Source organism: Centruroides sculpturatus, unplaced genomic scaffold, assembly GCF_000671375.1.
Source record: "Centruroides sculpturatus isolate CEXI.00-Female unplaced genomic scaffold, Cexi_2.0 scaffold96, whole genome shotgun sequence".
NCBI lineage: Eukaryota > Metazoa > Arthropoda > Arachnida > Scorpiones > Buthidae > Centruroides > Centruroides sculpturatus.
Genome location: NW_019384376.1, coordinates 172,203 through 244,291, shown reverse-complemented (window position 1 = coordinate 244,291; position 72,089 = coordinate 172,203). Strand labels below are relative to the sequence as shown.

Sequence of the window (72,089 nt, the reverse complement as noted above, 5' to 3'; positions counted from 1 at the left end):
TATTCTGCCAATGAGGAGACCATTCAGGACTTTCCCCATTGTTGGCAACAAGCTGATGGGCCTGTAGTCACATTCCATAGTTGGGTTGTCCACTTTTGGAATAAACTTAACATTTGCCTTCTTCCACAGCTCTGGGAAGTAGCCGTGGTTTAGGCAGGCATTATACAATATCATGAAAGCAATAGGGATTTCTTGAAACGCTGCCTTCACCATTTCTGCAGTGATATTGTCAATGCCCGGCGCTTTCTTGTTGGCCATAGTATTTACCATATGTTTTACTTCTCGAAACGAAAACCAACGGTCATCCTTGCTGTTCTGGGGGACAGTGATGTTATTCCTTACTTCCTCATGCATTTCCAGCTCATTGTCTACGCTATCATTTGGGAAATGATTCTCAAGTAGTTTCTCAATATTTGCAAGAATATTATAGGTACCGGTGCCATCCTTCTTAGTGAGATTGGGGATAGTGGCCTTTTTGTTATTCCCAAAGACAATGTGATATGATTGAGACCAGGGATCGTTACAGGTCTCGGTGCAGAATTTCTTCCATGCTCTGGTTCTGGCTTGGTTTATTGCTTTTTTATAGTCTTTTAAGCTTTTGCCATAGGCTTCTTTCTTTTGCTCTTTCTGGTCACTGTTCTCGGCTCGTAGCCATTGCCTGCGCAGCCTCCTGATTTCATGCTTCTTTTGCTCCAACTCATTGCTCCACCAGTGTGTTTTTCTCTTACTCTTAGCCTTATAGGTTGCTTAAGACTTAGCTGCCCACATGATTGACTCAGTTATACGTCTTACATAGTGATCAATGTCTGCTGGGCTCACGAAGGGGTGAAAGCTGTACTCTCTCCAGTGAACTGCGAAGAGTTGCCTGAAAGTTTCCCAGTTTGTTATACGACGGCGGGCGTCCTGGATGGTAGTGTTGGGCTGAGTGTTATTGTTAATAGCAGTTAGAATGTAACGATGGTCGCTACAAGACGTGATTGTTAAAGTTTCGCAATTCTCAATATACCTACCCACAGCTGTGGGGGCCAGACAGACGTCTGTCCAGCCTTTGGCTCTACTGGTAAAGAATGTAGGATGATCGGTAGTATTTAGCGATATACAGTCAGCCTCGTTCATAAAATCATTTAGTAGTCTTTCACGGTGGTCTTCTTCTTTATGAAACCAAGTTGGGGATTTAGCATTTGCATCCCCTGCTATGATATATTTGTCACTGCTTAAGGAGCGGACAACCTTACTGAGTTCCTCAATGCATTCTGCATCAGAGTCGAATGGAGAGAAATAAATACATATGATGTAATTAATAGCATTAGAATTAATGGCTACCGTAGTAATGCGGTCAGAACTCAACTCCAGGATCATAGCCACATCAATATCAGTGTTTCTGATAATAACACCACATTTGGGTCTTTGATTACTGTTTCTCTTATTCAAAATTTGCCACTTGCAAAAGCGGGTGATAGTATTATTTACCGTGTACGGCTCCTGAATGAGTATAATATCCACATCCAGATCATTTGCAGTTTTCATCACAAGGGATGAAGCCGCCTTACACTTCTGGGTATTTATTTGTAGAATTTGTAGAGTATTGGTCGTAGTAGCCATGATGGTGGGGCAGCAGAATCAAGTGTATAATTATTCATATAGAGTTTGCTTTACTATGAGCCTCTTGTAGTATTGCAGTATTGGACACAGTGCAGAAAAAGCATTATGTGCTGTTCTGTACTTTCTTCCCTCTGGTTGATTTTTATTGGCTTTAGTGCAGTTAGTGCACTGCGGCCCGTCGTTCCGATTCGGGCAGTCTTTGTACTTATGTCTCTTCGTGCAGTGACTGCACTGCTCCTGCGAGTCGCAGTCAGCTGCTTTGTGACCATACCCAGTGCACTTGTAGCACCTTAAAACAGGTATATAATCATCCACTATTAACGTGCCCCACTCATATCATATCTTTTTAATATTGATTAAAGTATTCCGTACTGCCGGCGTTACGCTGATTATGACATGTCTACAGTCATTCTTCTTTTTTGAGTCAATTGCACTGATGATCCTTGCTTCCTTACAAAAACTCTCCAGTATGAATTTCTCATTAATTCTGACGTTTTGCTTGAATAGTTTTGTTAGAAACTCGTTTTTATCCTCATCTTTAGGGACATTTAGCACTATAATCCTTGGGTTCCTTTTCCGTGGTTTGGTGATCTTTACTTTTTCATTTACATCTGGAAGGGTTTCTATTGCTTGTTTCAGATTAAGATAGTCTTTTTCCGAGTTAAGTTTTATTTTGACATTCCCGCCTGCCGTAGATGTAATGTTCCTTACACCTATACTAAGCGAGGTGGGGTCTATTTTGTCTTGCAGTGTGTTCATGACTTCTTCTGGGCATAGTTTCTCCCCACTGGCAGTGGCCACAGGCTCCAGAATAATTTCACGTAAGTTCTCATCAGGTTTATTAGAAGCTAATGCTTCAGTTATCATTGTTGTCGTGCTACTTTCCCTTTTTGTACCTAATCTGGTGACTTCGGCGTAGCTGCGAGCACTGGATGACTTCTGGCTCCGTAGAGCCAAAACTATTCCGAATAAATTGTTGGCAGCCGCGTGCATGTTTAGTGCCGCCTGCCTAACTTTTTTCCTGTTCTTAATCGTTACCGAGCCGAGTGAGTTGGCCGGTATCGTTCCCAAAATGAACTCCAATTGGGTGGGGATCGTTTCTAGAATAGATTTTTCCGGGTAGTCCGTTGTCGAACTATTCATAATTAACATGTATAATTATAAACGAACAGCGTACAATTAGGCTAGGGTACGCAAAAGACAACTGGCTAGCAAAAACCCAGTGAAAACAGTGCTAGGGTCGAGTAGAATAACCCGTATTAGGGTTAATTGGAGTGCACTGCTACACTATGGAATGGCGAAGACAAAGACCTTTGTTCTCAGCCACGTGGAGAACAGAAAATCGTCGTTAGCACCTTAACAAATGTATCGAATTTTGGCCGAATTTACACAGGTTATGACAAAATGCGTATCTTACAAAAAGAGAGCTACTTTCAGACAGTACAGCGAGATTTAATCAACCCGAAAACATAAACCCCGCGAGAAACGACCTGAAATACAGCGCGATATCACGGTCAAAAGATGCCGTAACTTAAATAAAAATACGGAATTTACCAGAATAAACGTAAGACGATAGCGTATAACTACAGTAAAAAGTTAGAAACAAAACCTGCTTTTAACTTAATCGTACAGCCAATGAGTCGATCGAAATACGGAACGATCTAAAACACGTCCTCCCACCGACAAGCGTGGAGCACCATCCAAAAAATATAACGACTGCTAAAGAGGGGCTTTGACTCGAACTGCTAAAATAAAATGGCATACAGGATTATTTAAGTTACAATAATAATATTTTAATTTGAAGTTGCGTGATTCTCTTCCCTTGGTGTAACAAGTCTTAGTTAAGAATAACGTCCAAAGTGGACAAAAGCATAATATAAATGACTTTTATAATATCGCCATACGCCAACCAGTGACTGTTAAAAAAGCAAAATATGACAGATAAGAAAAGGAAATTAAAGTGAATTGGAAAAGATGTCAATTTACATATCGTTCCATAATTCGTCAACATAGACCTCTATTTGCACAGATTCTCTGAATTAGTTGTGTGCTTGGAAAGCGAAGATGATCAACGTTTGAATAGCATTCTAATTTCTGAAAGAAAAACCCAGGATACCACACCACGCATTCTTTCAACTAAAATTATTTCAAAATAAAACAGTTCTATATACTTAAATGTGCTATGAAGTAAGAAAACCTATTAACGTATGACGTAGCTATGGTTCCAAAGTTGCCATTGTCAGCAACCTCTATTCTTGAACCGCCATATTTATTTATGATATAATATTATATTATATATAAATGAATGACTAAGATGTCGCGGTAAGATGCCTAATGTAGTCATTCAAACAAACTGAATACTGAATTTTAATAATAATTTTCTAAATTATGTAAAGTAAATATCACTCTATCAGTCTACTTAACTATAATCATTACCTAAATAACTAAATCGATTCTTGTGCTCCAAAACTGTTTTTCATTGTCAACATCCACTGACAATGAAATCTGTTTGTGTGTTTAAATGATTGCACTTGGCATCTTGTATTATGATTACACTTGGCATCTTCTCACTTGTATTATGATTATGATTACACTTGGCATCTTCTCACTTATATGTATATTAGTCATCTTAACTGGACCTGACAGTCCAGTTAAGATGACTAATATACATATAAGTGAGAAATCTATTATTATGAAAATGGAACCTATTTTTTTGTTATGTGTCAATATGTACTTTCGAAATACTTCCAAGAATTCGATATTTGCATCTAAAGCGAACAAATAAACAAACTGCACCTGGCTTTTCTATCAAAAGGAAATACTTTGTCATCGTTATTCAATTCATTATGTTTCTTAGAAATATATTTTATCAAAATATATTAATTTTAAATTCTTTAAAGCATCGCAACGTAGTTTTTGTGGAAAAAGTTTATAAGCCTAATAGTTACATCGAATATGTGAAATAACCTGAATTAATTTAAAATGATTCTCGGAATTAATGAAAGTCAAAAACGCCAAATCTTGCAAAATCTTCGTATAGCACGAATTTAGTCTATGATGATCTTCTATTTGCCTTATTTCTAAATTCGAAAAAGTAAATTCATCATAAAAATTTTCTAAATTATCGACATTGAAAAAAAATGCTAACTTTCCTTGGAACCTAATTTTTTTTTAGTCTAGAAACTCTCAATAGATGATAGCGCCAACCTAGTTTTTTCTAAATTAAACAAAAATGTTGCTTGAAGAATCAATTTATTTCTGAAATCTTTGCGGAATTGAGTTAAAATATTTTAATCCAAGATTAACAAATAAACGCAGACTTTGAAATTCATGAAATTGTGAGGATTTGGATTTTACGATAACTTTTCGAGTGGAAAAAAAAATTCGAAATTAATGTGTTAAAATTTTTGCAGCAAAAAATAATTTAATTACCGGAGGATATGGTCGTATCTTTTGCTGGAGTCACTTTTTTCCCAGGTGACACATCGAATATGTCACCAGGAACCTAACCACAAAAATCATTATTGCACGAGGAAATCAACATTACCAAAGGCAGGCATGAGAAAGAGAAGGTCAGGACACCAAATAAAAGGAAATGTCCGATGACGACACAGAGAGTTCTTTTGTCATAGAGTTTGTCTGTCATTGTGAGCTCGCTGTCTCTAAAGTTCGTCGCTCATCTCGAATACATCGCCTGTCTGGATACATCAATGTCTCGGATACATTAATGTTATAATTGATAGTATAGCTTGGTTAGGATCGTGCCGATCCTAACCAAGCTATCCTATCAATTATAACAAGCTATAACCGACGATCCAATTCGAATCGTCAAATAATCCTCATCCTATACGATTATACTCAAAATCCTCTGAATCATCGATTCGCCGATCCTCAGATTCACCGACGACTAAAGAACGGATCTCCTTAAATTTCGAAAGGTATTTATCCACTTGCGAATAATTATGAACTCTCTCTCTCACACACACAGTAAGGGACTTGTGACATTAATGATAATAGCTATTTTGTAGAGATCCTTATAAAACTAGTTATAAATCTTTATAAAGCGTTATAAACTCTTATACAGTAGAGCGTCGTTTATCCGAAAGCTGGTTATCCGAAACGTCCGTTATCCGAAAGCATTCCAGTCGGCAAATTTAAATTTTCGCTAGTGCTGTGGCGCTGCAATCTTCGGCTATTTCTCGGGCTACTCAAATATTTTACGTTATTGATACTAAATTAACTTCTGGAGTATAATTTTTTATTGTTTTTATATTTTTCAATATATTTATTTTGTTTGTACAAAATAAAAAAATAATTTTTAACGATACAATAGTCTTCCTTAGGCTTAACATCGACGAAAATTCAACGCGACGCGACACGCAACGGAGAGAAATTTCAACATGGGATAAATTAATATATTTTTTCGTACATGATTCGTTATCCGAAAAATAAGTTATCCGAACCACCCCAGTCCCCAATTGATTCGGATAAACGACGCTCTACTGTATATACATGTAACTTACTTATCTAATAAACGGGTATTTGTTAATATTGATCTGGTCGTTAAGCAACGTCTTTCACTCGCTGTTTCACAAACCTTCTCCATCCTGAATTCGAGCGCGTGTATAGGCGCTCGAAGTCAGGATGGAGAAGGTTTGCGAAACAGCGCAGTTTCTGACAGACACAGTTCGGGATGGAGAAGGTTTGTGAAACAGCTGGAGCTCGAGTTCGGAATGGAGAAGGTTTGTGAAACAGCGCAGTTACTGACTGTCGGGATAAAAATCGTCTGGCACACGCTTTTTCCGCCTTTTTATGAACGACTGTTTTCGCCATAGAAACGGCGATCAGACCATTTTGAAGACTCGACCGCTCATTGGTTAAAAGACATCAGACCATAGGCGGACGTCTTATAGAGCTGGTAAATGCTGATTGGTGGAATCCAAGGCTGTTTCAATCCTTATAAAAGGATTGAAGTTCTGTCGGGAAGATCAGTTTGCTTCGGACATAGGAAGTGAACTCACGCTGATCTTAGTTCGCCTAAGATGTTTTAGAAGATTGCCTCATCTTGTTGTATTGTTGTGGACTTTGAATTTGTACGTCGCAAGGTGCTTTTCTGACGGACCTGTTGCAGTGGATGATTACTTTGAACTTTGTTAATATCTAATGTTTGTAATTCTTATATGTGAACTTTAATTGTAACTGTACATACGTTTATTTTCAATATACATTAAGTTTTAAATTTAACTGGCTCTGAAGTGTTTTTGAACTTGACTCTGACAGACACAGAAACCGATGGTCGCTAAGTTTGTTTTTGCGCTCGCGCAAAAACAAACTTAGCGACCATCGGTTTCTGTGTCTGTCAGTAAGACATACATTGGTGTCAAAATCCTGACCTAGCATGCCTATATACAACTAAACTAACTATATACAAAGTTTAAACTAACTATATACAAAGTTTAAAGAAGTACATCAATTTTAATCTAGTTTTACCTATTAAACGGATTAACCTCGGTTTTACAAACAAGATGATTCTTATCTATGTTACTGTGAAAGACCGAAATCAGAGAATGTTGATATTCTCCGGTGAATGTCGACTCATACAAAATACGTCGGTGAAAGACCAAATATTTGGTTATATTGTTATACATTCGAACAATCGCCGGTGTATGTCGACAAGCACAGATAAGCTTTGGTGGGGGTCGAAAAAATTGTTAATACTTTTCAAGAAAATTTGAGCAGTGGCCATAACGAATACCATATTCCAAAGGAAAATATTAAAGAGGAGCTGCAACCCACCACGTCTTCATAGCAAGCCCTGACTGAACAACACGAAGTTATTTCTATAAAAAGAGCGGCTGCGAAAAAGAATCTTCTACTGCATGCAACGAAAATCTCAAAAAGAAAATTTTCTTCTGCTCAAATTGGTGATACCGTACGAATACAAGTTCCTGATGTCGACCGTGGCCGTATAGATGTCCGAAATGTGTTGGCGGTTGTTGTTGGAATAGAAGACTCCGACTTTTATAAATTAGCAATCAAAAATGGAACCCTCAAGCAGTAGCGTAGCGTAGTGGGGGCGGCAGGGGCGACCCGCCCTGGGCGGCACTTTTTAGGGGGCGGCAAAATTTCACAATAAATAATAATATCTTGTAAGAATTTGAACCATTTTATTTCATATTTTCGTCTACGTACGATTCGAACCGATTGAAATGAGCACGGAATAGTGTTACCATCAGGACAGTCCGGGAATCGACTCGCCGTCCGGGGATATCGTGCGCAATCTGTCGACTTTTTTTTTCTTGCTTGTACGATTTATTCGTATATATACACCTCCAATATTCAATAGAGCTAGGTCACTTGCGTTACTCCTATCCAAGTCTTCCTAGTCGCTAACTGTAACTGATTTAGAACCGGCATGCATTGCACATTATTCTTCGCAATGCAAAATGACATACGCATGCGTCAGGAACTTCTGTTCGAACAAACCTCACCTGCCGTCCGGGTCAGCGATTTTAAAAAGGTGGCAACGCTAGCACGAACTTTTTCATTACTTATTCTGTGACGGAACTGAATTTTAGTCTTTTAAATTGAGATACCTAAATAAGGGGGGGCAAAATTTTCCTCCGCCCGGGCGGCTGACACCCACGCTACGCCACTGCCCTCAAGCAGCTTTATACCCGTAATGAGTTCGTAATTTGTAAAGAAAAGTTACTTTTCATAGATGAGATTTACTTTCGAGAAATGTCGCTGAGAGAAGCAGCTGCAGCTAATTCGAAAAGTGGAGGGCAAGGCTATACACGCTGTCATTGCAAAAGTGTTTCACGAATAAATGCACTTGCAAAAGCAAGGGACTCTTGTGCAATTCAAAGTGCCATAACAATTTAAGTTGTTGCAATAAATAAGATTGTATACCGTAAATCACATAATTTATGTTTAAGTTTATTATCGTATTATTTTCTTTAATGATTTAGAACGTACTGTTCGTTTTAGGTTCAACAGCTTATTTACATGCGCTGTTACTTAAGCTTTCTCCTATTTTGACATATTAAAAAGTTGCATTTTTGTCTCAACGTAATAAAAATATTTTTATCCAACATTCACCATCAGTGCATGCTGAATGTCGACATTTGCTGGTGTAAGTGAGAAATAATGATATTTAGCAAATATTTCGTACATACACGAAACGATTGTGTGAATGCTGACATTCACCGGAGAATGTTGACATTCGCCAGATATCGGTCATTCACAGTAACATTTATACAAAATAGACAGGATTCGTTATCTTTATTTTAAATGTGAACGATTTAGAAATTAACTTTATTCAAACGCTAATGAAACAATCTTTTTCCCTTCTTGGAAACCTCTCCCTTCATTCAAATTTAAGTTCAAGTTTAAATTCATTCAAATTTAAATTGCTTTAAGTCACATCATTCCACCACGTTTCAAATAAAAGTATAATAGCGAGGTTGCGGCCGGAGTTTTCATCTCTAATACGTCAATGTCGAACGTAGAGCGTCACTTACAATAGCTGCGCTTGACGTTCGACATTCATGTATTAGAGATGAAAACTCCGGCTGCAACCTCGCTAATATAAAAAGTAAGCCCAAAGTGCAAAAATGCGAGTTTCAGTTGTGAAATGCCGGGGGGCAAAGCAGGTTCCCTTTAGACCGCTTATCGCCCACCAGTAGCCAAGCGGTCTTCGTACCCTGAATAGTGGGAGTTCGGTCGTGGGTTCGCGCCTCGCTCTGACAGGCTGGTCACGTGGAGTTTTTTGGGTTCTCTCCTCGTCTGTAACGCCTAAGTAAGGGCCAGTTTCCCNCAAAAATAATTCAAAAAATATTAATTCCAATAACAAACTTTTTATAAATGTTTAATTTTATGTATAGATGTGGTGTGAATCAATCGAATCTATGAAAAAAACTTTCGAACATGATGGACATAGTCCCGGAAAATATAGGTAAGAATAATACAATAATTTTTACCATGATCGAAAGTAAAAACAGAAGACAATAAACATTGAAATGTTTAAAATAAAATCAATATTAAATTCATTTAGTTTTTGACAGAGACTTTCAATCATGGATAAGGCTATAAAAGAAATACAATACTAAACTAATAATAATTGTAAATTTTGTTTATTTTGATTAGAGTCCTGGTCCCTCTAATGAATTCACCAGAGTTTGCTAAAGTTTTCAACTGTCCTTTGAAAAGTTACATGAATCCCGAGCATAAATGTCGATTGTGGGGATGAAATATATTTACTGTACATTAAAATTCGAAACTTGTATAATATATTTTCCATTGATTGAATTAGACATTTGTTTATACAAATTTTATTATCCAAAAATTAAAAGAAATTTTTGAAAATTTGCTATTTGAGATTAAAGTTAATCGGTATATTATAATTGAAAGAATGAAAAGAAAGAAATTAGCCAGAATAGTAATATAATCTTGCCTANCTTTCGTTTCCAAAAACATAAAAAAATAAATATAATGGTTTTAGATTGATGGAAATCAAACAATTTTCGATAATATCGCAGACAACAGTGGAGTCACTGTTGCTTTCCGGGTAATAATCATCATTTATGCTTTTATCATTTTTTATGTTTATGCTTTTTGACTTCTAGATATTTTTTCCTAATAGTTTTGGTAAAATTTAATTATGGCAGGCTTACGAGAAATATCTTAAACGCCATGGAGAAGAACCTCATCTTCCTGGTCTCGACTTTACAAACAAACAAATGTTTTTCATTGGATATGCTCAGGTTAATTCATACATTTGAAATCTGATTAAAAATAAGTTAATATTGCTTAATGTGCTTTGTTTTATAAAAAACTTATTGCTATTCTGATAAATATCTGGAATATAAGTAAACAAAAATAAAAACACTATAGAATTTTGATTTGCCAAAAACAATTCAAAAGATATTAATTCCAATAAGAAACTTTTTGTAAATATTTTATTTTATATGAAGGTTTGGTGTGAGGCAATCGAATCCATGAAACAAACTTTTGAAGATGATCTACATAGCCCTGGAAAATATAGGTAATAATAGAAAAATAAGCAATCTTTATCGTGATAGAAAGCAAAACCTAGAGATAATGAACATTGAAATGCTTAAAATAAAATTAAGGTTAATTATTAAATTTTTGACAGAGACTTTTATCATGGATAAGGCTATAAAAAAATACAATACTAAACTAATAATAATTGTAAATTTTGTTTATTTTGATTAGAGTCCTGGTCCCTCTAATGAATTCACCAGAGTTTGCTAAAGTTTTCAACTGTCCTTTGAAAAGTTACATGAATCCCGAGCATAAATGTCGATTGTGGGGATGAAATATATTTACTCTACATTAAAATTCGAAACTTGTATAATATATTTTCCATTGATTGAATTAGACATTTGTTTATACAAATTTTATTATCCAAAAATTAAAAGAAATTTTTGAAAATTTGCTATTTGAGATTAAAGTTAATCTTTATATTATAATTGAAAGAACGAAAAGAAAGAAATAAGCCAGAATAGTAATATTAAAAAATATATCAGAATATGTTATTGACTACTTACTTTATATAAATGAATCACTCACATTTTAACATTCGCCGCTCACATTACAATCTTTAAATTGTTCTATTTTTGAAGTTTTCGTGCTGTTATAATTTTATTTATTCATTTACACTTTAATTTAAAATCATAAAAGGAACCTAAATGAAAACATTTACAAACATTTTGAAACTTTTTAGCATTTAAATTCATCAAATTTTCATACGTTTTGGAGAACAACATTTGAAGACATGATAATTCAGAATAATAGGATTGTTGCTTGCATTAAATTATAATTTTACAGTAATTATAAAAATGTAATTTGTGTTGTGTTGCAGACGTGTAGAGAAGAGTGGACAAGAGTACGCACTTAGTTTTTTACACAATAGAAATTCATATAAACATTTTATAGTATAGTATAAGGAAAAACTATTTCTTTTAGATATTCAATAAATGTTATTCAATAGTATCTCTCTAAATTTATATAACTAATATTTNTTACTTCATATAAATGAATCACATTTTAACATTCTCTGCTCGCATTACACTCTCTAAGTTATTTTTGAAGTTTTCGTGCTGTTATAATTTTATTTATTGATTTACACTTTAATTTAAAATCTAAATGAAAACATTTACAAACATTTTAAAATTTTTTAGCATTTAAATTCATCAAATTTTCATACGTCTCGTAGAACAACATTTAAAGACATGATAATTCAGAATAATAGGATTGTTGCTTGCATTAAATTATAATTTTACAGTAATTATAAAAATGTAATTTGTGTTGTGTTCAAGACGTATAGAGAAGAGTGGACAAGAGTACGCACTTAGTTTTTTACACAATATAAATTCATATAAACATTTTATAGTATAGAATAAGGAAAAACTATTTCTTTTAAATATTCAATAAATGTTATTCAATAGTATCTCTCTAAATTTATATAACTAATATTTATTACTAAACATAAAATTAAGTTTGAAAACATTTGTTCCTTCTATCATACTTTAAGCAAAATATTAAAACTAAAAATAGAAAAAAATTCTTTAACATTCGAATTATAACCACATTTTTGATACAAAAATACGTATTTTATTAATACGTATTTTTGTATCAAAAATGTGTATCGGAAATTCTTTGTGAAAATTTTAGTTAAAATAATATTAAAATGGTTTTAAAGAACAATAATTAAGATTAAAGCTAAGGATAACAAATTTCATAAAGTTTTAAACCAATTTTTTTTCGGAACTGTATTAACAATACATTAACAAACCTAGTGGAAAAATGTATTTAACATTATAAATATTAATAACATCCACAGAAGGATGTTTATGAATAGCTTTTCATAAGTCCAAGGACGTACTAATTAATATGATGATGTTCTTACTTGCGATAAAGATGCATCGAAAATACTAGCGTTTTATATAATTTGTAAAACTAAAATATCGTTAAAATTTAAATACTTTGGTGGAAAAATAATGGAGAATTTAAAATCAGAAGAAAAAACTCTCGAGAAAAAGTAAGTAAAATTTTTCTGCTATACTCTTAAAAAGGTTATAAATTAAATTTATGTTTTAAAGGAAAATTATTATAGTGGAGATTGTAAATTAATAAATAAAACAAATATAAGTGAGGAACAAATAAACACGCTTTCTTTCTATTTATTTGTATAGCTAATATTGAAAGTTAAAAAAAAACCATAAACTTTTTCCAAAATAACAACAATTGCTTTTTAAGAAAAATAGTTGATTTATTTGTGTTGTTTAAATAAAAAACTTGTTATTTGTTATATTATTAATTAATTAATTGTAAATATAAGCTTAAAACGTGTTTAGATTAAATGGCATTGTAATGATATTCGCTACTACTGTAACTGTGGATAACAATTCACAATTTTACAAACCCGTAACTATCGTGAAAAGTATAATTCGAAATACATAAAAATTCATTATTTAATTTCATAGACAAGTTATAAAAACTTGTTACAAAATACGGAATTAATTTTACAAACTTTCGTGATGTTATGTTTCTGAATTGTTTGTCATTTAAAGCATTTATGACATTATCATTCTTCTAGAATGTTTTTAATTTAAAAGTGTTTTAAAAGTAGTAAAACCCGTATAAATTAAATGTAATTAGTAACTGACATCTTAAAAACCTTAATTTATTTTATGAGGATTACACAATCTCATCAATTATTTTATATGTCGCGAAGTCGAAGAAGTTAAGAAAGTTTGTTGAGAAAATAATAATAATTATCAGTCTAGTTTTCAATTTTATAAACAGTGCAGATTTCACTTAAAAATTGCGTATTTTTTAATTTATGATTATTATAACGTTATATTAAATTAGATAAAATAATTAATGTTTTTTTAGGAATTAAAATTATTNAATGCCGAACAATTGCATAATTAGAGTTTCCAACGTAAGTGTAGGACCCGACAATTAAAGTAAGTTCAGTGAGTAATACATAAAGGAATATAAATAATACACATAACCCATTCTTAGGGTAAAGGACAGAGCCGACAATGATGAGCGGGGCATTAGCCCCAGAATGTACCTTTTGAGAACAATACCATAACCGGATTAATTAACTTAACCAACAACAACAACATAAGACCGCTTATTCGGCGACGGTTTGGTGAAACCACTCACGTTGTCGTCAAATACGTCTTCAATAAATTGTCGGCGGGATGGCAGGGCCAACGTCAGTATGTTGACACCAGATAGGATAGGGTTAAACGTCTCGTCCTAACTCGCGATTTGTAAATAAACGTAGAGTAGGAGGGCTGATTCGATCGGTGAGTGGGGAGGTCGGTGAATAAGTCAACAGGCTGTCCGACGTTCGCGTAAGACAGGCAGCGAAATTAACAAATACGACAAAAGTTTAATATAAAAATCTAAATCTAAGGTTGCAAGAAGCGGATAAAAACACAATTAAATACTACGCGTGAACGTATCGCTCGTAGGCGTTCCCGGTTTAGGTACTTTCACGGAGAGAGAGAGTTACAAACTTTCTAACTAAATACCTCTGTGAGATATAAAGATGATTAACGGCGAGCCAGTGCCCCGCCGGCACTTGTGCAGTTTAGGGGGTACGACTGTTTGAGCAATTTCTTCCATGAAATTAACCGATTCTAGATTATTTGATTCAAACATTTCCAAAACACGTATAATTTTTTTGAAATAATCGATATAAATTATGCTATAAAAATTCTAGGAATACTTAACGAGTGTGCGCTGTTCGAAGACCTCTTGCTTAAGCTTGTTTTAGTTTGGGGGGCGGCACATCAAACGACGTACACGTACGAAGCGTGTCACGTGACATTTGTCGGTGCTATTCGGTCACGTGACTAATCTCTGATGTGTTTCCTCATAACTTATTTTTTTGCGGAGAATCCTCTAAACTTTGCAGACATCACGTGATACATCATAATATACTATAGTATTTTTATTGTAATTAGAAACGACTTATCATTGACTATATGAAACAACAAAGATAAAACCGCTCGCTATCGACAATAACTCTATCATGATATATGTTATGATGATGAATATTAGTCAGATGCGACATAAGATGTCTAATGTCTTGATGTAAGTAAATATAATTAAATTTTGTTTAAGACCTGAGATTAGGCCACTTAAAAGCACAGCAAAATTATTGGTTATATATTGCATTATTATGCGTTATTTATTATAAATTGATTTTAATTCATATTTCAAATGGAATGATGTTTTAATATTTCTATTAATGATGTCTCCAAAGTTCAGCGAATTCTTTGCAAAAACGGTGTTATTAGGAAACACGTCAGAGATTAGTCACGTGACCGAAGAGCACCGACAAATGTCACGTGACACGCTTCGTACACGTCCGTCGTCCGATGTGCCGCCCCCAATATAAAACAAGCTTAAGCAAGGGGTCTTCGAACGGTGCACACTTGTTAAGTATTTCTACAATTTTTATAGCATATTTTATATGGATTACTCCAAAAAAATTATACGTGTTTTGGAAATGTTTGAATCAAATTAGTCTAGAATCGGTTAATTTCATGAAAGAAACCGCTCAAACAGCCGTACCCCCTAAACTGCACAAGTGCTGACAGGTCTAGCTGTTGTCTTCTATGGGAAAGTCCGCTTTAGGCTGTTTCAGATGTGAAGAGACAGGAGTCTTCTTATTCTGCCGTGGAGTCCGTCTTGTGATCGCCTTCCTAGGGAAGTCTGGAAAATCTGTTGGGAACAGGGTGGCTGGAGATGTTCACCTGCTGTATGGTGTCCACTGGGTATAGCCGACGAGTGCCTGGTGAATAGAGCTATTCTATGCTCTCAGGGACGAACGCCCCGGAGTGCGGGTGCTTCGTCCTTGTATTCGTTTTTTGGTCTGGACAAATGATCAGGTGATCTATTGTTTAGTGACGAATCTGCAGATGTGAGGTCAGAGGTGTCTATCGATGATGTAAAGATGTCGCTTAAGTGAAGCTATCATGATCATATTAGGCTCGAAACTTGTACAATGCCTTTTATTTACTTGTTCGAAGGTTGACTTAATCCTCCATTAAAAATAGGTTGTTTAATTTTATACTTGATTGTTATAATTCCCGAAAAGTTGTTGATGATAAAAGTGATATTCAGTCCGTTTTCTGTGCGATGTTTTCATAGACAAAGAAATAGGATAAAGAATTTCCTTAAATTAACGCAAAATCGGACCTACGATCCTCACACATCCAACACTTCACAATTTCAAAGCCTGATTTGTGCCATGCAACTTTCTGTTCAATCATCGATTTAGTAAAAACTTATATAAATACTTTTTTCTCAATCTTCACCAATTTCCGACATTAAAAAACTATTTTATCATTATTCATTTTATACTCATTTCCAAAGTTTCTCTAGACAAAGAAGAACATATCTTCATTATCTAATTCAGAAAAATTCAAAAAAAATAAATTGTTACATCTCATAAAACATTGAAAGCTTTCATTTGAATTGAATTCTGTAATACGATGTTTAATATTCTGACAGAGAAACACTGAAGTTAAACCTTCTCTAAAACGTTCGAGCTTGTAAGTCAATAATAGCTTAGTCTAAATTCTGTACTCGAGAGAGAATTTCGTTTGTCCACTTACCTTGTCAATCAATTCGCTATTTTTCTAGATTCGAATGAAACAATAACAAGAAATCTGGTTTTAGATTAACATCCAAAACTCCTCCCTCGTGCATTGTTTGTTTGTTTGTTTAATTTATGACAACGCAACACTTGGGCGATCTGCCTAGGGAATGTCTTCCGAGAAACTGGCGTTTTAAAGGAAACTGGCGTTACAGACGTGGAGGAAATTTGGAAAACTTCACGTGGCCAACCTGCTTGAGCGAGGCGCGAACCAACAACAGAACACCCAGTGTTCAGGGTACAAAGACCGGTTGGCCACTGGTGGGCACAACTCTCGTGCATCGCCTTTATTTATTTAACACTAGCTATACCTGGCCACGCGTTGCTGTGGCTCAAATGTATGTACTATAAATGTATAAACTCCCCGGCGAAGGGAATTTCGAAAAATTCCTTCTTAGTGTACATTCTCTTGACGTACCCTATTAAAACGCAATCAAAAACGCAAAAAAAACCGCATATAAAATAGTTTAATAGAAGCCGAGTTCTTCACTGTAAGCCTTAATTTTGTTCCTAACATCCGTGGATGATGGAATTTCGACATCTATGTAATATAAAAACACGCGCGTGTTAGAATGCAACGTTGTTTCAAAATTTCAAAGCAATCGGTTAAGAACTGTCGTAAATTTAAAATTTTGAACAAACGAACATTTACATTTTTATTTATATAGATTGTTAAATTCAATTTTTTTACATCTTTTATTGTTTTTTTTATATNAAAATAGTATAATACAAGCAGAGTTCTTCACTGTAAGCCTTAATTTTGTCCCTCTCCCCCGTGGAGGTGGAATTTCAACATCTACATAACATAAAAACGTGCGTATTAGAATGCAAAGTTGTGTCAAAATTTCAAAGCAATCGGTTAAGAACTGTCGGAGGTTTAAAATTTTGAACATACGAACATTTACATTTTTATTTATATAGATTGTTAAATTCTATTTTTTTACATCTTTTATTGTTTTTTATATGGAATATATTAAACAGATTTTTTAACATATTACTGTTTAAAGCAAATGTAGTATTTAATTTTTAATAACATTAAAAACAATAACAGTTTTCAATCCGTATGATAATTAACATTTAACAGATATTGTAGTAACGAAAAAGTAATTATAGTAATTATTTGATATAAAATAAAATTATAATTTTTTCCAGATCAATATCACAGATAATTATATCCAAAATATCTTAGCTATGATTAAGCAAATAATTTCCAATGACTTGTTGTTCGACGGTTGACTTCCTCCTCCTTTAACAATAGGTTGTTTAATTTTACACTCGATTGTTATAATTCTCGAAAAGTTGTTGACAGTAAAAGTGATATTTAATGTTTTTTTGTGCGATGTTTTCTTAGCGATCGCGACAGAGAAATAGGATCAAGAATTACCTTAAATTAGCGCAAAATCGGGCCTACGATCCTCACACGTTCAACACTTCACAATTTCAAAGCCTGATTCGTGCCAAGCAACTTTCCGTTCAATTATCAATTTAGTAGAAATTTCTTACATAAATGCTTTTTTCTCAACCTTCACCAATCTCCGACATGTAAAAAACTATTTTAGCATCATTCATTTTATATTCATTTCCAAAGTTTCTCTAGATAAAGAAGAACATATCTTCATTATCTAATTCAGGAAAATCCCAAAGAAATATATTGTTTTTTTTTCTAATATATTTTATTTTTTTTATTTCTCAAAACGAGACTGTGGCCAGGTTGGCCTTTTACAAGCATCTTAAAGCGAAAATCAACAAAACCAACAAAACAAAACAAAACAAAACAAAACCAAAAACAGGAGTCGAGCTAAGAAAGAAAATTACATTCTACCTCAAGTCCAAAAATTAATTAATTAATTTTTGGANAAGGCTTAAAAAAAATACAATACTAAACTAATAATAATTGTAAATTTTGTTTATTTTGATTAGAGTCCTGGTCCCTCTAATGAATTCACCAGAGTTTGCTAAAGTTTTCAACTGTCCTTTGAAAAGTTACATGAATCCCGAGCATAAATGTCGATTGTGGGGATGAAATATATTTACTGTACATTAAAATTCGAAACTTGTATAATATATTTTCCATTGATTGAATTAGACATTTGTTTATACAAATTTTATTATCCAAAAATTAAAAGAAATTTTTGAAAATTTGCTATTTGAGATTAAAGTTAATCGGTATATTATAATTGAAAGAATGAAAAGAAAGAAATTAGCCAGAATAGTAATATTAAAAAATATTTATTTCAGAATATGTTATTGACTACTTACTTCATATAAATGAATCACATTTTAACATTCTCTGCTCGCATTACACTCTCTAAGTTATTTTTGAAGTTTTCGTGCTGTTATAATTTTATTTATTGATTTACACTTTAATTTAAAATCTAAATGAAAACATTTACAAACATTTTAAAATTTTTTAGCATTTAAATTCATCAAATTTTCATACGTCTCGTAGAACAACATTTGAAGACATGATAATTCAGAATAATAGGATTGTTGCTTGCATTAAATTATAATTTTACAGTAATTATAAAAATGTAATTTGTGTTGTGTTGCAGACGTGTAGAGAAGAGTGGACAAGAGTACGCACTTAGTTTTTTACACAATAGAAATTCATATAAACATTTTATAGTATAGTATAAGGAAAAACTATTTCTTTTAGATATTCAATAAATGTTATTCAATAGTATCTCTCTAAATTTATATAACTAATATTTATTACTAAACCTAAAATTAAGTTTAAAAACGTTTCTTTTTTCTATCAGACTTTAAGCAAAATATTAAAGCTAAAAATAGAAAGAAAATTTTTTAACTAGAATTATAACCTATTTTTATTAATACGTATTTTTGTATTAAAAATGAGTATCGGAAATTCTTAGTGAAAATTTTAGATAAAATAATATTAAAATCGTGTCAAATAACAATAATTAAGATTAAAAATAATGATAAGAAATTTCATAATGTTTTAAACCAATTTTTTTCGGAACTGTATTAACAATACATTAACAAACCTAGTGGAAAAAATGTATTTAACATTATAAATATTAATAATATCCACGGAAAGATGTTTATGAATAGCTTTTTATAAGTCCAAGGACGTAGTAATTGATATGATGATGTTCTTAGTTGTGATAAAGATGTATTGAAAATACTAGCGTTATATATAATTTGTAAAACTAAAATATCGTTAAAATTTAAATACTTTGGTGGAAAAATAATGGAGAATTTAAAATCAGAAGAAAAAACTCTCGAGAAAAAGTAAGTAAAATTTTTCTACTATACTCTTAAAAAGGTTATAAATTAAATTTATGTTTTAAAGGAAAATTATTATAGTGGAGATTGTAAATTAATAAATAAAACAAATATAAGTGAGGAACAAATAAACACGCTTTCTTTCTATTTATTTGTATAGCTAATATTGAAAGTTAAAAAAAACCATAAACTTTTTCCAAAATAACAACAATTGCTTTTTAAGAAAAATAGTTGATTTATTTGTGTTGTTTAAATAAAAAACTTGTTATTTGTTATATTATTAATTAATTAATTGTAAATATAAGCTTAAAACGTGTTTAGATTAAATGGCATTGTAATGATATTCGCTACTACTGTAACTGTGGATAACAATTCACAATTTTACAAACCCGTAACTATCGTGAAAAGTATAATTCGAAATACATAAAAATTCATTATTTAATTTCATAGACAAGTTATAAAAACTTGTTACAAAATACGGAATTAATTTTACAAACTTTCGTGATGTTATGTTTCTGAATTGTTTGTCATTTAAAGCATTTATGACATTATCATTCTTCTAGAATGTTTTTAATTTAAAAGTGTTTTAAAAGTAGTAAAACCCGTATAAATTAAATGTAATTAGTAACTGACATCTTAAAAACCTTAATTTATTTTATGAGGATTACACAATCTCATCAATTATTTTATATGTCGCGAAGTCGAAGAAGTTAAGAAAGTTTGTTGAGAAAATAATAATAATTATCAGTCTAGTTTTCAATTTTATAAACAGTGCAGATTTCACTTAAAAATTGCGTATTTTTTAATTTATGATTATTATAACGTTATATTAAATTAGATAAAATAATTAATGTTTTTTTAGGAATTAAAATTATTTATATAAAAATGCCTTAAAATATAAAATAAATATGAATGTAATAATCAAACATATGTATTTTTTTATACTTATTAGGATTTATTATAATTACAAATACAGATTATTTACCTGCATTTACTGCATTTACTGAATTAAATTACTTAAATAACTTATTTTATATATAATAAAGAGTTTTTTTAAAATAATTATTAAAATATAATAAGATGTTAAAAAATATTCTCAAGCAGGAAGACGAATAAAATAAGAGATTCTAGATTCAATAAATTTTTAATTGAATAATTACTAACAATTCTGTTCGAGGTTACGGTCCCGTACTTTAGCTTTAGTTATATTACTACCAAGTTTTTTATAATTAATCATTTAAGTTTTTGAATGAAAATTGTTTAATAAGATAATTATAAACTTTTTCAATTAAGAAAATAATATAAAATAAGTTTATGATAAATTTGACACATCTTTGATTGAAAATTGTTGTGTGTAATTAATACGATACAACTTTCAATTATAAATCTATGAAATAAAAATATAAATTTTGTAGTTAAGACAATTATTATGAAATAATATTCATAAAAGGCAATTCTGATAAGAAAAGAACTGAAGGGGGGTATACCTAGACCTTAAGAACGATGATAGTCAATGACAAATAAAATAGAATTGTGTTTACAGATAACGTCGATAGAAGAGCAGTAACAGCCAGACGCCAGACATAACATAACATTATCTTAGGATTGCACCATAGGCGTGCCATCATTAGAAGTGGTGGATGCGCCGCTTCCCTTGTATTTGCTAAAAAATAAATACATATTAATTATAATTATATGAAAATAATCGCACGATATTTTATTATAACCGCATTATGTATCTTATTACAAATTTCTATTCTACACGGTAAAAATAGATAAGATCGCTATTGTATATTCGAATATTAGTGACGGAGTGGAAGCGCTGTATTGCCAGCATCCAAAAAGCCAGATTCGCGCATGCGCTTTACAGAGCACCAACCTCACCCGGTTTAGCCGGTGGAAGCCTAGGACCTTGGGTGGATGCTACATGTATAACGCATCCAATTCTGGGCTGTTAGCCGCCTGTCCGCTAGATATTTGACCGCTTTTGCCCGATTACGTGAATCACGAGTAAGTAGATTTATAAGTTACTAGTAAATTCTTATCGGTTGGTTTATGTTTTTATGATAGTACAGTTGACAGGAGTTTAAAAAATCCATTAGAATATTTGATATTTTTATTCAGCTCTCCCATCTTATATTACTCACGGATTTCAATGTTAAATCAGTGATATTACGATTTCGTATATCTCATCTTTAAGGGAATGTAGAAAAAAAAACGTGTACAATTCTTGTATAATGTTAAAAAATTAACTGATACTTTGACAGCATCATTTACTACCAAATTTAATGAATGAGAGAGATGCACGAGGTACAGAAAAAAACTCTAGAATTTATTTTCCTTAAATTTACGATTTATGTATCCGTTGTCATAAAAATTCGTCTTTATACTTTTTTCCCGCGACTACAAATATTCAAGTACAAAGTAACTGGTTTCGACTTATTTCTACTTAAGTACAGTAGTAGTTAAATAATTAAGCGATTAGGGCGGTGTTTCTCAACGGGGGCGATATCGCCCCCATGTGGGCGTTTTTCCATGTTGAGGGGCGATNAATTTAGTAGAAGAATGCGAAATGTATTAAACACATTAAAAGAAATTATAAATTTCCTAATTAAAACTGAATAAATAGTAACAGAAATTTATATAATTTTTCGAAGATAAAGCAATACTAGAAATAAATTAAATTGAAATACTGTAATGCAAAACTCTTTTAATCAGAAATGTATTATGAATATTTTTCTGATTACAAAAAATATACAGTAAATGTTTTAGAGAAGTGAATAATAAATTCTTTAAAATAACTATCGTGAAATAAAGCAATAAAAACACAATTTAAATAAATGAGAGTTAAGTTCAGAAACATTAATTTATATGATATCTGATAAAATATTTTTGATAATTTTTTGATTTCTTATTCCATATCTAATTACTATTTGATATCATATACGGCATAATGTTTATTTTTAATCCAATGAAACTAGTTTTTTAAATCAGTAATTTGTTTTTGATAATTGAAAATCCAGGTGATACAAACAACGCTCGAGCGTTGTATTACCTTAATTTTCAATTATGAAAATAAATTCCTCAGTTAAAATAATCCTAGGTGTATATATGTAATTAGTTTTTTTTAAATTCTTATTATTTTTTTCTTGGTGTTCTCTGCGTGATAACGGTTTAAAGAAAATGCATGTTTATTATNTGAAGGGGGCGATACTACATTGAAGGGGACAACGATTCGTTAGAGGTTTAGAAACACTAGATTAAGGATTTGGGGACATAAACGAAACCCTGATGAAAGAGCCGAAATTTTACTTAAACAAAAGCTTAACCGAATCAATCTTAGCCGAGTACAGTGGAGACTGATTTCTTCGAAATATTAGATGTAATAAAGACAGAAAATTTTCCAGTTCAACGAGAGTAACCGAAAAGTTGTGAATTTTGGAAATTTCCGTAGACAACACCTGGTCCTAAAACGAATTAGTTAGAAAATAAACGACAGACAATCTATTAAGTTTAACATATTTAGATTTTTACAGCTATGGTGAGAAACGTTTAAAATTTACAACCCTGTCTCCTCCTTTGAGATATACTAGTGATAAAAAGAGGCATTTGACATTAACGGGTATCGGCACCCTCGGGATTTGGCATGCATGCACGCACTGCACACCTACCAAGGCCGCCTCTGATTCTATCCATGAGCCACTGGTAGGGAGCAATTTTAACTAAGCGGATTGTTTTAATATTTAAAAGGCAAAGAACATTTTATGTTATTTTTATGTACGTTTCTTCACAAAACTACATTCATACAATTGAATATTTTGTACCAGGTATGTATAATTGTATATCCATTACACATTTTATTTTAACAAGTAAGTTTTTATAATTTTATTTTAAATTTTAGCCCTTATATCATGGCTATCAATTTAGAATGTAATTGTGATATTGAAAATTTATTTTAAAAAAGTTTTGGCTCGAGACCATATAATGAAAAAGAAAACATTATTAAAAGAGAAAGACCAATGCTTAAATTAAATATAAATACGTCAGCAAAAGAATTTGTTTGACATTTTTACGATAAAATTTATGAAGACGTAAAATGGCTTTGTGGATGCATAAAAATGCAAAAATTGTTTTGTTGGCCTTACCTATTATTTTCAAACGAAATTAGTGTGTGGAATAAGAATGGCTTTGAAGATTTAAATAATTTTAGTAAAGCTGGCAAAAGACACGAAAATCGTAAATCTCGCATCGAATCTTTCGTAAAATTGAAGCAATTTAGAAATCAAAATAGAATAGAATTTAACATTAGTACACAATATAACAAATATTGAAAATTATAACAAGATAGTAACGGCTAATAGATATAATATATTTAAATTAGTAGGTGTCATCGAATCAAATTTAGAGGGCATAAGGAATCTATTAAATCTAATATAACAGAGGTAATTATATTGAACTTGCTTATTTATTAAGTGCGTTAGATAATCTATTAATTAAAAATGCATTTAGAGAAGTCTACGGTTTTTACTGGCTTATCGAACAAACGAATACGAATGGACCCTAGACAATCGCTGACTGATTGCTCCTGGAATTTGGCTTCTTACAGAAACACAGCTTCCCTATCATCAAATGTCACGGCATGCCACTGAATTGCACTACCGATAAATAGGGAATATCGGTTTACTGGTAAACAGTTTAAAATGTATCGGCAAATATACCGGTAATTAAATAGTTTTTACTGGTGAATACGCTGAAAATTTGTAAACCTGGAATAATTTTCTTGATGCCGAATATTTGTTTGTACTCTTTCACACACGCTTATTACACTCTGCAGCAGCATTCAGCAAGGAGATTTTGAAAATAACTGTACGCCTATGCATTAAAACATATCGAAAAATACTTTTCATTTATTCTCATAAGATTGAACGAATTGATCTATAAATTTCATAAAGATATAAATTGAATAAAATAACGGGAAACATATCTATAGTACTAGAAAGTATTTCGCGGTTAATGAGATACTTTCGCGAAAAAAGCAACATTATGCAGAATAGAGACAATGGATTTTACAAATTAATTAAAGTATTTCAATAGATTTAATACAAAATATTATAGAGTTTCGTATAAGTTCGTTTGTTTGTAATGATGTTAATAGAAATTATGTAGAAGAAATATTATACGCTTAAAATTATTACATACAGTAGATGATTTATTTCAGAGTTAAAGTGAGAATTGGTAAATTATATTGCATATTAATCACCATACCGTTTTAAAAAATCCAGCTACGAGTTTACTTTCCTGGCGAAATTTGGTGGCGCCTTCTTTTATATTTTATTTTAAAAATTTTATTGAATTAATTATTATAAAGTGACAAAAAGCTTAATTTTGAGACTAAAGATGGCTTTTATAAAAAAAATTGTAAATGATAATAATGAGTAAAATTGTCATTCAATGCGACTCTACTCGAGATATAACAAACGATCCCCTTTTATTTGTCCACCCCGTCGAGCTGTAACTATAAAAATTTAATAGCATCAATTTCCCCAATACACAAAAAATTCACTGAAAATACACAAAAATCTCACTGAAAAATTTCAGAAATTTTTCGACAGAAAACACAGGAGTTATTAAACTTCAAACCGAGTGAACGAAATTGTGTCACACACTCAAACATCCATACACACAGGGAAAAAAAATCCGAATTATTTTGCATTTTTCGACGTTTGAAGGTCCTCTCAGTTCAAAAATGTAAAACATCTTGAAAGTCATTTTTCGACCAGTCGTCGTAATTTCCACATTATATTCAATGTATAACATCCGGAAAAGTAAAAATCTGTGATGTTTTCACGACTTGTTTTCTATTCTTCCAATTTTTGAATGTACAGTATATATAAACAGTATTTTCACTCCAAATAGGGCCAAATCATCAGAAGAATCTTTATTTTGGGAATGTATGTTATTAAGAGCAGTTCAATTTCGTTACAAATGATGGCAGTCCTCCTATATATAAATTTCTTCAGAATCTTAAGATGATTAAGCCATTATTCTACATAACACGCCAATAATTCCAATCCTATTCTTGCTCATCCCATTCTGTCTTCCTCTTCTACTTGTAATTCGATGGGGTAATACTTCTTAAAACATATTACGCAAGTCAAAACACAACAAAAACTGAAAAAACAAAATTAAATTTTCAGTGGTGTCAAATGAAAAACGACAATACTGTATTTTGTTTTAAATTCAAATACTTCCTTTAATTTGTGAAATCCGTTGTCTCTACTCGGCATAGTGTTTCTTGTTCTGTGAAAACACTTCATAATATTGTGATAGCCTTTCAATTATTTATTTATTTATTTAAAAATACATCTTGGCCAGTCAGCTTCTTTCAAAGTGTTTAATACAAAACAAAAAAATTGTCATTAGCCAGATCATTCGAAAAAATTTCCAATTGAAATAAAGTTGCTGTTTGGCTCATTGCTAGTTTGATTTCTGGTAACAAATAATTATTTTTCATTCAGCAACTGTGTAGGGTCGGACCGAATAAAATAAAATTAAATAAAAGAGCTCCAATTAAATTAAATATTTTTATTAAAGTTAAACAAAGAAAAACTTCATTTTTCGAAATTTTACGAAAAAGGATATACACATTTCCTTCTCACGGAGCCGTTTCCTATCTCTCGAGAAACCGAAAAAATGATTCATAAGGAACTTATCCTAAAAATCGCCGATTGGTGAAACCCCAGTAACGTGACGAGAGGGATAAAAGAGGGGAGACGACGAGAAAAGGCGGTCGGTCCGTCATCACCGTTCATGATCGGGGAAACCCGTGCCGATCCTCATCGCCGCCGTCCGTTCCTCAAGACAACTTGTCCGATCCGGTTAGAAAACGTCCCGTCGTCCGATCCCCTCCTCGTAGAGGTATGATACCCATTAATGTAAACTCTCTCTCGGCGCGTTTCCATCTACTGTCCGCTCGAGATAAGCTCAATGTATTTATGTTAGTTATGTTATCGTCTCAATAAATGTTGTTTTGTTGTTAAAAGTCGTCTTTATTTCGAGTATCGCTCACACTTTACCGACGACCCCTCTCACCCCCTCCACTCGACCTGACAAAAGAGTCCCGACTTTCCGGGATAGACAAAGCACATAAACAAGCCATCCACTGACCAGTGGGCAGTTCTCACCCAACTGTTGCCTATCAAAACGAGGCACGACTCCGTCCTACCTCAGGCTACCCACAACTGTATTTTGTTGGTCTACGATATTTTCTGATTGAAAAGGAGAAAAAATAGTTTGTTTTTTTCGCTTAGGACGCCATCCAACAGTATTTATTTCTTACATAAGGTCGATATTTTATCTATTTTATTTTAAGGATAATAGACAGAAACAATCGTTATAGTTCAACTTATGAATTGATCTGATAAAACGGTTTTGCTGTATTTGCAGTTTATTTAAATTGTAATATGAATCGGAACCCAATTAGAAAACTTTTACCAAAGTTTTGTTTCAAATGTGATATTGACGTTTAATCAAATTAAAACTTAAATTTTATTATTCCTGAGAATTTAACCTACGCCGAAGTAAGATCATATGCAGATTTCATCGAAATTTGTCGTCTATCTTAATACCTAGGTACTGTATATTATTAACTGGACTGATTTTCTGACTATTTGTCATAATTTGCAATAGATCATCGTTTATATCCTTATTCTTGTTGGCAAAATACGGAAATTTAGTCTTATCTGTGTTAATACACAGGTTATTTATTAATATTCGAATACTCAGTTAATTTCTATAATATATTATTTAAGTTGTCTTGAATAACTCTTGTATTCAGGTCGGAGTACGATATTGCGATATCACCCGCATACATTATAACGTTGGCTTCTGGTAAAAATTCAAGAAGGTCGTTCACATAAATATTAAACCATAAGGGACTTAAAAAGGACTTTTCAGAGACGCATTTGTTAGATATAAAAGAATTTGAAATAGAATTACAGTATTCATGTACAGTATCTTTACATAATATTTACGATTTGATAAATAGGATAATAGCCAGGACAACTGTGTTCCTCTCAGTCTTCTATTTTTAAATTAATTTTCAAGAATTGATAGGTCGACACTGTCCAAACCTTTAGAGAGATCAACAAATACTGTTGAGAGGGTTAAGGATTAACCTCTCCCCCACAAGAAAGGCATTCTAGCAATAGCGATGTCATTCCGTAGTATAAATAATAAATTCATATCAATAATAAATTCCTATTTCAAATACAGTGGTGCCTCGTATAACGTACTCCTCGAATAACGGACGCTGCGAACAACGGACTTTCTGCGAACAAGTGCAAATGATGTTTCCACTCTTTTTCCGTTGCCAATGACAATCTGCTATTTTTATAATATATTAGTATTATTAGAATAAATTTTTAGTATATCTGAAGTACAGAGCTGCCATTGGGATTCGGCTTGCTCCGTTGTTTATTACGTACTGTACAGTACGGTACCTCAGTGCAGGGTATGTACATTTATTCAAGTGTTGTGCAAATCATGGCTTCTAAAAAGAACAGAAAGGTGATTTCAATTGAAACAAAGCAAGAAATCCTCAGGAGGAGTGAAAGTTGACAAAAACTTCTTTGTCAAAATGGGAGAGGTTCAACAGTTTACCAACGCTTATTATCCAAACAGATCTGAGGCCAGCAAGATCAATGATCTCTACAATGACACTCCTGCCCGTCATTTCCGACAGATGTTGAAGAAGAGAGAGAGAAACAGACCACCTTGGACATGTTTTTCAAAAAGCCAGCTACCAAAAACAAAGGATGGAACAAGAGGAATTGACCCTGCAAGCTCTGGTAGTCTCTTCTAAATCTGACTCCGATTAAAAAACAGTAAAAAGATATCTGCTGCAATGTGTAAAAACTCTGTATCTGTATGAATGTGTGAAAAAAGTGTTCCTCTACCTCCTCACAACATCTGACTACCCGGCATAATTGGTGACTGCTCCATTTTCATTTTTTTATGGTACAGTTATTTTATGCTGCGGAACGAATTATATGTTTTAACATGCATTTCTATGGGAAAATGCGTTTCGTATAACGGACTTTTCACTTAACGGACGTGCACCTGGAACGGATTAAGTACGTTATATGAGGCACTACTGTAATAATAATTTATTGTTAATTTAGGGCGCCCTCCAGTGGGCTTTTTAGCCATACCGTTACAGATATATTGACAAGCGATCAATGGCTTATATTATTAGATTACTTTATTTTTGCTAACGTATTTGCTGAACCTAGTATAAAATTTTTTTAGTAATCTTTGCTAAAAATGTAATAACTGCTAAAAAAGTGCTAAAAACTATTAGTTCATTTTTAATAATATAAAGTCTGTAATTTTTTACTGAAATATATTTCTATATATTTAGTGATAATGTTTAGTATAATTAAATCAATTTTGTTTTACAGAAAATGTACCATTTGGAACAATAGAACATTGTTAGAGCGTTACCTTATTTTGGTGTGCCTTGTCATTTTTATTGCCTTTCTTGTCATGATTGCTGTTTTATTACATTTTCAAAGTAAGTACTAATGTGAGATCTGAAAGGCCCCCGGGTCTAAAATAGTAATTATAATAATAATGTTAGTATTTTGTTATAAAATATTCTTTCGTTTGGGTGAGAAAAATAACGTTTTAGAGTGGGAAAAATAGATAACAGATGTTACTTCCTTCGAGGGAAGTTAGTACATCCTCTGTTTTTCCCTTATTCGCTAAAAATCTCGCTCAGATGAGAACTGTTTACCCCCTCTTTGATTCCCCGTTCATCCGTTCACATGGAAGAGTTTCTGGCAGATGATTGGTCGTAAATGACGAGGTATTGGGGAAATTTATGAGAATTTGGGGAGTTTATCGACAGACCTGGAAGAGTCAGGACTCCACACAGATTTCTCTTGATGGCCAACGCCCTTAGACGAGTCACATAGAATAATTCCAGAGTTAGCGCTGAGAAGATATACTTTGATTTTGTGCACATATCGATCTCCCATGGAAAGAAGTAAATGAACTTTATCTCCAAAGTGTCCCTTGCCTACAGAGAAGAAGACGAACGACAACTAAAACAGGTTGTATGTTTACTAACGATTTTGTGAGCTCTCTCTCCCGATCGTGTATCGGTTAAATATTAGTCCATATATCTCTCGACTTATAGGTTGTAATTTGTAGTCATTGTCTCTTACTACCATATATTTGTATTATTTTATTGATTTGCGTTTAATTAAATTTATACTTGTTTATTTGTTAAAGAATGTCTCCTTTAGAGTCTCTGAATCAGATCTATAACCCAATCACACGCGTGTTTGTCCGCGGATCGATAAATTGACAAACTGGTGTCGGGAACCTGACAATTTGGATAGAGACTTCATAGTCTTTAATCCTACCGCCTTCCTATGAAAGTTTTAAGATCAGATCTAGGAATCTGAAACTTAGGAGACAGATTTCGGATAATCTGTGCCGATTAAGTGGTACGAACAATCCTGAACCGAGTTGTACCCCGGCTACTCTCACACTAATTTAAAGAATAAAGTATTGATACATTCCAGGTAATTGGGACCGCCGCTTATTAGGGACATACATTAAAAGACGGAAACAAAAAATATAATATAAGGCAAATTTACTTCGTTTATTTAGGACATCCCGCTGCTTTATTGGGACAGCTTACGCTCGTATATAAACGAGGAAAGTAGGTTTAAGATGTTTCTAGGCGTTTCACAAAGAATATTTATACGGTGATAAAAACCTCCTATGTTGCAGTGAAAATAAGCATTGTATAGATGCAATAATTGAACAAGTTGTTTGGGAATAACACTTAAAACATAAAGTATAGTGAAGAAATGATACTCCTGATCAAGTCTTATTGATTAGGAATATCTTATTAATTAAAACAATTAAAGATCAATTATTTATTATTGAACTAAGATGGTATTTTATGAAAGATTCAAATGAAGATCTTAGTTTTTCGATGGAAGTGAGCGCCGATTTTGTTCATTTTCAAATTCTAAAGAAATAGCATTGTAGGCACGCTTGATAAATTTTTGCAAAAATAATAGTTCTTATTTTTGTTTAATAATTACATTTTAATAAGTTCTTTTTAAACTTGAATTTATTTACACATACGCACCGTAATGTAAGTACGGTACAAAACACTGAATATTAATTATTTTTTAATAAATGAGTTTTATCTTCATAATTCATTTTTCAGTTTAGATTTTCCTTAAAATTCGCTTTATTGGGACAACCACTCAATCGGGACAAATTACTCAGGTCCCGATATGTCGTAATTAATTAATTAAGCGGAATCGACTGTTTCCTGATGTTAGTATAAAACGAAATGTATTAGAAGAGACAACGAACAAAGTGGAACCATTAATATTATTTACAATTACATGTAATATATTTATCGACGAGCTAATATTAGTGTAAACTTAATACATGGGAAAACAATGCTTTAGTATATAGATTTATCATTTTTATATAAATGTTAAAATTTAAAAGCATTATTTGCAGAATGTCGAGCATCTCATCCATAATTATTCTACTGATATTTTATTTATTATACGACGTATATTTGTTTGTATAGATATAGTGTATTAGACAATTTATTATGTACCTCCATAAAGAAAGAAACAAATTGTAGCAGAAGATCTGTATAAAAAAATAAACGTTAAACCACTTTAAATGCTTTTTCTCTTATGCGCGTTCTACGCTAAATCGTGTTTTAAACTATTATTCAGTTCTAGTGAATACAGATTTATTTCATATTTTCTTGAGTTACATTAGTAAGAGCACTGACGTAAATAATAAACGTTGCATTTTATCGTAATATAAACAATATTTATTGTTAATTTGAGTGTTGGGTTTTACAAACATATATAATTGTTTTTTTCCCATGAAATTAACAATAGTCTATCATCTAAAACAAACTTTAGAAGTAAAGTTTTTCTTTAGATGATATTGATAAAGAGATCAATGACATTCATAAATAAATTGAAAAACTAAATTTGCAGGGAACAGAATCAGTAGCTATAGTTGTTCGGTCCTTTGTTATAAATGAATGAACCATACATTAAGGGAAAAAATTAAAAAATAAGTAGCATATTTCTCTCAAGGAATAATAATTGAAATTGTCAGAGAGCAAACTACCGAAAAAATAAGAAACGCCTTAGGATCTTGATTGAAGAAGTCACGAAAGAATGATCTTTTGAGTGGTTTTATCTGTAAAAATAAGAAAATCAGAAGTAATGTTTTATCTTATTTATTTAAATTTAAACTAACCAGCTATTAGTTAAATAAACTAAGTTTAAATTCATACAGTTTGAAAAAATGGGCTGCCTGAATAATTTAAAATTTGTAAACGAATGTTTTAAATTTAAGAGAGAGTGTATGTTTAAAAGAGAGCGCAAGAATTTAAATACATACAGTAAATAAAAGGAAAAGAGTCGAAAATTGTACGTTTTTGAGAATAATGAAGTAGATGCAAACTGTAATCATTATTAGTACTCGATTGCTTCTTGTTCCCTCTTTTGTTTTTTTCGGAATAACGTAAATGTTTTTTTGATTGATAATCTTTATAACAGAGTTGTAATAATATGATTTTGTTCTTTAAATCATATAGACTTTATTTCGTATGTTATTCATGAATAAAGTCTATGTTATTCGTCAAAAAATGTTCTTGTGTGATAAGTTGTATGTAGCAATTTTGTGCTTCCTACCAAAAAATGTAATAATTATTATTTCCTTTTACTATAAAATAAATATACAATTTTTGTATAAAAATGCATTTTTACTTTTAATTATTAATTTATCAATTAATAATTAAACGTAAATTTTTAATAATTAAAAATTTACGTTTAATCATTTTTATCAATGTTTTAATCCTAACGATTGCAGTCTTGCAGAACATAACTATTTGCAAATATGGAACTTCTGTTGTATTACTTCACTATTTCTGCGTTTGTTTTTACAGGAAAACTGTCGCTACGAATATCTTTCTCTATGATAATCCTCTAAATAATACCGCTATTATTTTTTTACAAATGAATTAACCATGTACAAATTATTATTTAGTAGCACCTATCATAATTTTCATATCATAAATAAACACTTTTATTTCATGTGTAATTAAATTGTATCAGATAAAAGAAATTTATATATATTTATTTATTTATTAAAATTATTAATTTTTTATAGATATATTTCAAAAATCAAAGAAAGATGTTTGCTTAAGTAACGTATGCAAATTTTCAGGTGAGATTTATTTTTCTTTATATACTATTAATATGCGATCATTTGTTCTGCTATTGTGAATTTCGATCATGTATTTCTATTTAATTACTAAATTAGTATTATATATATTTTCAAAATCAAAAATTCTATACCACATTGACCAGACAAGAAGATAAGATTCTTCTAATAAGCTATATAACGAATTAGTAACATTATGTAATAAATGATGTTAACAGTTTCTGTTTCTCGTTTATGCTAAGACAAGACAAACATGACTCCAAATTACCGGTCACCGAAAACAAATAAATATGTTTTGTAAGCAATTCATACTAAGATTTTACACATTGAAACAAATTTTCAATTCAAAATACTTTATACAGTTACAGTTAACACAATTACTAGTTAAATCTATTTAAGAAAGAAGTAAGAAGTTACTATTTTTTAATTATTAGTTTAGTGCAGAGGTCGGCAACCTGCGGCTCTTTGGATGTGAAGCTGCGGCTCTTTGGATGTGAAGCTGCGGCTCTTTAGTTCCATACGCAAATATTATTTATTATATAAAAAAAAACACTTAAAAATCGTTCTGAATCTATTAACGAGGATTCGGCACCGATTCTATCTCTCAGCCACTTGTACTCACTTTTTATCGCACCCCTCCCCCGTGACACGCGTCGTCACTGTCGTCAATCCGTCGGAAGCTCTCGAATGACGCCGTTGTCGGATGTTTCTATGAGGTTTAATTCGCTTTCGACGCAAGACAATTTTGAATAAATAGATTAGTTTTTTTCAAAAAACTTTATTTATGCGAGTACTATTTATTGTTGGCAAGAAAAAATTTTGTGGCTCTTTAAAAACTTTGAAATTTTGTAAATTGTAATTTTTGGCTCTTCCGACTCAAAAGGTTGCCGACCCCTGGTTTAGTGTCATTTAGAAAATATACGACAATATCAGTGTCAATCGATTTAATAGTGAATGTACCACCAACAGCCAATTATTTTTTGTTTTAGTGTTTTCACTTCAATTTCCGTAAGAAATGCTGAAGTATTTAAGTGCTATAGATATGAACTTGATTCACTAAAATAGATGAAGCACATTGTACAAATTATAATGAAACAAAATCAAAAACTATAATTAAATAAAATTTCATTTTAATAAACTCGATGTACTTTGTTTAGAGAAGTCTTGATAATTTCAGCTGGTTCCATTCTAACAAATATGGACTTCACCGTAAATCCATGCGACAACTTTTACGAATTTTCATGCGGTTCTTATCTAAAATACGAATATATTTATGATGATGAAATTCGCGATCATACAATTTTAAAAAATTATATCATTTATTTAATAAAAGGCAAGTAATATTTTATTTTAAATAGTAATTTTAATAAGTGGAATAGTAATTTACGTGTAATAAATGCAAATACAGAACAACTGGAAAAGCCAGAGAATTTCGATGATCCAGCTTTCGTCAAAAAAGTAAAGAAATATTATCAATCGTGTTTAAATAAACGTACGTATTACATTGATTTTGAATAAATAAATTAATTAAATGAGAATAATTAATAATTCTGTATTTAAATTACAGTTAGTGACACAAAAGAGGCAATTCATGAAATTTTAAGTGCAGCTAACTTAGACGGTTGGCCTCTGTCTGAAGACGATCATTCAAAATTAACAATGGAACAAGCTATGGTATTGTCATACGTGTATCATGGCACTGGAAATCTGTTTAAATTTTATAGTAGTCCAAACATCTCTTACATACGGGTAATTATCTGCAACTGTAATTGTACTCGTTACTGTAAGTTTTAATAATTTCTAGTAATTTGCTAAAACGTTATCAATATATTGTTTTCTTATAAACTAATATTATAATTAAACATTAACCAATGTCGAATGCTATCGGCTTGAAACGCCTATATAACTAAATAAATTATGCAAATAATTTGGCACTAGAGGAAGGCGTTAGGCGCCATATGTTAATAACTTTAATAATTATAATTTTGAATTAAAAAATTTAAATAATTTAGATCAGTGTTTTTTAATTTTTTGAATACACGACCCCTTTACAAGTTAAAAAATTCTGGCGACCCCTAGGGCCATATTAAAACTATATCAGTGATTTTAAAAACTATGTATTTAATTTTCTTTCTGCTGAGACAAATTATTGTTGATTAAAATGAAAATTTCATAGGAATCGATAATAACTTAACACAGATAAAGTATGAAACTTCCTTTAATTATAACATTGGGCACAGGGAGCCGTTGATTTTTTTTTCTTTCTTTCTTTAGAATTAGGATTTTCAGCTTCTACTTTTTATTTATTTTTGCAAATCAGCTCAACACTTTTTCGGCTATGATTTTCTGGGGTAGGCCGTACTCACCCAGGCCCCTCCTTGGCTACATTTATGGTTAAGACCTAAATATCGATCAAAAAATCAATTGTACTGTAAAATAAACAGGTACAGCCTTCTCGCTAAAATTGTAGTTTTTTTTAATGTAGTGTAGGATCTACAAACACTTGTCTTTTTCTTTTACCCGTGACCCCCCGTGTAAAGCTTCGCAACCCACTGGTTGAAAAACACTGATTTATATCTACTGGAAGAAAAAAAACTTCTGCTTAGACGGTTACGCTACCCGGGCCACCGCTTCGATCTCCACTTCCAGCATATACAATCTTACGTTATAAGTATCGACGGTTATTACCAAGGTATATGGAGATAAGGTAACGCAACTCGCTCTAGCGAGAAAAATGCCACTGCGCATGACGTCACCATCGAGAAACTTGATTCAGTGCCGCTTTGTAGTATGTGCTGTTTATGTCAGAAACGCAATCTTATAGAAACGAATGCACCGCAAACGTCAAACAACGGTTAATAAACATATACGATTGTTAATTTATTCAAAATCAAATTAATTAATTTAATTCAGCTGTAAAGTTATTCTACATAACACGTCGCAATTTATTCGTATGACAAAACTAACAAGAAGTATTCTACAAGCAATTAAATCGTTACTTTACCTTATGGCTACTCCTCAGGCAAATAAACATGTTTTTCCATATTTTCCGAGTAAAGAAGAACATTCTGAACTTTCATGTGAAGATTGTTAGAACTTTATTTTGTTACAAATATGTTTCTTCTACAAAATAAAGTTTTAAAAAAATACCAATGCTTCACAAGTAACAAAATACTTTTTTGCTTTTTTATTCAATACAAAAGGAATGGAGGTATTACAATAGATTTAGCTGTAGAACTAGATATTAAATGACATCTGTATATATATACTGGTTTAAGTAAAACATTGCATCAAGAGAGCTATATATAATTCAAAATTTTTTAATGTCTGGATGTGTGGAAGAGAGGGCGCCATTGTCGCCACTACTATATGTAATGTGTTTATAGGCTCCGTTTTTAAATTGCCTTATCTTTGGAATTTTTTTACGATCGGTGAGTATACTATATATCACTTTGTTGCTGTTGACATGCGCTTTCGAACGTTGTCTGACATTTTAAATTCGGTTCAGACTTTCGGGTGTTACGGGCTTTTTTTTGACCGAGACCACGTGGTCGAACTTCGGACGGTTTTCTTCTCGCCAAATTCGTGTCGTACGTTTTTATGTATCATACCGCTGTGTTTATCTTGCTACCCCGATTCAATATATATATCATTTATTAAACTCCGTTAATTATTTCGCTAGTTTTAACGACCGTTACTTGCCGACTTTTGGCTGATTTTGGCTATCGTATTAGGCCATTAGCTCTGTTTTCTTGTTGGTCTATAGTAAGGGTTAGTCTGTTTATCCTATTAAACTTTCGTGTAAATCGGATCAGTACTTTTCGAATTATCGCGCCGAAGAGGCACAAAGGGTGAAGGGTCATCGTTTTCTCCTGCTGCTGATCCCCTTCCTGACCCTAATTCGGTCGTTTGCATCACTCGCCACTCCGTTACTTTGGGTCTTTTCCGACGAGCGTTTTCGCTGGTTTTGGTTTATTTTGCCCTTTCTGGTGGCGCTTTCGGTCTTGTTATTCCTCGGATCTTTCGCTCATCCTCTAACTGACCCTAATCCGGTTGGTTCTCAGCCATTTCCGCTTGCGTTTGCTAGTAGGGGTGCGTGACTGGTACCGTTTGTTTTATCATCTTCTTTTCTCCTGAGCATCTGTTTTTATGGATCCGGAGTTCAACAACCGCAAACGGACACTGCTCCTGAGGAGCGGTGTGTTTCTCCTGTTAATCAAAATTATCACCTTTTTACAAATTCCAGCAAATAATTTAATATCATAAAAACGTTTTCGATCGTCTTTAGCGATCTTCATCAGTTAAAAAGAACATTAAAAATAAAACAAAAATCAAATTTACGAAAAAATAATAACTGCGCATGCGTAATGATGAGCGCTTAACGGAATGAATACAAAACGTTAGGGATATTAGACTAAAAGTAAATAAATAAATAAATAAATAAAAATAAAGAGCTCAACAGTTTCTCATTAAAAATTAATGTTTCGTAAAAATTACAGGTTATCTTCATAGAATGATTTCCATGCTGTGGATAGAGAGTGGGCATCCCTATGATTGATACAAGTAGTTTTCCCTTGTGCTTTATAAATCTCCAGTTTTTTGAGATGTAAAGGACAAGGGAAAACTACTTGTATCAATCATAGGGACGCCCACTCTGCATCCACAGCATGGAAATTATTCTATGAAGATAACCTGTAATTTTTACGAAACATTAATTTTTAATGAGAAACTGTTGAGCTCTTTATTTTTATTTATTTATTTATTTATTTACTTTTAGTCTAATATCCCTAACATTTTGTATTCATTCCGTTAAGCGCTCATCATTACGCATGCGAAGTTATTATTTTTTCGTAAATTTGATATTTGTTTTATTTTTAATGTTCTTTTTAACTGATGAAGATCGCTAAACACGATCGAAAACGTTTTTATGATATTAAATTATTTGCTGGAATTTGTAAAAAGGTGATAATTTTGATTAATTCTTTTTAGTTCCAGTACAAGTTATTATTTTTATTGATACATTGTGTCACACTTCAATATCAACGTGAACGACAGCAGGCCTTCCGAAAAGGACTACTGTACCTAGTGGCCACTTTTCCAAGAGATGATGAAAACCAACTGGACTATTGATGTTCCTATCACGAATATGACAACCACTGAACTTGACAACTGTGTTTCTCAACTGAACAGGGTCATCCTTCACAGCCACAAAATGGCAAGCAAAAGCACAGGTAACAAGAAGTCTATAGCCCCCTGGTGGGACAATGAATTAGCAAGCCATCGCCTGGAGGTTCAAAAGCTTCGTAAGCTGTATCATGCACGCTAGAGCATGATACAGCTAGAGAGACAGACATGCATGCTAGAGCAACCCACAAGGGCCAATACACCGAGAAATTCAACTCATACAAAACTCTGATCAAGCATAAGCTCCACCAGGCGTGGAGAAAATTCTGCAGCAGCTTCAACACACTCTGGTGTGAGCCTTACTATATCGCCTTTAAGAAGAAGGGTAAGGCAAACACAACCGCGGTGGTCATGACCAGCGATGGCACCTTCACGAATACTCTCCCGGAAAATATGAGGGAGCTTTTCAGCTACCATTTCCCTGAAGACACCGAAGACACAGATAGTGAATTTCACCACAATACTAGCTCAGGTTTCAGAGATCCGCCTGACAAGCGGGAAGATCCCCCATTCACTTTTAACGAAGTTGTTCACGCAATTAATCTTGTCAAAATCAAAAAAGCACCAGGAATCGATCGGATCACGGGGAAAATGGTAAGGGAAGCCTTCGCTGCTATCCCAACTACTTTTGTCACTATTTTTAACCGCTGCCTCTCGCTGGGTTATTTTCCGAGCCAATGGAAGATCGCCTCCGGTAAATTCATTAGTAAGCACCCGGGTGACACCCCCACTCATCCTAAGGACTACAGACCTATCAGCCTTTTTCCCATCCTGGGGAAGGTCCTTGACAGGCTGATAAACAGCAGGATCCTTTGCCACCTTAGAACTAACAACCACCTTAGTTCGCACCAACATGGTTTAACCCCTGGTAAGTCGACCATCACTGCTTTTTCTATCATAGTTGAGCACATACAAAATGCTAAAGAAGAAGGTAAGCACACTCTGCTTATCTCTATCGACTTTCAGGGTGCTTTCGACAATTTATGGTGGCCTTCTATCCTCCAGCAGCTCTGGGCTTATCATTGCCCACGGAATCTTTCCTCGATCTGCAGTAGCTTCCTGGAGGATCACCAGGCGGGTATGTACTCTGCCACATACAACTATGTTCATCGTGTCACCAAAGGCTGCCCACAGGGCTCCATCTCGGGCCCTGGCCTATGGACTATTTAGATCGTTGTGCACACACAACGATCTCCTAAATACTCTCAATGGCTTGAATGATGCCCTCGTCCAAGGATACGCCAATGACACTATCATCCTGGTTTCCAACAAAAACAGTGGAAACTCCTGTCCTCAGTAACAACATCTTCAGCAAAGTGGCGGACTGGAGCAACCGCATGAAGCTCCCCATAAACTTTAGTAAATCTTCATACATCATCTTCTCTAAGAACACTCCTCTACAGAGAATCCCGAGGATCCACATTGATGGTAACCGTCTCCAAAGGAAGACTGAGTTCAACTATCTTGGCGTGGTCTTTGAACAGCAACTTCAGTGGACAAGGCACATCGAGATGGTCAGTGCTAAAGCGGCCCTAGTTTCAAATGCCCTTTTTAGTATAGTCAAGAACACCTGGGGAGTTAGTTATAAGGCTGACCGGCACATTTATTTAGGGGCTATTGAACCGATCTTCCTTTATGCTGCCCCCATCTGGGCAGCCGCCACTAAGAAAGTGCATACACAGCGTAAACTCCTCAAGGCACAGAGGATCGCTGCCCTTCGTATATCGCACGGCTCCTACTTCTGCCCTGCTTGTCATTGCCGGCCTTCTACCTACCCACATTAAAGCCAGGATGCTCATGTGGCTGTGGCACACTAATAATCACTCAAAGGATTCCTGCAATAACTGCAAAGACTTCTCACTGACTCTTGATCCTCAGCTCAAGGAGGACTTGAAGTGTTATAAGATAGAAAATAAATCCACCAATTTAAACAGTTATCAAGAGTATCCTTGGCTTCAGAACCGTGCCTCCCATACCCATCATATGGACGTATCTATCTACATGGATGGTTCGCTCCACAGTGGCGGTGTTGGTGCCGCTTTTGTTCTGTTTAATCACAGAAACTACACAACACAGGTCTGCTTTTAGGTTAGGGCCCCACTGCTCGGTTCCACAGGCCGAGATCCTCACAATCTATAAGGCTGTGGAATACGTGTACAAGGAGTGGTTTCCCCATCGAATGGACATCTGTGTTTACACAGACTCGTTGACTGCTCTTCACTCCCTCTACAGTCCATACAATAGAGGTGAGTGCATTTCAAAAATCCACAACCTACTTTCTACAAATAAGTACCGGCACACGCTTCACTTCAAGTGGGTGCGTGGGCACTCTGGTGTCTCTGGCAATGAGGCTGCGGACTGGCTTGCAAAGCAAGCTGCCAGTTCCGGCCTCATCTATTTTTACAGCAAGATCCCCAGGTTTAAAGTTAAGTCCTGGGCTTACAACCAGGCCATCAAACTGTGGCAACGTGAATGGGACAACGGTCCCATTCACGTTACGGGGAGAACAACTTATGAATTTATCCCAGACGTTGGTGATAGGTTAAAGTGGACTTACTTCACCCCAAACTAACAACTGACACAACTAATCACCGGGCATGGCTGTTTCAATGCATATCTGAAGAGATTTAACATCAAATCTATCGACACCTGCTCGTGTGATAACTCATCTATACATGACACCAGGCACCTTCTCTGTGATTGCAAGTTCTACGAGCAGCAACGGATAAGGCTGATGGGCGAGGTACTCAAAAATTATTACAGCCGGCCCTGCTCACATAGCAAGTTGCTTAAGGACCGAAACATCTACAGTGCCATTATCGCCTTTCTGAGATGAACTGCAGCTCTCGACCCTCCTAATACTCATCAAGGAACTAGCACCAACTGAAGGGTCCTCCTCGAGGGCACCTTCCAGGTAAGTGGGCTCTGTCCAATGCTGGAGGCTTTCTGTGTATAAATACCCATAGCTGGTTTCTTCTGTACTAAGTATTCCTGTTTATGTATATTGGTTATATTGCATTTTGAGATGTATCTCGTTGTAACAACTGTAATTCTGTACGCATGTAGCTATGTAGATGATCTTAACTTAAGTTTTCTTCTTGTACCTTCTCCCCAATTATCTGTACTGTTTGCCTGGACCGCTTCTGCTGCGTGGCCACGTTTTCATCACGGGTTAATATGTAACGGACGTATACTTAATCTCTTCCTCCGTAATTACCTCTGTATTGTGTTGGCTTTGTCATCTGTACACCTGTGTTTGTTGACTCCTCTCTGCGGCAATGTCATGTCACAGTTACAGTTTAATGTATTTATATATTCCTACTTCCTTATATTGTACATCTGTCCTCGCATATTTCTGCTCCATGGTGTTTACACCACGGCCTTTGTACTGCTCTTGGTCACACCATTTTATACTTGTATTTATGATTCCAAGGTATGCAACTTTCTACAGTGTATTGCATCTCTACGGTACACCACATATCCTCAACTTATATATCTTTTGTGTATAGTTATAGTATCATTCGGTAACCAGTGTATCCTGTACTGTTCAATTCTACGTCTTGCTGTAGCTCATGACCTCCCCCCTTCATTTTCTAACTTCTCTTCCAACCTTCATCCTCTTTGGCCTCTGCCACCAATCACTTTCCCTTCCTTCTAAGACCTCACTTCATTTCATCCCCTTAGAGGAAATACCTTTGAGTAACGCCTCCTATATACTTTCAATAATAATAATAATAATAATAATAATAATAATAATACACCAAGAGCTTGCAAAGAAACACAAATTGGCAGATATCCACGAACCATACTACAAGTATATTCCACAGACAGTATTGGAAAATAACACGCACAAAATGTATTACGACAGAGCCATAATCACAGATAAAACAATTTACCACAACAGACCAGATATCACACTCATTAACAAACACAATAAAATCACATACATTATAGACATAGCCATTCCAAACACTCACAATGTACAAAACACATGCACTGAAAAAATTAGCAAGTACACAGAACTCGCCCAGGAAATCAGGCATCTGTGGAGGATAGATAGGGTGCTTATTGTACCTGTCGTTCTCTCCTGTACAGGTGTGATACCACACACGCTACACAAAAGCCTGGGAACATTACAATTGAGTAGAAATACATACATAACACTACAGAAGGCCACTATATTGAATACATGCCATATTGTTAGGAAATTCCTTAATACTGACACTGACACTGACACACACATTTAATTTTAGTTTTGTTTTGGTTGCTATGCCTTGACTCTGGTCCGGCATAGTACACAGCCACCGGTGTGTACCGAGTATAACCCATTAAACCTAACACATAATAATAATAATGTCTGGATGTGCAAGCATATGAAGTTTGCCACTTTCTTGCCTTTTTTGGTGTTGTTTGGCGGACTTTTAAATTTTGCTTCCTGCATTTATATAACGTATTCATATAAGAAAGTCTTGTTCTGACATACAATTTTATTACTTGGGGATGCAAATGCGAGAACTTCTTTAATAAAATTTTTTGCAGAGGCCTTTAACGACATTGCTCACTTTGGAAATATTGTTTCCAATAAACAGCGAAAATGTTACTTCCAATTANATATGAAGTTTGCCACTTTCTTGCCTTTTTTGGTGTTGTTTGGCGGACTTTTAAATTTTGCTTCCTGCATTTATATAACGTATTCATATAAGAAAGTCTTGTTCTGACATACAATTTTATTACTTGGGGATGCAAATGCGAGAACTTCTTTAATAAAATTTTTTGCAGAGGCCTTTAACGACATTGCTCACTTTGGAAATATTGTTTCCAATAAACAGCGAAAATGTTACTTCCAATTACTTTGCACTGTTCAGCCAGCTATCTATCGGCATAATCAAGCTACATCGAGACAAGTTTTCTATCCAGTCATTGTTCAATTCAGGTGAAGAGAGCTTGATTTCTTCACTATTATAACCAAGAGACATATCTATTGGCTTGCAACAATGAGCAATGTAACCAGCTAAGTAGCGCAGTTTTTGCAAAATCCTTGCAGTCGCAGCTTCAAAGCATTCAGCCATAAATACATTAGTTGTGTTTTTAGGCACTTTACCGCTTAGAGAGCACGAAATGACCAAAAGCCGTGAATACTGATAGACAGGATGGAGAAATTTCTAGTCATTTCTTGCACCTCTGAGTTCCCTTCAATCATCTTAAGTGCTTCTTCCATACTAGGAATTAATCCAATGAAAGGAAATGATGTAAGGTATTTATCAGCATCTTTGTCAACTGCTATGGTCATGAAGATCATAAGGAAGTGAGCACTGCAAACTGTTTCATTTTCAACTGATCTTCTCGTTTGCAGGCATGAATCCACTTACTCCTATGAGTAGGATGCTTAGGGAATATGCAACGCAACAGTTTGGCATCGTTTAACTTGATCAGTGAATACTATCTAAAAAACTCACACGTCAACACACTATTTAACAGATAAATATTTTAAAAATACAGTATTAAATAAATTTTACCTTATACTTGTATTCCGAGAACCAACAAAGCTTAGTTTCGAAAGTAAACGAACTAAAATCACAACGGTATGTCAAGTGTTGCCACCTTTTCAAAATTGCTGACCCGGACGGCAGTTTTGCGTTCTTTACTCTCTCCAGAATTTAATCCGAAGATTATTCTGTACACTGTACCTGAACTTGAGAATTCGTCCCTGGTTTGCAATGTGATAACCCCATGACGACCAAATAAATTTTAGAACAAGCGCTGAGGCCCGGATTTTTTGCAAAATAATTTAAAATTGCCATATTTTTCTTAACTTTTGCGCAGAGACGCGCTGTTTTTTTTTTATTTTGTGTAAAAACACTCTTGTCTCTCTGATAATCGTATTTGTTTATATAATTTACAAGAAAAAGTTTTTACACAGACAAAAGTTCGAAGTATTTTCATAAAAAAAATTAATTTAAAAAAATCGTATTGTTTAAAAAGTGTATTTTGCTTTCTAAATAAGACGTTTTGCTTTCAGAAAAGTAAGCATTCAGCTTAACGGCTCTGTGCCTAACCTTGTGTTGACAATGTTAGGCACATAATGATATACATAATCAAACGGATAAACATCTACCGTATTTAGAGCGATTTTTGAGATATCTTGCTATTTCTATGTAGATTAAAGTTTGCATTCTTGACTTTTCTTGAATATTTCAAATTGCGACATCATTTCCCATCATGTATTAAAAATGACTAATTGCATTGAGAACTTGATAAATTCAAAATGACAAATATAAATATGGTCTTATTGGCCAAAGTGCACAAATATTTGATTAAACAGACAAATCTCACAGTAAAGAAAATTTGATTCTAATGATTTTAAATTTTCATTATTCTTGAAAAGTATAATTTTAGAATAGTTTTATTATTAGTTTCTTATTCAAACTATTTTCTATAAGATTGTCTGTAATAATACTGATTGTGCATTTATCAATTTTATGTAAAATGTGTATTCAGTCATAAAATTACTCAAATATTCAGTGGGAAGATTTATATATACTATATGATGTATGTGCTGCATGATGTACCTCATGATAAATGTGTAATACGGTACGTCTATTTTTCTGTGAAGAAATGTTTTAGAATTTAATGTCATGAACTAAAGTTAAAATTATTTGTCTCGAAAAATGAACAGCAATCGTTTTTATTATTCTGTTTCGGTTTTAACTTCTATAAATAAATCATTAAGAAATAAGTGTTTTTGAAAATAAATCGATATGAAAATTAGGAAAATAGGTATTAGAGACTTTCCTTTACGCCACTATCATAAAATCGTTTCTGATACGTGGCTTGTTTTCATCTGAAGATTGAAAGCTAATTATGTTAATAAATTTAACTAAATTAATGTGCAATTTTACATTTATACTAATTATAAATTATGTTAATTGATTTACGTAATATATATAGTAAAATGTTGTACTGTACATGTTTCATTTCATCCAATTACAGATATATGTTGAGAGTAATATAATTAGACCAGCTGTATTATTGAATACAACTGAAGAAAAGTGGATTAAATTTAAAGGAAGATATGTACATTTGATAGACTATGTACTTTCTGAATTAGATTTGTCAACAGAAAATAAGAAGCATATTGATGAAATAATTGACTTTCAAACGTCTGTAGCAAGAGTAAATAGAAATATTGATCTTTGTTAATTAAATTAAAATTTTAAATTGTTTTCATACTTAAAATAATTTTAAATTTTGTGTAGATTTTAGATAAAGACTATGATGATAATTCAACGAATACAACGATATCAGAATTACATTCCAACTGCTCACAGGTAGAACAAATTTATAAATAGCAATAATTTTATGTCTATTAACTCTAATTATTATATAACTTAATCTCAGATCGACTGGAAGAATCTGTTTATGTTTTTATTTGAATATCTTCAACACCCAGAAGAATATAATGATCAAATTTTTTTAAAAGTAAACAGCATGGAATTCTTGACTGACCTATGTCAGCTTATTGGAAACACTAAAAATAAAAGGTGAGAACATTTAATTATTATCATGAAAACATTATTTAAGTTATTATACAATCACTTTAAACCAATCGAGTCAAAGACTGTTGAGTACACAATAAATCGTTCGTTTCTTTCTGGGGATCTGGTTTAGAATTTGATCCGAATATTTAGAATTTTATAAGTAACTTTATAATTGGGACTAACTTTTCATCTCCTGTTCTGGTTAATTCTATTGTTACCAATTCAACGTAATTATTAAAATTGAGACTACTCGGATTTCTCATTTTAGCTAATTACAGATACCTGTTAAATATTTTTCAAGTATTTAATAGATTTATTTTTCAATTATTAAAAATTTTCATTAGATTTTATGAAATAAAATATTGTTTACTTTTTTGATCAATTAAGATTCCTGTTATGATTGTATATTGAAAAATCATATCAGTTCAGTTTAATGAGCAATACGATAATTAAGCAGTAAAGATATTAATTAATTTGAAAATGTAAAATAATTTCCATTGTCACAATGTTTATAGCTCGATTTGTGTATGTAAAAATAAATGGAATGTTTGAATTATAGATAATTATAGTATTATTTTTTTGGAGTTTTTCATTCATTTTATCAAGAATTTATGCCGGTTGTGATATTATGGCCACCTAACGCCACCATCTGCAAACTGTCTCTGCATGATTTCATGGGGTTGTTTTGTGTTTTTTACTCTCTCCAGAATTTAATCCGAAGATTATTCTGTACACTATACCTGGACTTGTTAGTTAATAAAGCATTGCTCCATTCATTCAAAATACAATGTTAATGATCTTTACACCATCTTAAAGAAGCTCTCTGTGTACACATGGGTCAGAGGAATACTCACTGGCATCTTGAAAAAAGACCATCTACCTGAAGCCTACCGTAAACATTTTGTTAAACTCTAACACTAATTCTATATACAGTATGGCAGAGTGTTCTGCCAGAAATTCTGTTACGACGAGCAGTTGACATCAAATAGCGGCTTCTTGAATGGTATTGTTATGATAATGTATGTCAACAAGGAAATGGACGTGGAACACAAACTATTGTCAATGGTGAAACTATAGCAGAAACAATGCTGTGCTACTCCTGTATATATGAAGCTGCATATTTTACACATATTTGTGGGTTTTAATGAAAAACTTTGATTACACGCTATGTATTTTTATTCGTTAGAAACGTTTACATTAATTTTTCACTGTTTAGTTTGTTCATATTTTGCTCATCGTATGAATTGAACAATAGCACTCAGGGGTGGATCTACATAGGGACTAATAGAGCATAAGCCCTGGGCTTCCAAGTGTGAAGGGCCAACAAAAATTGAATTATTATCACAAATTTTTAATAATTTTTCATTAACAATGAGCACTTATTGATATGAAATTTGTCATTCAATACCATTTCATAAATAAATATATATTTCAACTCTGATTTTGATGTTATTAAAACAGAATTTATAACCCCGATTTAAAAATTTTTAATCTAACAAAAAGGGGCTCCCATTAGACTTCAATAAGCCTTAGGCCTCGAAAAACCTAGACCCGCCCCTGATTATGCTTATGTTCTGGATATGAGTGCACATGTTTTCTTATTATACAAATATTCTGTTTAAAACTTTTTCCGCTAGACAACACTTTTGCAGGCCTGTAAAAGTGCCTGCAAAAATTGAATTCATGTATTTAGTTTCAAACTGTTTTCTTTTTGTAGAAACAAACAGACCCTTTTTCCTATAGTCACCATGGATTCGGCTAGGCCCATAAGTTAGGTAGCAGGTGTCAGAGACGGAACCTGACGTGTGAGTGAGATCTGTTACAAAGTTTCCGAGGTTACGAAACTCGGTTCACGCAAGAGAAAACTGGATAGCAAAAAATGGTGGGCTTCATCATTTCCAGTCAAGGCAGCCATGACAATTTATAAGCCGACTCGGATTTGCTTTCAGGTCCTCTATAGCAACATGCCAGTGCTTTTCCTATTTCAATCTTATACTTATCTAGATATATGGTTAACCTAATGCTTGATTTTCATCACATCTAAAGATTTCGGGCAAATTTCAATCTTTGGAACTATTATGTAGGTTTTATTACAGATAAATAATGAGAACGAGATTCCCATAAAATCGTAACTGTTCGAACTTGTTTAAAAATGAATCTTTACAGTAACATAAAATTTCCCCATTGCTATCTAGCCTTGAATGAAAAAAGCAATTTACCATTATTTTTGATATTAAAAAATTATAAAGAGTACATTTAACATCAATAAAATTATTTTTATATTTAATTAAATACTAGAATCCAAATTTTATGTATACTTTTATTTATATCAATTCTTCTAAACAGAATAATTTACAACTTTCAAGTATGGGGTATAATTGTTCGTTATTTGCCTTACATCGACAACAATTTTAGACAGCTTTTAATCGATATGAGAGAATCTTTAAATTACAATCAAGAAACTTTAGTACAACTTCCGGGTATGAATAAATTGAAATGGAAAACTTGCATTAACGATATGGATATGTATACGGAGATCGGAATGAACTACGTGATGATAAAATCCATGAACAAAACAGACGACATTAATGAGGTAGACTAGTAGTTTTACTCTCATAATGTAACTTTATAGCAATGAAATATTTTATAAATTGTATTATGACATATTTTTAGGTGAAAAGTTATTCCAAACAAATACTCGAAACACTGGATGAAATATTTTCTGAAGAAGAGTGGTTCGATAGCTACAGCAAAAATATCGTCAGAATGAAAGTAAAATTTTAATTTTTATTTAATTTTTTCAATAATTTTCATATAATTGTTTTGCATAAATTATTGAGTATTTAAATATATATACAGTAAAACCTGTCTATGGCGAGCACACACGGTTTCATCAAAAAGTGGTCTTTTAGACAGGTGGTCGTCCAATACAGGTGGTGCTGTAATACCGTATTTCCGTACGTATTTTGCGCACTTTTTAGCCATTTCTATAAGCAAAACTCGAGGTGAGCAGAAATAAGCGAATTTTTTCAACGATAAGGCTATATGGGTATTGTATTTTATTTTTATCGGATAACTCGATTTACATGAGTCGTCATGATATTATAAGACAGATTTAACACCAATATTTTAAAGATTAATACAATACTCGCATTTTCTCGATTATAATGCACACTTTCTTTTTTCCGACTTAATTAATTCGACTCGGTTCTTTTCGTTCGCTCCTCAGTTACGTGTATTACGTCATCAATATACAAGCGCGTCCTATCTCTCCATCACTTTGCTTTTGGTTTTCGTTAGTTTAATCTTATTTTAACTTTAAAAATACTGTATTTTTTTAATATTTAATATTTTCTTAATTAATTAAGTACAATAAGAAAAATTATTAATTAATAATAAAACGATTTTATTATTTTTTCTCATTATACGATTTCATTACAATCGCGGAATCGAAAAAGGAAGTAAAACTGATTTTTGCATTAATGCGTTTATTGTTTTTTGAATATTTTGCGTGCGAAAATTACTTGGATATTATTTTTCTAAAAACATCGTGAAAATAAGGTAGGTTGATACAGAAACTATTTATCGCACATGTACTGTATATGAGCTTCAAAATAAATAAATAAAAATAAATTTTATCAAACGATGAGATCAGCCGATTAATTGTATCGTGTATAATATTTTACACCCCCAAGGAAAATACTGTAAGTCTAGAGTAAAATAAATTTTGTTTTCCCATAGTTAAACTTCGCCGCTAATTGCTTTTGTGATAACTTTAATACGATCTTCTAACGACGGCGCTTTGCATTTCGGACATTTTCCAACAAACTGAAATGAATTTCCTTTGTTGCTAGACTAATTTATTGCTAGACCTAATTTCAAGGGTAGGAGAAATGCCCGGGATGAGTTCGAACGAGAGTTTAGATTAATTCATTAAATTAGGTTGTTGAGATGGTTCTTACAATAGTTCAGACCAGATACATTCGCGAAAGTGGTCGCTTATTACAGGTGTTGTGTGTTGTTTTGGACCAAAAATCGATGCCCGCGGTCGCGTTACGCAGGTGGTCGTTTAATACAGGTAACTTATACGAAGACTCTATGGATAAACTATTCCGTGCCAGAAATTTTTGCCCGTTTTGACAGGTGCCCGTCGAATGCAGGTGGTCGCCTAAGCAGTTTTCACTGTATTATAGATTATAGTTGTTTTGCATAAATTATTAGTATCTTGAATAACTATTTGCGATCACTAGTGTGAGACCCTGGGCTGGGATGAAAAACATTCTTTTCACCAAAAATCAAAACAAAACGAATCTTGATCTTCGCGATTAATTAAAATTAAGGGAATAAGAGAACTAAATTATAAAGGAAAAGGAAAAAATAAAATTATTTTAATATTAAAACAAAGCGAAAAAAGAAAAATTAGTAAATTAAATTTTTTATATGACAAGACGAACAAAAAAGGACATATTAGTTAAGGTACAAGGTTCGTTCAACACCGAACGAAAGACGGTGTCGAATTGTATTCATACACAATCGCCTTTCTCGGGAACTGATCTGGTCCAATTTTTCCCGGTAACAGAGAAAGACTAATCTGGAACCGAGAAAGAGAATTAATGACCAGTAAAGTGACAATTTGCGAGATGGAAAAATATTTAAACCCAGGTAACAAGGACACTCGTTCTTTGTCGTGGCGTCCCACGAAGCTGTCCCTTGCTGGTGTGCTTCCCGCAAGATTCCACCTTCCTCCTTTGCCGATGTATCCTTCGAAATTTATAGACCTTCGTTGAGAGAAACTTCGGAAATTCCGATCTGCACTCACTGGACATCGTTTCCTGTTCGACAACTGGAATGTGAATGCAACATTTGGTCAGCGATAGGAAACCACTTTCGTCGTCAGACTTTCCTCTTCTTCTTAAAAGACTATGCGCCGAAGTATACAAGGACTTCAATCCTTCGTGACTATAGAATTTTTTGTAAGTGAATTGTCTAATAAACGGGTTGTGTTGTTTGTAAATGAGGCATCGATCTTTGACTCAACCGCTCCCACATGACGTTGATTATTACCGCTGGGCAGTACAGCGACATGAAGACGATAACAATATCACATATAATCGTTAATTTCGTTATGATAAGCAATACAATAACCCCGACCATGTATAGTTCCACACTTCGAACATATAGATTTAAGATCATACATAGTTTTCTATTTAGCATTTCTACATTTTGAGGCTTTTTGCCTTTAGGTTCCTGCTTACGTTTTGCAGCTTCTACATTTAGTGATTCGCTCTTCATAGTGGTCAACTGACTACAAGCTTGTTCATATACTCTGCATGTTTTAACAGTTTTCTCCACCGTTAAATTTTTGCTCAGCGGAAAGCTTTTCACTATAAATTTCACTAAAAACACTGACTACTATTCTGTCTGCGATAAGGCTTTCATGCAAGATACCGAATTCGCAAGTTGTACTCTTATTCAACAATGCTTTTGTTGAATAAGAGTACAGCTTTTGTTGAACGGGAAAACGAAGTTTTCGTTTTCCCGTTCAACAATTTTGTTAAACACAAACCTTTCATACGTAATGTGAACATTACATATGAAATAATTTACCATTGGGCGTAAAATAACCCTTAAACGCTTCAACTAACTTTTCCAAGACAGTTTTTTGTTCTTCCGAGAAAGTATTGAAAATGTGCCAACTCCAGACATAAATGCAGTAATTTGTATCTTTGCAGTCTTCCTTTCTAGTTCTGTAAGTGTTGCTATTATTCGAGATGTTGGTATCATGCCTTAATGGCAGTTTCTAATAGAGAGGTCGCGGCCGACGTTTTCATCGCGAAAACGTGTAGGTTGGACGTTCAGCGCCGCCTTCCTGTAAGCCTAGAAGTTTGACAATGGTGTTTGATACGTCGAGCATGATTCCACTGACGTTCCAATCGCCATTGTCAAACTTCTAGATTTACAAGAAGACAGGGCTGAACGTCCAACCTACACGTTTTCGCGATGAAAACGTCGGCCGCAACCTCTCTAATGTTTCCTCAACTAACGACAGCTTACTGATCCATAACTATTTCAAGGATCTGAAATGATCCTTCCTTCCTGATTTCGTTACCATGTCACGTCTGTCATATGCTAACGAAATTAAGTAATTAAGTATACATTCGATAGTCGTCTAGACTCGAATAGTTCGGATCAAACTTTCAGTAAAGTAGAGTTGTCAATGAGAACGCCATGAGGTTCAGTATCGCATTTGTTGCAGATGGATTGTTAAGTGACGTCACAATGTAGTCATTTCGCTTAATAACACTACTCAGTATTACCCTGAGAAGCGCGGTCAGTTGTCTGTCACTTCGAAGATTTGATATAACTACAATTAGGCCTCCAACGGGATCCCGGCTGTTTTTTCAACCGGGAAATTCTTGTCATCTCGGGAAATCCTGAAAATTTCTTAAAAATTCACTTTTTTCTTATCTTGTGTTAAAGTTGAGGATATTTTGCAAATAGAAAGTATAATAAATTCATAAACCGTCAGAATACATTTGTATTGATTAATTTTAAGCCTGCTTATTTTTGCTATAAATTTTTGCTTATGACATGTCACAGATTGTCAATAATCAATATGTAGCTTATTTGTGACAGGACTCTGAAAAGTCTTTACTTGTCAGAACCTGTAATATCTGGAATAATTGTGCTTTTTCTGTCTTAATTTCTAACCATGCCCAGTAGTTTCAATAACTGCACATTATGCCGGGTTGTGCAAATTGGACAAGAGTGCAAACGAATACGAAGTATGCAAGTATGTTTTTTTTCATAAACCTGATTATTAAAGTTAAACGAACTACCGAATTATCGGGCTGTAATCTTGATGCTTCTAATAAGCAGCCGATATAGACAAATCAAGAATACTAGACGGCAAAAGAAATACTGTAACGCATCTCGAAAACGAACTAGAAATCTTCCAGAGTACAGATGAAAAAACACATAACATCTTTCTTCTCTCAAATGCATTAAAGACGATTCCACCTGCATCGATTGAATCGGAAAGGACATTCTTAGTAGCAGAACTTTTCATTATTAAAATAAGAACTAGACTGAATAACCATCTTTGTATTTCAAAATTTTATTATAAAAATTTACAATAATATTTTGTATTATGTTTTAATTAAATAACGAAAATTACCTTCTAACTTAGAACTTTGATCTAAGTTCATTTTTTTTTTCTTTAAATTTTCAACTCAATTTAAAGGCATTTTTGTTGTAAGCAGTTTCCAACAAACTTTAATAAAGTTTTTCTGTAAATATTTACGTAATTCAAAAGTAATTTCTATACATATTTTACACATTATTAATACATTATTTTTATTTTGGAGGTTGCAGGACTTACTAAGTTATTTAAAAATGAAGAATAATTATATCATTCAATTTTAAGATTCATTTTATATCTTAAAAATAATTAATTATATCTCGGGATTTCCTGGAATACCAGGAAACAGTTCACTTTTGTCCCGGAATCCCGGGACAAGCAAAAGACCAGGAAATGACAAACTCTACCTACAATACATTTTCATTTAAAAGTTTGTCGTAATCCGAAAGTGTTGTGATAGTAGTTATATATTTATTAAATATTCCTAAATAATTTTTTATTTATATTATGTTAATTTTATTAATCATTTTGTGTTTATATTAAACAAAAACAGCGTAGTGTCTTCTATACTGACTGCCTGTGCGAACAGCACGACGTTCGACTGGCGACAGTCACAATCCAGATTGTAGGTAAATCGAGATCGAAGTGAATCGTGGATTGTGTGCAAACGTAGTATAACGGGGCTTTCGCGCGTTGTCACAGTTGCATCCGATGAAAAAGATTTGCATTCCGGATGATAATAATGGCTGCACATCCGATTTTAGTGCGGTTCTATTGTATTGTATTGTACCTTTGAAAATTCTTCTATAACGACTGTCGCCATAGTAACGGTCAATGACGTTTACCAAAGAAGACTCCAGAATTTTTAACGAAAGTCGTATGTTCTTTCGTCATATTATTAATTTTTTGGAAATTATTAATTTTAAAAGTTATTATACTCAGTGATGGCTATTGAAGAATTTCTGGAGGAATCTAAGGAAGCCATTGTGGATTTAAAGAGATATTTCCGTAATAACCCAAAAGGGTGATTGGGTACTGAGGAACATATTAGATTTATTATAGATAAATTTATTACATTAGCGAAGAGCGCCGAAGAGGTAATTAGGAAAAATACCATATTAGATTTCCTGCTTCAGAAATTTGATTTGTTGGCAACGAAAGAGGATGTCAAACAGCTGCTTGTTGCTCAAAGTGACAAAAATTTAGAGGCTATTCAGGAAGTGAAACAGACTATTTGTGACTTAGAAAAACATCCACTTTTAGGGCTGGAAGGTTCTCAAGGGACTACTGCTCTAATATATAGAGATATTTTACAACGCGATCTTAATTCTTTGAAGAATACAGTCTGAAAAGGAGTCTTCGTTACCAACGTACACTGTTCTAGTTTACAATGATAATAAAGAGAGCACATCGGAAGAGACTAAGACACTGCTCACTAATTCTTTTGATCAAAGATTGCATAAGGTGCCTACCGAGCGTATTCGTAAGATTAACAAGGGTGGAATTGCTGTTGATTTTCCTATCAGAGAGGAGGCTGAATACTTTCAGGAACAATTAGACAAAATAGAGAGATTAAAGGCACGAAACGCAAGATGGCGTCTTCCTCTTATGAAAGTGACTTCAGTCCCCAACTCAATTACCAAAGAGGACCTACTAGAATACCTGCTTGAACAGAATATTTTTTCACAGAAGTACACGATGGAGGAGTTTGAAAACGTTTTAAACATTCAATTTTCAATCAAACAGAGAAATGACGAGTTTTTATCATGGGTGTTAGAAATGTCACCGGAGGTTAGGGCAATGACTAAAAAACAAGGATATCTTTTTGTTTAGTGGAAAACGTGTAACGTTTATGATTTTTTTCCTGTACGACAGTGCTACAAATGTCTTGCTTTTGGACATTTGGCGGCAAGTTGCCCATCAGATAAGAAAGTTTGTAGTCATTGTGGTGATGATCATTTGTTTAAGACATGTACAAAGAAAAGTGAAAAGCCTAAATGTGCTAATTGTTTGAGGAGTGATAGATAAACATGAACATAACACACTTGATAAGGAGTGTCCACTCTACATTAAAGCAAAAGCCTTATATATTAAGACAGCTGACTACTTACCTTAATAATTATGGAATCCTTTGCAGGGCACAAATTGTTTAATTCATAGTGCTCCCTCTGCTTCTTAGCACAACAACTAATATAAGCAGATCGTCGCTTCTCTATATACATTTGTGTTCGCTGACTGTAAGAAATATGTAAGCTTCATCATCTTTCTCTGTTTTTGGGTTTAAAGTGTTGGAATTGATACTTGCAATTACTAGCTGTGTGGACTTTGTTTTTTTGACTTGTACACATATTAAATATTGACTCACGGGATTCTCAAATCTTTGACTTACAAATTTTCTGCACGGGATAAATGCTGTTAAACACTTTGTCAGAATCATTGTATTTACTGCGACTTTCTTTTGCGAAAATATTCCTGCAGATAAGTAATCTGTTATATGCTGCAGCAAGCTGCTGTATATTTTGTTCAGGTCTTTTATTGTCATTGTGTTTTTTTTTCTCTTTATTTTTTTTTGTTTTTCTTTTCACTTTGCTTTGTTCATCAGTGCATACTGTAACTCGGTGGAACTATGTAACGGATATGTTGCTGTAATGCTTACTGCGGGGCAGGACTTTGTACCTTGTTTTAAATGTACAATTAAACTAATGAATGAATGAATGAATGAATGAATGTATTGTATTGTATCTTTTTGAAACTTACGTTCTTAAATTTTTATAGTAACTTTTTAAAATCTTCACATTATATAATTTGTTTCCTAAATATCCATATCGCAAATAACCGATCAGTGAGACTAATTTAAAATAATTTTTTAAATTAATATTTCTGTTCTCTACATTTCTAACCTTTTTCATTTCGCCAAAAGTTTTATGTTTATTCTCCAAGATATTGCGGAAAGTACAGGCTTCCTCAAAACCTTCACATTTCACTCTTACCCTTCATAAATATAACAATATTAGGCTAAAATAACCAAATTTTTTTTTATCATTTAAAATTTAATGTTTCTTCCGCTTGCCTTTTGCCTAGGCATATATGCTGGTATTAAATGAAATTACTAGTTCGCCTCAAATATGCATGATTAAAAACTAAATTAGGTTTTAAATTTAAAACGATATAAGTATAATTATTTTTATTTAGTCAATTTTTAAATTTTATTAAATCGAGAATTTTGCCTTTAATTTTTCGTTCTTCATTTTAATATAGTTGGGAAAAATTCAGCAGAATATCGGATATAAAAATGGTTTTCAAAATGTGGAATTCTTAAATAAGATGTTTGAAAATGTAAGTGAAAAACTACTGTTTAAATAATATATTTTAATGATTCTGTTTTGTTATTCGAAAATATTATATTTATTTACTTACTTAACTAATTGATTTATTATCAATAGTTCAAGGTAATACATACACGATTGGACGGGCAAATGATTACAATATAAATAAGTAAATTCTATCTACCAGTAAAAATGTTGTAAAACATACTGTAAAGCAAATATAACAAATATCATTACCAAAATTAAAATCTTGAGCAAAAATATTGATAATAAATATAAATACAAACGGACTAAACATATTACCTGAAAATTATCTGAAATAAAAATAAAAAATACTTGAAAACTGTTGCCAAGGGATCACCATAGGAAAGGCAACAAATTTCGGCACGGAGGTACTATACATACATACCAAATATAGGCCCATATATGTAAGGTTAAACCGAAATTACCATCGAGAAAACGACCCACAGGGAAATTTCCAATTTCTCAGTGGTCCAGTCCACCACTATTGCAAGTGATTTACTGCCTATACACAGGCAAACAATAATTTATTTATACAGTCGACCCCCCCTAAACACGGTAGATACGTTCCGGATTTTATGAACCCATTTTCTACGAGTCCAGCCAATCACAGCCCGGCACGTATGCAGTTTACGGACTACTGCTGTTTGAAAGGTTTCTTCCATAAAATTAATCGATTCTAGTCTAATTCGACTCAACATTTCCAAAATACGAATACTTTTTTGGGATCAATCCATATAAACTATGCTATAAACAAAAAATTTTAGGATTACTTACCGAGCGTGCACAGTTCGACTACGCCATTGCTTAAGCTTGTTTTCGTCGTGGAGCTTGTCATCGAATGGCGCCCGCGTGCTTCCTTATTTTTTTTTTGCGAAAATTTCGCTAAACTTTGGAGACATCATTAATATAAATATAATTTTTATGGACGTTAAATAAAAATTGGTTTTTAGTAGGTCCGCTGCTCAACGGTTTGTACAGTATCCGCTATTGGTCTAGATTCGACCAATCCTGTCGCGACACGAGTCGGCGATGACGTTTTACCGAATTATACGAGTTTTTTAGCATGTTTGTACGAATACTGTCGCAATTTTTTCGCCGTGATATAGGAATCCGAACTATAGTAACCCGTGTTATAGGGGGGTTGACTGTATATTTTTGATACGTTCTTTTTGTCTTGAATTATATTATGGTTTTGTCCACTTTGAAGGTTACTATGAATTGTTATGAATGTTGAAAGAAATATATGTACTGTATTGTACGTATGTTAAAATATAAAGTTGTAAATATAAAATTTTAAAATACATTGCCAAACTTTCAAATGTAGTAAAATCTGTTTAAAGAGACCATCTATAAAACGGAAACTTTCCTATACGGGAAGAAGGCTAGGAACTAAACGATTTTTGTGTAAAATCTATATATATATATAAACAGGATGTTTGTTTGTTTGTTATACATTACAAGGCCGTTCTACCAATTGCTACGAAACTCGGCAGTTACGTTGAAATACTTCGAACTTAGATCATGTCGTAATTTCACCCCAAATTATCGATTGGATTTCTTTCTACATTTGATTGCTGGCTTTACATTTAGCGCCATTTATTGGTGATATAGCGCGAAATACGTTACGCCATTACAACATTACTGGGACAAGTAGCACATAGCACTTTCTGCGTGGAGTGTAGTAGTGTTTTGCCTCTATACGTCATACTTTTCTTGCTAGCAATATAGTCGTACTGGTTAGATATCTAACACCATTCAACGGAAAATTTTTGAATTAAAATAATGAATAACGTAACTTGCGGTACAAATCGAAAGTTCGTATAGAGTTATTCCGATACCCTTTCTTTTACGATTTCCGTATCTGGTCTCGACTTTCATCTATCTAACTCTATTTTCGAGATTAAGGAAAAACAGAAGAACGACAATGAGAATTTATAAGATACAATTGTTTCAAAATGCAGCCCAATAAGTACCCTCCAGTAACCGAGTGGATAAAACCACCGAACATCGGTAATCCGTCGTTGGTTCGCGCATGGCCAACGGAGTAACCACGTGGGTTTTCTTTGCGTTAGTAACACTTGGGGCCAGTTTTACATAAAAGTTTTTTCGGGATGCATTCTCCTTAGAATTTCGCTCACGTGTCGCGTTGCCATAACCAAATAAATCAAACCAATTCTAATCATTTCTATAAATACGATATCTACGAAGACATGCTTAACTGGGAAACCTGGACATTCCGCCCACTCCCTGATTTCATCTTCCCTTCATAACTCATAAATCCACTGCCCCAAACTTCCTACAGATACTGCTTAAGATGTTCTAACGTTCTGTCAAATTAATGTACTGTACGTGCAGCAATTTTAATTAAGGCTGTTTTAATAACAGCTGTGTAATCACGTGTCGAATCTTACTGGCCGCTAATTTCGTTTTGGCGCTTGGACTCGGGATAGAGATGGCCAGAGAGACGACTGGAAGAAGTGTACGCTACTAAGAATTTAATAATTCGCATTACCCGTTTGTTTACATAGCAATAATATACAGAAGTTGGTTAAGACGCTCAGCTAGCTATAACAATTATACAAAAAACTAATCCTTATCATTAATATCGCCGGTCCCTGCCCGCGAGAAAGAGATTTTACAATCGTTCGCGTAGTAGAAGATTGNATTGATCGGCCGTGTAGAATTCTTCTGTACATAGTTTAGTTGTCTAGTATTAGTTTAGTTTTAAATTCTAGATTAAAAAAAAAAATTCCCATTTATATGTATTCCCATTTATGTGTAATCTGTATTATTATATCATAGTAAGCTGATATTTACATTCTCTCTAAGTGTTAAAATTGTAATCTGTTCTTAATGTTATTGTGACATTGCAGTGTTCAAGGCTAGTTTATACCTACCCATTAGTAATGGGTTTTACATTTTACTGTAACCGGACCATTCCTCGTAATTGTTAATACTGTATAACGGTCTTGTCAACTTTTGTAATTTTGGTTATTAATAATTTCCGATGCAGCGCTCTGAGGTCCTAATAACTTTTTTCAGCGTTACTTTTCCCCTTTTCCTTTATACTTCTCCCTTCAGAACCCTTCCTTCAACCCTTTCTTCACTCATTTCTCTTCGTAGTGGGCTAAGTTTACAAAAGCAGACAGCCCTTCCTCCTCCTTTATTATTATTATTATTATTATATAATTCCATAGTTCGTCAACATAGACCTCTATTTGCACAGATTCTCCGAATTAGTTGTGTGCTTGGAAACCGAAGATGATCAACGTTTGAATACCATTCTAATTTCTGAAAGAAAAAATTCAGGATACCACACCACTCATTTTTTTTCCACTAAAATTATTTCAAAATAAAACAGTTCTATATACTTAAATGTGCTATGAAGTAAGGAAACCTATTAACGTATGACGTAGCTATGGTTCCAAAGTTGCCATTGTCAGCAACCTCTATTCTTGAACCGCCACATTTATTAATGATATAATATTATATTATATATAAATGAATGCACTAAGATGTCGTGGTAAGATGCCTAATGTAGTCGTTCAAACAAACCGAAAACTGAATTTTAAAAATAAATTCCTAAATTATGTAAAGTAAATATCACTCTATTAGTCTACTTTACTAAAGCATTATCTAAATAACTAATGAATTACCGTGCACCAAAACTGTTTTTCATTGTCAGCAACCACTGACAATGAAATCTGTTTGTGTGTTTAAATGACTGCACTTGGCATCTTGTCTAGGCCTGACAGTCCGGTTAAGATGATATATCAGCATGTAAGAGATAAATATATTATTATGAAAATGGAACCTGATTTTTTGTTATGTGTCAATATGTACTTTGGAAATACTTCCAAGAATTTCGTATTTGCATCTAAAGCGAATAAATAAAGAAACTGCACCTGGCATTTCTATCAAAAGGAAATACTTTGTCATCGTTATTCAATTTATTATGTATCTTAGAAATATATTTTATCAAAATATATTAATTTTAAAATCTTTAACGCATCGCAACGTAGTTTTTGTGAAAAAAGTTTTTAAACTGAGATGTTATAAGCCTAATAGTTACATCGAATATGTATAATAACCTGAATTAATTTAAAATGATTCTCAAAATTAATGAAAGTCAAAGACGCCAAATGTTGCAAAATCTTCGTATAGCACGAATTCAGTCTATGATTATTTTCTATTTGCCTTATTTCTAAATTCGAAAAAGTAAATTCATCGTAAAAAATTTCTGAATTATCGACATTGAAAAAAATGCTAACTTTCCTTGAAACCTAATCTTTTATTAATCTAGAAACTCTCAATAGATGATAGCTCAACCTAATTTTTTCTAAATTAAACAAAAATCTTGCCTGAAGAATCAATTTATTTCTGAAATCTTTGAGGAATTGAGTTAAAATATTTTAATCCAAGATTAACAAATAAACGAATACTTTGAAATTCATGAAATTGTGAGGGTTTGGATTTTACGATAACTTTTCGGGTGGGAAAAAAATTTCGAAATTAATTTGTGTTCAAATTTTTCTAGCAAAAAATAATTTAATTATCGGAGGATATGGACGTATCTTTTGCTAGAATCACTTTTTTCCCAGTTGACACATCGAATATGTCACCAGGAACCTAACCACAAAAATCATTATTGCATGAGGAAATCAACATTACCAAAGATAGGCATGAGAAGGAGAAGGTGAGGATCCCGAATAAAAGGAAATATCCGGTGACGACACAGAAACATCTGTCATAGAGTTTGTCTGTCATTGTGAGCTCGCTGTCTCCAAAGTTCGTCGCTCATCTCGGATACATCGCCTGTCGTGCCGATCCTAACCAAGCTATCCTATCAATTATAACAAGATATAACAAACGATCCAATTGGACTCGTCAAATAATCCTCATCCTATACGATTAAGACGAAAGGCGTCAAAATCCTCCGAATTCACCTACGACTAAAGAACGGGTCTCCTCAAATTTCGAAAGGTATTTATCCACCCGCGGATAATTGTAAACTCTCTCTCTCACACACACAGTAAGGGACCTGTGACATTAATGGTAATAGCTACTTTGTAGAGATATCTTATAAAACTAGTTATAAATCCTTATAAAGCGTTATAAACTCTTATACATACATGTAACTTACTTATCTAATAACGGGTATTTGTTAATATTGATCTGGTCGTTAAGCAACTTCTTTCACTCGCTGTTTCACAAACTTTCTCCATCCCGAATCCGAGTGCCTATAACGCGACCGCTCGCGCAAAAAAAACTTAGCGGTCATCGGTTTCTGTGTCTGTCAGTAAGACATACAGTGGTGTCAAAATCCTGACCTGGCATGGACAAAGTGATGCCGACCATCCTGTTAAGTGATGCCGAAGCATAGAGGGCGCTTCGAGCATTATCACAAATTCCTTTTAGTCCAATTAAAACCCAAACAATAGGCCTATATGCAACTAAAGTGTGAAGAAGTACATCAATTTTAATCTAGTTTTACCTATTAAACAGACTAACCTCGGTTTCACAAACAAGATGTTTCTTATCTATACAAAATAGACAGGATTCTTTATCTTTATTTTAAATGTGAACGATTTAGAAATTAACTTTATTCAAACGCTAATGAAACAATCTTTTTCCCTTCTTGAAAACCGCTCTCTTCATTCGAATTTAAATTGCTTTAAGTCACATCATTCCATCGCGTTTCAAATAAAAGTATAATAGCCAGGTTGCGGCCGGAGTTTTCATCTCTAATACGTCAATGTCGAACGTAGAGCGTCGCTTACAATAGCTGCGCTCGACGTTCGACGTTCACGTATTAGAGATGAAAACTCTGGCCACAACCTCGCTAATATAAAAAGTAAGCCCAGAGAGCAAAAATGCGAGTTTCATTTGTGAGATGCCGGGGTGGCAAAGGAGTTTCAGTTGTGAGATGCCGGGGGCCTTTAGACCTCTTATCGCCCACCGGTGGCCAAGCAGTCTTTGTACCCTGAATACTGGGACTTAGGTCGTGGGTTCGCGCCTCGCTCGGACCGGCTGGTCACGTGGAGTTTTTCGAGTTTTCTCCACGCCTGTAACGCCTAAATAGGCCAGTTTTTCTTAAAATGACCTCTCGGAAGGCATCTCCCTAGGCAGATCGCCCAAGTGTTGCATTGCCATAACTTAACCAACAACAACAACATAAGACCGCTTATTCGACGACGGTTTGGTCAATATCGTGTCCGAGGTTCGAGTAAAACAGGCAACCAGGTTAACAAATACGACAAAAGTTTAATATAAAAATCTAAATCTAAGGTTAATAGAAGCGGATAAAAACACAACTAAATACTACGCGTAAACGTATCGCTCGTAGGCGTTCCCGGTTTAGCTACTTTCACGGAGAGAGAGAGAGAGAGTTACAAACTTTCTACCTAAATACCTCTGCGAGAGATACAGCTGAATAACGGCGAATCAGTGCCCCGCCGGCACTTGTGCAGTTTAAGGTGAACGACTGTTTAGAATCGGTTAATTTCACGAAAGAAACCGCTCCACAGTCGTACCCCCTAAACTGCATGAGTGCCGGCAGGTCTAGCCGTTGTCTACTATGGCAAAGTGCGCTTTAGGCTGTTCCAGATGTGACGGGACAGGAGTCTTCTCCTTCTGCCGTGGAGTCCGTCTTGTGATCGCCGTTCTAGGGAAGTTTGGGAAGTCTGTCGGGAACAGGGTGGCTGGAGAAGTTCACCTGCTGTATGGCGCCCACCGATGTCCACTGGGTATGGCTGACGAGTGCCTGGTGAATAAAGCTCTTCTAAGCTCTCAGGGACGAACGTCTCGGAGTGCGGGTGCTTCGTCCTTGTATTCGTTTTTGCCTAGGAAAATGATCAGGTGATCTTTTGTTTAGTGACGAATCTGCAGGTGTGAGGTCAGAGGTGTCTATCAATGATGTAACGATGTCGCTTAAGTGAAGCTATCATGACCAAATTAGGCTCGAAACTTGTACGATGTCTTCTATTTACTTGTTCGACGGTTGACTTCCTCCTCCTTTAACAATAGGTTGTTTAATTTTACACTCGATTGTTATAATTCTCGAAAAGTTGTTGACAGTAAAAGTGATATTTAATGTTTTTTTGTGCGATGTTTTCTTAGCGATCGCGACAGAGAAATAGGATCAAGAATTACCTTAAATTAGCGCAAAATCGGGCCTACGATCCTCACACGTTCAACACTTCACAATTTCAAAGCCTGATTCGTGCCAAGCAACTTTCCGTTCAATTATCAATTTAGTAGAAATTTCTTACATAAATGCTTTTTTCTCAACCTTCACCAATCTCCGACATGTAAAAAACTATTTTAGCATCATTCATTTTATATTCATTTCCAAAGTTTCTCTAGATAAAGAAGAACATATCTTCATTATCTAATTCAGGAAAATCCCAAAGAAATATATTGTTTTTTTTCTAATATTTTTTATTTTTTTTATTTCTCAAAACGAGACTGTGGCCAGGTTGGCCTTTTACAAGCATCTTAAAGCGAAAATCAACAAAACCAACAAAACAAAACAAAACAAAACAAAACCAAAAACAGGAGTCGAGCTAAGAAAGAAAATTACATTCTACCTCAAGTCCAAAAATTAATTAATTAATTTTTGGACTTGATTAATTAAAAAATAAAACATTGAAACATTTCATTTGAATTGAGTTCTGTAATACGATGTTCAATATTCTGACAGAGAAACACTGAAATTAAAACTTTTCTAAAACGTTCGAGCGTAGCTTGTAAGTCAATAATAGCTCAGTCTAAATTCCGTACTCAAGAGAGAATTTCGTTTGTCCACTTACCTTGTCAATCAATTCGCTATTTTTCTAGATTCGAATGAAACAATACCGAGAAATCTGGTTTAAGGTTAACATCCAAAACTCCTCCCTCGAGCATCGTTTGTTTGTTTAAGTTATGGCAACGCATCACTTGGGCGATCTGCCTAGGGGATGCCTTCCGAAAGGTCTTTTTAAGAGAAACTGGCTCCGATTTAGGCGTTATAGACGTGGAGAAAACCCGGAAAACTCCACATGGCCAGCCGGTCCGAGCGAGGCGCGAACCCACGACATAACACCCAGTGTTCAGGGTACAAAGACCGCTTGGCCACTTGTGGGCACAACCCTGGTGCATCGCCTTTATTTATTTAACACTAGCTATACCCGCCCACGCGTTGCTGTGGCTCAAAATGTATCTACTATAAATGTATAACACTCCCCGCGGGAGGGAATTTCGAAAAATTCTTTCTTAGTGTACATTCTCTTGACGTACCCTATTAAAACGCAATTAAAAACTCAAAAACCCGCATATAAAATAGTATAATACAAGCAGAGTTCTTCACTGTAAGCCTTAATTTTGTCCCTCTCCCCCGTGGAGGTGGAATTTCAACATCTACATAACATAAAAACGTGCGTATTAGAATGCAAAGTTGTGTCAAAATTTCAAAGCAATCGGTTAAGAACTGTCGTAAATTTAAAATTTTGAACAAACGAACATTTACATTTTTATTTATATAGATTGTTAAATTCAATTTTTTTACATCTTTTATTGTTTTTTTTATATGGAAGATATTAAATCGATTTTTTAACATAATATTACTGTTTAAAGCAAATGTAGTATTTAATTTTTAATAACATTAAAAACAATAACAATTTTCAATCCGTATGATAATTAACATTTAACAGATATTGTAGTAACGAAAAAGTAATTATAGTAATTATTTGATATAAAATAAAATTATAATTTTTTCCAGATCAATATCACAGATAATTATATCCAAAATATCTTAGCTATGATTAAGCAAATAATTTCCAATGACTTGTTCAATCAAAGTGTTTATTTATTTATTCAGAAAGATAAGCAAATTTTACTTAATATAATATAATTGTTTTATATAAACTGATTGGTTATTTTTCTAATAGAATAGGATTAGTTCCAATGCTGGCTGATGCATTTGCAAAAAGTTCAGAAATAGGCAAGAATTTTCTTTATTCATTTATCAGTTAAAAACATGATGACTGAATTTTAATATAGTAGCATATTTAATTAATTATCTTATCTAATTAATTTTAAATCACATTTTAACTAATTAATTTTATAAAATGTTCTGAAACATAAATTTATATTAATTTTATATGAATATTATTAAATTTTTGTCTATTGTAGTTATACCATTAGCAATGTTACATCATCCCTTTTATACTTATGGATTACCTCAGTAAGTATCAAAAATCTAAGTGAATAAGTGTATATTTTAAAATAACTAACAATTTTTATCGTATTTATTATAATAGTTATCTTAATTTTGGTGGTATCGCCGTTGTAATTGGTCACGAATATTCACACCCATTCGCTCATTTGGATTTAAAAAAGGGTAAGATCTAGGATTTGAATTTTATAATAAAAATAATTATAATTGATTAAATTAGTGAAAGAATGCGAAATGTATTAAACACATTAAGAATTTGTAAATGTCCTAATTAAAACTGAATAAATACTAACAGAAACTTATATAATTTTTCGAAGATAAAGGAACACTAAAAATAAAAACTAGAAATAAATTAAATTTAAATACTGTAATGCAGAACTCTTTCAATCAGAAATGTATTATGAATTTTTTTCAGATTACAAAAAAACAAAAAAAATATACAGCAAATGTTTCAGAGAAGTGAATAAAAAATTCTTTAAAATAACTATCGTGAAATAAAGCAATAAAAACACAATTTAAATAAATGTGAGTTAATTTCAGGAACATTAATTTCTATGATATCTCATAATATATTTTATGATAATTTTTTGGTTTCTTATTCCATATCTAATTACTATTTTATATCGTATAATGTTTGTTTTTAATCCATTGAAACTAGTTTTTTAATGAGTAATTTGTTTTTGATAATTAAAAATTTAAGTAACACAAACAACGCTTGAACGTTGTGTTACCTTAATTTTCAATTATGAAAATAAATTACTTAGTTAAAATAATCTTGGGCGTATGTATAATTAGTTTTTTTTAAATCCTTATTATTTTTTTCTTTGTGTCCTCTGCGTGATAAAAGTTTAAAGAAAACTTATGTTTATTTTTATAGATTGGATTGAGTAATATGTAAGGTCGCCGACTTTTAGGGGCAATACGTTAATTGCGCGTCAGGAAAACCTAGGGGCGAATCGTATGTGGGTGGTGGCGGTAGGAGACAAAGATGACAAGTGTTTTATACGAAACAGTTTATTTTGACATAAAGTTAACTTACATAGTATCAATAACAATAACTAGGTATGTTGGAAGTCAGGTGCTGGTGGGTGCCCCGGGGCTTCGAAGAAGAAGAGTCCGACAGTGAACGGGTGATGTTTGGAGTTCTGGTTCCCCCTCGCACTGTTTGGCAGGAGGAAAAGCTTGGACGGTCGTGGCTGATAGATGGACGGAGGACCTGGAGTACTCTCGGCACTCGTCCGGAGGAGAATCGGCTGTTTGTCTTTGAGATTCGGGGATTTCATAAGATTTTCCCCGAATATCACCCTCTTGATTGGTCTCGTTTACCCACTTCCTTACCCCGATTGGTCATTCTTTTGTTTCTAGGCGAAACCCGAGACCGATCCGGGACGGGAAAAGGTCGGAGAGGTGATAACGGAGCTTTTAAACGGAGCTCGTATTTTACTACGTTATGGCCCTTTCCTCTGACATCTTTGAACCTAAACGGTCCACCAGATGTTCTTGTGACCATTTACTCCCTAACGTATTCGTGCTTAACAGATGCCCCTTTTGTCATTAACAACCCCTTTTCTCGATTGTTTCGACCCGACACTTGTTCGCTAACATCTAGACAAAGCTTACTCTCTCTCTGTCGACATTCCCCCCTGCTGTTTATCATCGCGTCGCGTTTGTCTTACAATACGTAAAAAAGTTTTCGTCCCATCTGGATTCTGTCATTAACATATCCTCTTAACCCGATTCTATCTTCGAAACTCTCCGACTTAAAAGTTTCGTAATTAGTCGCAATTTCGATGCGCTTTTACGACCCTCACAAATATAAAAAGAATTCAGAATTCAGTGTAACCTGATGAACGCTTTTGAATAAGTCCAAATATTACTTTTTAAAGAATTTATAATTTTTTTACAGTTGTGTTAACTAGTTCAATTTTTTATTCTCTTTCGAACATTAATCGACTAATTGTTTTTGTTTATATTATTATTTTAAGCTTGATAATATATTTTAACAGATAAAAATGATACTCAAGTTCTTGGTTTTCGACTATAAAAATTTTTGTTTACATATAGAAAAGTATAATATAAAATCTGTTATATGAAACTCTATTTCTGACAGGAGAGGAATCAGAAGAGGAAGTGAAAAATTCGACAGAGGTAAACGATGAAGAAGGAGATAAAATTAATTTTTCTGAAGAATTTTTGGAACAATACAAGAAAAAGAAAAATTGTCTACAATTTCAATACTCGGAATTTCCATTAGAAGGAAATCTTACGGTATCTCTATGTTTTTAAAAACGCTTATATATTTTGAACATGTTTTCGTTTAAAAAATAAATAAATAAACATAATGGTTTTCAGATTGATGGAAATCGAACAATTGGGGATAACATCGCAGATAACAGTGGAATCACTGTTGCTTTTCGGGTAATAATCGTCATTTAGAGTTATGCTTTTTGATTTCTAGATATTTTAAAAATATTTTTGTAATAATTTCATTACGGCAGGCTTACGAGAAATATCTTAAACGCCACGGAGAAGAACCTCATCTTCCTGGTCTCGACTTTACAAACAAACAAATGTTTTTCATCGGATATGCTCAGGTTAATTCAAACATATGAAATGTGATTACAAATAAGTTAATATTGTTCACTGTAACTAATATCGTAAAGTCCGATGAGTATGTATAAACATCCAACGATCGCCTAAATGATAGGGCTACAGTTCGGCTAAATTATTTAAGTTATAATTATAAATTTAGTTAAGAGATAGCGCCTGACGCTAGAGGCGGCGTAAGGCGTGGGCGACGTGGGCCACCGCCTACGGCCTCGCTGTCCGAGGAGCCTCGCGCTTCGAAGGTTTATGCTTTACATAAAAGCCGTAAACTCAACGAAAAAATTTTATTCTTCATATAACGATAAATATATTGCCATACCAAATTTGTTTTTATTTGTCTAGCAACATTTGCTGGCGTTGGGTTGCTATCGCGGGGAATCCTTGCCAGCCAGAGCTGGGGATTTCCCATTGTGTTTGTTTACGTTACTTTTACGATTCTCAACGGCTAGAAGGCCAATCAAAGTATCGCAGTAAAGTATTCCGTAAATAGTGGAGTCAAAACTCGAATATTATATATTAATCCCAGGCATTTTTTACACTTTGCGGTTGTCATAGCTAGAATCTGCTGTTGGTAGACGCAGCTAATTCTGTGGCAGCAAAAACATTTTTTTGATTTTATTCAGAAAATTTATTTGCTATTTTCAAGTTTCAGCAAACGCAAATTAAATGCAAATTAAAGCTTACTTTGAAGCCTTTATCAGACACAAGGTGAGAAAGTAGAATCGAGGGATTGAAGGCCGTATTATTTAAATTTGATGTTGAATGCATCGAAAGCTTAAAAAATCAAACGGAACAATCAGACACACAGTGATTATGATTCGGTTTTAAACGAAATGCTCAGTTTAGAATTTATCATATCATTACATGTATGGTATGAGATATTATCGCGTGTTAATATCATAAGCAAATTATGGCAATCTTTACAAGTCCATTTAAGCAATGCTCTTGAACATTTGCGTACATTTTGTGACTGGATCAAAGAATATCGACAAACTGGATTCGAAAAATGCTTGTCTGACGCTCGTCAATTTATTGAGAATAGCAGTTATGAACTGCCAAAAGACTTTAAAAACGAAAGGGTAGCCAAAAAGGAAAGAATGTTCGATGATGAAGGCAGCGATCAACCTATACAGTCTCCCAAAAGCAGGTAGGAAGCATTTTTTTAACACCAGGATTGATTCTATGATATGCAATATGGATTCGGGATTTATATCTTTAAATCAACATTTTGAAAATTTTGGTTTCTCTATGATCTAAGTAAGTTAAAAATATTCCAAAAGAGCAAATATTAAAAAACTGTCAAGATTTACACTCAGTCCTGCGAGTGAGTGAGAGCAGTGACTTACAACCTTACGAATTATATGAAGAATTACAAACAATGATTCCAAATTTACCAACTTCATTAAAGATGTGAAACAGCTGCTCTAATACATAACAGAAAATAACTTGAAAGAAATTTACCCAAATATTTACATTGCCGTTCGAATTTTGTTAACAATACCGGTAAGTACTGCCTACGCTGAAAGGAGCTTTTCAAAATTAAAACTAATAAAAAATTATTTAAGAAATACAATGGGTCAGGAAAAACATTCAGCTTTCGCACTTTTATCTATTGAAGCATATACAGTATAGCATATAAGCTGAATTACGATACAATTATTAAGGAGTTCAGTAAGGCTAAAAGCAGGAAATTTCAGTTTCTTTAATGTTTTCTAATGATAGTTAAAGAATACAGTTTGCATTTTTAGTAATAAAAATTTGACAGTTTCAATCGCTTTTTATTTTATAAAATCAGTCTTCTTGCGCCACCAGGGGGCCTCGCGAAATGCACCTTGCCCACATCAAATTTAGGTCTTGCCCCGCCGATGCCTGACGCCTACTTCTAGTAGCAAATTAATTCGTATTAATTATTTCAAATAGCTGAATTGTAGATCGAACATTCAGGCGATAGTTGGATGTTTATATATTGTTTAATGTGCCTTGTTTTATAAAATCTCATTGCTATTCTGTTATATATCTGGAATATAAATAAACAACAATAAAAACACTATAGAATTTTGATTTGTCATAAATAATTCAAAAGATATTAATTCCAATAAGAAACTTTTTATAAATATTTTATTTTATGTATAGATGTGGTGTGAATCAATCGAATCTATGAAAAAAACTTTCGAACATGATTGGCATAGTCCCGGAAAATATAGGTGAGAATAATACAATAATCTTTACCATGATCGAAAGTATAAATAGGAGACAATGAACATTGAAATGCTTAAAATAAAATCAATATTAAATTCATTTAGTTTTTGACAGAGACTTTCAATCATGGATACGGCTATAAAAGAAATACAATACTAAACTAATAATAATTGTAAATTTTGTTTATTTTGATTAGAGTCCTGGTTCCTCTAATGAATTCACCAGAGTTTGCTAAAGTTTTCAACTGTCCTTTGAAAAGTTACATGAATCCCGAGCATAAATGTCGATTGTGGGGATGAAATATATTTACTGTACATTAAAATTCGAAACTTGTATAAAATATTTTCCATTGATTGAATTAGACATTTGTTTATACAGATTCTATTAATTAAAAATTAAAAGAAATTTGTGCAAATTTGTTATTTGAGACTAAATTTAATCGGTATATTATAATTGAAAGAACGAAAAGAAAGAAATTAGACAGAATAGTATATTAAAAAATATTTATTTTAGAATATATTATTGAACACTTACTTTATATAAATGAACCACTCACTTTTTAACATTCGCTGCTCGCATCGCAATCTCTAAATCGTTCTGTTTTTGAAGTTTTCGTGCCGTTATAATTTTATTTATTCATTTACACTTTAATTTAAAATCATAAAAGGAACCTAAATGAAAACATTTATAAATATTTTGAAATATTTTAGCATTTATCAAATTTTAATACGTTTCAAAGAACAACATTTGAAGACATGATAATTCCGAATAATAGGATTGTTGCTTGCATTAAATTATAATTTTACAGTAATTATAAAAATGTAATTTGTGTTGTGTTCCAGACGTATAGAAAAGAGTGGACAAGAGTACGCACTTAGTTTTTAATACAATATAAATTCTTTGTTAAAAAGTGAATGTCTTAAAATTCACGCATTATAATTCTCCAACTGTCTTTCAGATTTTGTATTTTTTTATTGATATTTTGAATATGTCATTTAATAAACTTTTTCAAAAGTGAGCACATAATAGGCTAAAAATTTGCAGGACAATATTTTTATGTATATTGATGAACAGAATTTAATAAAAAATAGACAATTTTACATTAAATAATTTTTTTAATTTTTTCAATTAAACAATTTTTGCATATTCTTTAATCGTGACATGGAGGCTCTCTTCTTACAACGTATGCTTGCCAGAGAAATCTTTTTATTCTAATCTGTCCTTTTTCGGATCAGGAATGCTATTATTCATGTATAGCGATTTATGAGGAACGTTTCACGATGTTGTTGTTTCCATGTTCTTTGATATCTTTCTCTTCATATGTGCTTTTGACTCTACCTTATTCTTATATGGCCAGTTTGCCATTGTTTCGGATTTTTTCCTCTTTCCTCCGTCTTTTTTGTGTAACCTTCCTTTTTGGGAGTGATCTGATTTCCGCAAGGAAACTGGTTGAAATCGTTCATGATGAAATCGAAATGGGTCCAGAAGTAAATGGAACTACATCTATTCCTCCACATGATGGGGCTTATTGATCTCTGTATTTGCTACTGCAGATATTTATGTTTCTTTATCAACGTGCATATCGTTACTGCACGAGATACAAAAATCTCTTATCTGTAAACAAGTTCGCATGCGCATTTTACCCCACAGTGCCATGCGAAAATTTGCCCAGCAACATCATTTTTTCCAAAAACAGATCCTGCCATCTACACGGAGAACATTTCTAAATGTTTAGTTCACAATAATGTACACGAGAAACGAGTTTATCAAATCTAAGAAATGATTTACTTAAGTTTATACATAATTGTTAAATTAAGTACAGTATGTAAACAATCGAAATATTATATCAGAAAAATAAAAAATAAATCATACGTCATGATTTCAAACCTATTCACGCCAAGTAGATTATTATTAAGTTTTTAACAATTTAGCAAAAAAACTTATAAATTAACTCAGTAATGCCAACCTGACATTTATAAAACTAATTATATTCCCACTGCGAATT

General features: G+C 33.2%; 1 protein-coding gene and 1 long non-coding RNA gene across 2 annotated transcripts; both read left to right on the top strand.

Moving 5' to 3' along the window:
• Positions 1–10,104: 10,104 nt before the first annotated feature.
• LOC111616996 lies at positions 10,105–11,002 on the top strand. Its single transcript, XR_002755358.1, has 4 exons — positions 10,105–10,171; positions 10,272–10,367; positions 10,578–10,648; positions 10,840–11,002. It is a non-coding gene; the product is annotated as an uncharacterized LOC111616996 (long non-coding RNA).
• Positions 11,003–19,406: 8,404 nt separating this feature from the next.
• LOC111617064 (endothelin-converting enzyme 1-like) lies at positions 19,407–70,465 on the top strand. Its single transcript, XM_023358402.1, has 20 exons — positions 19,407–19,564; positions 29,020–29,132; positions 32,798–32,854; positions 34,029–34,184; positions 34,260–34,343; positions 34,419–34,600; positions 45,026–45,208; positions 45,292–45,363; positions 45,434–45,576; positions 47,920–48,166; positions 48,247–48,345; positions 55,973–56,050; positions 64,823–64,928; positions 65,200–65,287; positions 65,364–65,443; positions 67,389–67,546; positions 67,631–67,696; positions 67,777–67,872; positions 70,019–70,089; positions 70,281–70,465. The coding sequence occupies exons 1-20, from the start codon at positions 19,524–19,526 to the stop codon at positions 70,381–70,383; spliced, it is 2,223 nt and encodes a 740-aa protein (XP_023214170.1). The 5' UTR covers positions 19,407–19,523; the 3' UTR covers positions 70,384–70,465.
• The last annotated feature ends 1,624 nt before the right edge of the window (positions 70,466–72,089 follow it).

Coding starts and splice junctions, on each gene's coding strand:
- LOC111617064 (XM_023358402.1), top strand. CDS start 19,524: ATGGAGAATTTAAAATCAGAAGAAAAAACTCTCGAGAAAAA. Junction 45,364..45,433: donor TACATTCCAACTGCTCACAG/GTAGAACAAATT, acceptor ACTTAATCTCAG/ATCGACTGGAAGAATCTGTT. Junction 65,288..65,363: donor TATACTTATGGATTACCTCA/GTAAGTATCAAA, acceptor TTATTATAATAG/TTATCTTAATTTTGGTGGTA.